Source organism: Scardinius erythrophthalmus, assembly GCF_964197995.2.
Source record: "Scardinius erythrophthalmus genome assembly, chromosome: 4".
In the NCBI taxonomy this organism is placed as follows: domain Eukaryota; kingdom Metazoa; phylum Chordata; class Actinopteri; order Cypriniformes; family Leuciscidae; genus Scardinius; species Scardinius erythrophthalmus.
Genome location: NC_138224.1, coordinates 9,519,491 through 9,591,579, shown reverse-complemented (window position 1 = coordinate 9,591,579; position 72,089 = coordinate 9,519,491). Strand labels below are relative to the sequence as shown.

At 38.6% G+C, this 72,089-nt stretch overlaps 1 protein-coding gene across 3 annotated transcripts; it reads left to right on the top strand.

The window, feature by feature from the left end:
• The first annotated feature begins 33,369 nt into the window (after positions 1 to 33,369).
• net1 (neuroepithelial cell transforming 1) lies at positions 33,370 to 59,544 on the top strand. 3 transcript variants are annotated; one of them, XM_081363952.1, is made up of 11 exons: positions 33,370 to 33,631; positions 41,176 to 41,242; positions 47,062 to 47,124; positions 55,362 to 55,637; positions 56,134 to 56,196; positions 56,390 to 56,486; positions 56,567 to 56,643; positions 56,741 to 56,998; positions 57,094 to 57,264; positions 57,570 to 57,756; positions 57,857 to 59,544. In XM_081363952.1, exons 1-11 carry the CDS (start codon positions 33,510 to 33,512, stop codon positions 58,294 to 58,296), a joined length of 1,821 nt encoding a protein of 606 aa, XP_081220078.1. In that variant the 5' UTR covers positions 33,370 to 33,509; the 3' UTR covers positions 58,297 to 59,544. The 3 variants fall into 3 exon arrangements, with proteins under 3 accessions (XP_081220078.1, XP_081220079.1, XP_081220080.1); XM_081363953.1 differs by lacking the exon at positions 33,370 to 33,631 and adding an exon at positions 40,743 to 40,916; XM_081363954.1 differs by lacking the exons at positions 33,370 to 33,631; positions 41,176 to 41,242; positions 47,062 to 47,124 and adding an exon at positions 52,288 to 52,587.
• The last annotated feature ends 12,545 nt before the right edge of the window (positions 59,545 to 72,089 follow it).

The window sequence follows — 72,089 nt, the reverse complement described above, 5'->3', positions numbered from 1 at the left end:
CCATAAAAAATTTTTTTGGGCGGGGGGTTGTTTAGTTGGTTAGTCTTGCAATATACAATTTACACTAAATATAGGCCTACAATATATTTGATCATAATATGCATAAATATATACTATTTATTAAAAACTGTTGATAAATAATAATAATAAATACGCTGAATTTTCAGCATCATTACTCCAGTCTTTAGTGTCACATGATCCTTCAGAAATCATTCTAATATGATGATTTGATGATCAACAAACATATGTGATTATTATCAATGTTGGAAACAGTTCACATTTGTGTGTAAACCGTCATACATTTTATTTTTCAGGATTCTTTGATAAATAGAAAGTTCAAAAGAACAGCATTTATTTGAAATAGAATCTTTTGTAACATTATAAATGTCTTTACTGTCATTTTTGATCAATTTAATGCAACCTTACTGAAAAAAAGTAGTAATTTCCCAACTTTTTTTTATAAATTCTTACTAACCGCAAGATAAATTTCAGATAAATTTAGTCATTTGGATCATGTGATGAAGACTGGAGTAATGATGGTGAAAATTCAGCTTTAATCACAGAAATAAATTATATTTTATTGTATTATTATTTTAAATTGTAATAATAATTCATAATATTACTGTTTTTACTGTATTTTGGACCAAATCAATGCAGGCTTGGCTTGGTGAGCAGAAGATACTTTTGAACAGTAGTGTACATCCAACAGAATGATTCTAGCTTTATTTACCAATGTAGTATTTACCCTAAAAACAACTGGATGATTGATGTGATAATAATGTTTGTTCCAAAAGACTTGATTAAATGCATGAAACTAGTTTATTAGATATTAAACATAAATTGTGACAAAACAGGCTGTCAGTCTGTGTGTTGGTGGGGATTTTTCAACGATTTCAGTACATACGATCTTTACATAGTTACGTCTAGTAGGTGGCAGCAAAGGACTGTTATGAGTGAGTAAGTCAGTTAGCAGACTATTCAACCATTTCAGTGAAAAAGGCTGCTTAATTCAGGAACAAACAATGCTATGGCTATCAATATCAATCATTGCTATTTCAAGAGTGAATCCCGCATAAATGCGGATGTAATTCCCAAAACTTTGCAGCGTGTACGTGGCCATTGGTCCTAGCAGCATGAAAAACAAGTTTTATACAAATTCTAAATGGATATTAGAAAGCATAGAAAGCGCACAACGAGCGCTCCCTTTATAATGACTAAAAAGCTGTTATTCATCTTCATCGAGATTTCTAGCACTCCCGTAGAACCAGGACTATTAATAATGAAAAAGGAGTAACTTCAGCCTAAATGTTTCCTATTTATGCAAGGAATACAAAAGCCCTGACATGGAGTGGATATAGATATAGTAGAAAGACATATAGAGAGAGAAAATTACCCCTCAAAAAAGTCAGTTAGAAGCTTTCTCTTCCCGACTGCGAGTGGAGGTTTATTATTCTCCATTTTTTTTAAAGCTAAAATTATCTTCACCGGAGCGGCGCCAATCAAGCAGTCCTGTCTACGATGTCATGCGCACAGAGCTCTTTAGGTGTGGGGCGGGGCGTTTACATTTTAAAGAGCCTATAAACAAACTTAATATAAATTATTGTAAATAATTAATTCACAACATTTACCGTATCCATTGCATGCATTTAATCAGATTTGTCAGTATTATTTTTAATAAAATAAAAATATCTGAAGGACCCCCCAAGTCTATTTTTTACTTCTTATGTGGGGTCCCTAATACCTTATGGGGGGGGGGGGGGATTCCGGGGTTCCGGATCCCCCCAGCCCCCGCCTCAATTCGAACACTGGTCCTACCCTTCTCAAAACTTGTTTTCTCTCTGCGATTGTGGTTGTTGTTGTTGTTGTGTTTAAACATGACATTGAATTGCATCAGCCCTACTCAAATTGGCCAATATGAATGAGAATCAAATTACTCCCTAAACTCTCATGCATCACGTCCGATTCTCTCACGGGCACGCACACATACAAGTCTCAACATACAGACTAGATCAAGTCGATTGCTCCTGCTGTAAGTTCGGCAGGTAAACTTTAGCATGAGCTGTTCACTACCGACTCCATCTCTACTTTTCTCTGTGTGGGAGTCACTATCAGGCTCACCGTTGTGTGTGTATGTGTGTATCCAGATGTGTACTGCTGTGCGCTTTGCCTGGTTGTGCAACCAACATGAATCATTGGGCAACATGGTCATAAAAATAGTTATTCAAAGAAGCACTACACAAGACACTGAACTTTGGAGACCACATGAGAGGTTGCACAGCTGTACCTGTGAATGTGTGTGTGAGTGAGTGTGAGTGTGAGTGTGAGTGTGTGTGTGTGTGTGTGTGTGTGTGTGTGTGTGTGTGTGTGTGTGTGTGTGTGTGTGTGTGTGTGTGTGTGTGTGTGTGTGTGTGTGTCAGTTTCATTATTGGGAGGAATATATGCCGTGCAACTGAAACAGAGAATGAAAAAACGAGAGAGAGAGTGATGTGAGGGCTCATTTGAAGAAGGGAAATGGCAGTGAACACTTGTCTGTTCTGTTTTTTTCTCTCTCTCTTTCTAGCACCTGATCGTCAACGTGGCTGGATGGATAGAGGGAGAAAGAGAGAGACAGGCAGACAGAGAGGAGAGAGAGCCGGAGGTGAGTACACATTGTCCTCACACATTGTTTTGGTCTGTTTCCCCCCACTTTTGGCTTGTACTGGAGTGTTTATATTTCTGGAACATTCGCACTCACATGGGCTGATGCTCCTGACTTCCTTTAGGGAATTTATCCTTTGACATAACTGAATTGTGGTACTTAAAATAGATTGATTGTAGTAATTTTGTTTCAAAATAAACAATAAAAAAACTCTGAGGCTTGTGACAGATGTTTAGTTTTGCTCATATTTTCGTATTATGTAAAATGGGATTTAACTGTTCTCTGACAAAATGTCCCTTGACTTCTGAGTTTGTGAAAGACAACATGGCCTTTGCATTCCTAGTTATGTCATATGTCAAAGTTGTCATGTTCAAATTTTTCTACAAAAATGACAACTCCAACAGCTTGGATGTAATATTTCATATTTATGAGAGCTCTTTAATATCTCAGCAGTTTCTCCTGCAATCTTAAAAATAAAGGTTTTAAAAGGGGGGTTTTCGCAGCAGTGTCATAAAAGAACGTTTTTGGTTTCCCACAAAGTACTTTCAGTGAACATTTTTTAAAAGAATATTTTTTTTCTTAGTGCGAAGAGCATTTTATAAACTATAAAGAACATTTTGTAGCATAATTGAAAAGTCTTTCAAACTATGAAAAAGCACTTCAAAAGTTTGTAGTGGAGTCAATAAGTTCACCACAACGTGTGTGTGTGTGTGGTTAGGATAACACGCACTCAGAACTGCAAAGGAAGGGCTGTGACAATACTACCGAAATGAATCTGTAACAATGTCGGCTTCAGTATGACTGAGCGATGTGATTGGCTGAATGACGTGTCCATCAAACATATTTTGTGTGATGGTTGGATGGTGCGTCCCTGGCCGAATGCCAGACCTCCTGCGGGGATTTTGCCGCTTTCTTAGGAAAGCAATGTGCTGTCTGGGGTTTCCGGGGGACCGAGGCCTCACTACAGTTGTGTGAAAGAAACATTTCTGAATCTCTACCTCGCTGCACTCATGACATCTGAAATTGTCCCGTGCTCAAAGCCAGATCAAAGGTTGTGACACATTTAGTCAGAGAGTGATGTTTTTAACACCCGACTGAAGGTTTTGAATTGAGTTTTGAAAGTTAAATGAACACTTTGAACCTCTTTGAGTTGCAAAGAGGAGGTGCACAAAAATGGTTCAGAATTATGTCTGCAAACAAGGTGAAGACAAACTTAAGTGGAGAGTGAATATGGTTTGTGAATATGGATATAAAGATTGCGCACATAAGTTGTGTTACAGACATGAGTGATACCACAAGTCATACATCATACAGTACGCAGAGTTTGTTATGTGCAGTTACTTTTCGAAGTATCACAACATTATATGTCTGTGTGTAATGCATATATATTTAAAAATAAATAAAAAATTATATATATATATATATATATATATATATATATATATATATATATATATATATATATATATATATATATATATATATATATATATGTATATATATATATATATATATATATGTATATATATATATATATATATATATGTATATATATATATATATATATATGTATATATATATATATATATATATATATATACACACACACATATATATATATATATATATATATATATCGTAGACGGGATTGCCTACCTAGGCAGTTGCCCTAACAACCACTCATAACACCCTAGCAACACTTTAGAAATCACCTAGAACAACTTTACACATAACAGAACAGTTTTTGACAAACTACATCACTTGTCTTAAAGGGACAGTTCACCCAAAAAATTCTGTCATTATTTATGACTTGACTTTACCTCATGTCATTTTAAACCTCTGAATTTTCAACATTTTGGGTGAACTGTTCCTGTAAGAACATGTAAAAACCTAGTTTTGATGTGTTTATAAGGGAAAGAAAATAATAGAAATAGGGAAAGCCACAAGGATAAAAGACAAGAAAGTGAGGAGCAGCAGAGAAACCTGGAGTCCTATTGAGGCAGGGGCGAAGGTGACGCCAAAAAAGAACATTCTTTGGCCGGCTGATGGTTGTTGTAAAAAGACACTCAAGAACACAATGTTCAGCTCTCTGTTTGCCAAGAGGCACCGCAATGATAAACAAGAATCACGTGTGTCCAGAAAATTTCACAGTGATCCCCTGAAAAAAGTGAACAAAACTATTTCTCTGTTTAAATAAAAGCTGAATCAATTTCCTGTTTCCCCCTATTATTTTGTGACTGATTCATTCTGTTTTTGCTTTATGACAGCAATTACCAGGCCGTGGACTGTCATGCAGTATAAGCCTGTACTGTTTCCTAGGCTGACCAGCACAATTTTTCCTTAATCTTCAGTTTCAATCATCATGGTCAATTAAACCTAGTATGGTCTCAGTCCCAGACTAAAATGCGTGTTTGAGCTGTCGTAACTGAAAGCAACTTGCACTGATTTATCTTTAAATATGTCAGTGTCATTGTTTTGTCTCAAGGTGCACATCAGTAATGTTTTTTTTTCTAAGTCACATTTATAAAAGCTAATTAAATGTCCTAATTTAACTTAGGCCTGATCCAGGCTTAATCCAAGCACCGTCTGTGAAACCAAGCCCTAATTTTTTATCTGTCAGGCAGTTTTTTTACTGACCACAAGATGGTAGTGTCAACACTCAGTCAACCTCATTTCCTAAAAAGAGTCACTTAACCCTGTGCAGTTATGAGTTACTATCATTGATTCAGGACCCACGGGCCGCTCTAAACCCGACATCTTAATTCTGTTAGCGTTTGCAATGTCCAGAACTGAAAGTTCAGACACTTGCTGAGCCTAAAAGACAATGAGAATGAGAATGCACTCTATTATGATGAAAACATGAAGGTGTGCATGTGTGAGATCCACTGCCGCAGTGTCATTAGTTAGAGCTGGGGGACTGCTCAGCAGTGGCAGGCCTTTTAATGAGCCTATTAAGAGAACAGCAAAGACCAGGCGTCATTAGTGGCACAGCGGACACAGCACACCCTGGGGAGAGGCTACTTTTGGCAGACACACTAGGCTGGCGAGAATAGGTTGGTTTGGTGCTAACTGGCATCTTGTCAGCATACGTGCACACACACACAGAAACAGGATGGGCGTTCTCGTGTGGCTGGTGTGGTTATTGCTCGGTACGCCAAGAATGTTGTTTTGCGATCATTGGCCCGGGCTGGACCGTTCAGTTAACTGCTCTTGGGTTGTCCGTCAGCAAAATCAAAGTGCATATCTTTATTCGCTTAAAGGGGGGGTGAAATGCTATTTCATGCATACTGAGTTTTTTACACTGTTAAAGAGTTGGATTCCCATCCTAAACATGGACAAAGTTTCAAAAATTAAATTGTACGTTTGAAGGAGTATTTCTGTGCCAAAAATTCTCCTTCCGGTTTGTCACAAGTTTCGGAAAGTTTTTTTCGAGTATGGGCCTGTGTGACGTCAGATGGGGCGGAATTTCCTTATACGGGTCCTAAGGGCACTTCTCCCGGAAAGGTGCGGGCGCGCGCGCATCCATAGACCAGAGAGAGAAGAGAGCCAAAGCAGTTCTTGCACAGATTCCCAAAGAACCCGGCGTTAAGGGACCAGTGGATGGAGTTTGTTTTTCCAGAGCATCAACGGAGTTGTGCAAGACTGTTTGTTCCCTGCATTTCGACGATGATTGTTTTATAAACAAAGCCTAGATCGACGTATTTGCAGATCGTCTAATGCTTAAGGATCGAGCAGTCACAATGATAAAGGTTCGCGGTCGTGCGTTGGAACCGCAGGCGGTGAGTAAAACTGCTTCAAATGTCTCTGTGTGTTGTTAACTCTGCGCTTTAGCTCCGCCCACACGGCACGCCTCCAGCCGCTCGTTTTTTTCCGGAAAGACTCGGTACAGCCTACCTTTCTTTTATAAATATAATAAAACTAAAGACTTTTTGGAGATTTGAAGGATGCAATACTACTCTATAGGTACTCAAGATTAACATGAGATTGAAAATTAGTGTTTCACCCCCCCTTTAATGTGGGTTTGGCCTTGCTAGCTTTTATTGGCTTATCAGGAATATTAGCTCTTCAGAATTTATGTTGCATGGTGCTTCTCTTGAATTCCTCTGAGCTTTCAGAGCTTCCACGGTCCAAGAGAACGTTCTGTGTTCAACTCACTGAATAGGTTTGAACAGTATCACTCTTCTCAAGAAACCAATCATTCCGTGAAAGTCATCTACCGCCTACAGTGGCATGTTGTAACATAGGCTTCAGCTGTATTAACAGCTTTCAAACTAGTGCTATTTTATATAAAGTGTTTGAGGTAAACTTTTAAAATAAGGTTACGTTTGTTAACCTGAGCATGAACAATTGTTCTACAGCATTTATAAGTCTTAGTTAATCATGTATTAGTCTTAGTTTAATCAATAATACATTTATTCATACAATAATACAATTATTTAAAAAAAAATATTTTAAAATAAAAATGGTGATGTACTGTGAACTAACATAAACAATGGACAATTGCATCTCTATTAACAAACATTCAGAAAGATTATAACATTTTGAAAAAAAACTTTTTCTGACTGTTAGTTAATACTTTTAATGTTAACTAATAGACCTGTTTATGGTGCATATTTAAACACCTTTACCTTATTTTTTATTATTCTCAGGTTAGGTAAGTGTCACGTTACGTGTAGGACAAAGCTCATGGAGACCAGGAATACGTAGAAATAACATTTAATAACCAAACTCTCAGGGGAAACACCAAACACTCACACTTACATTGACGATACCGGACAAAGACTGAAGGAGAACACAAGGTATAAATACACAGGGACTAACAAGATAATTAATGAGGTGATTGACAATGCACAGGTGATAGACATGACTAATTAGAGAAATCATGGAACACTAGGTCACAGGACTGAACCAAAAACACAATGAAGGGGGGAAACACAGATCATACATGTAACAGTATGCCCCATCCAAAAAAGGCGTGTCCTCGTGCCGTACATAGTTCAACTGAGGAAGGAGCATGGAGCTAACAAAAAACAAAAAGTCCATGAAGGAGTGGATGGTGGGAGAAGCCAGTGGGGAGCAAGGAGCAGGAGGAGCCAGATGACATGCCAGAGACCAGCCAGGAGTCAAAGGTAGGAGGAGCCATGGTGTAGATGACTTGCTGGGGGGTGACACCCTGGGGACGTGGGAGGAGCCATGGTGTAGATGACTTGCTGGAAGGCGACAGATGCCACAGATGGAGACCCTGGTGAAGCTGAATTGCCGATTAGCCCACACAAGACCACTGGTCCTGGAGACCGAGGTGGAGCTGTGGCAACGAGCGTTTGAGGTGAAGCCGGAATACCAGAGGGCAGAGGCTGAGCCGATGGGACAGAGGAGAAAGGCGGAGCCGGAGGAAAGGCGGAGTCAGACGGAGCCGAAGGTGCAGGAAGGTCGATGGTTGACCAAGCCGGAGCCGGAGGGACGAGGGAGCCTGGAGAAGCTGTATGGTCGATGGTTTCCAGTGGAGCCGAGGTCGGGAGGCGCGATGGGCCCAGAGGCTGGAGGTGGAGACAGGGGATCCTCCAGGCTAGGTGGAGCTGGTGGCCTGAAAACACTGGGCAGGTGTTCAACACATATGGGAGCTGCAGAGGGGTTTAAGGACAGCAGCGGAGGCAGGGCTGAGGAACTGGCTGATTGAGGAGGTGGGAGAGGGAGACTGGGCGGGCATTCAGGTAATACAAGGGACACTGGAGATACAGGGGGTGCTGGAGATACTGGGAACTCTGGAGATACAGGGGAAATAGGAATTACCCTGCCAAACCAGTCTATGAGGCTCTCCTCAAAAATGTCCCTCAATTCCTCATAATATATGCCAGAGGCCGCTGACATCTCATCCACAGCAGTAGTGGTGTGGACGGGGCTCTCCTCCCAGCCCTCAAGCTCCACAAGCACTCCCTTTGCGACGCAAGATGTTGCTGGCTCATGCACCTGGTCAGACTCCGTTTGTGGTCCGGGCTCTGTGGCAATGACACTCTCCGTCCTTATCCTCGGTACGGGCTCGTCTATTGCGGCAGGCTGGTCTCCACGGCCTGCGGTGGGCAAGTGCAACTTCTCCATCGCGTCACTCGCTGGTGGTGGATGGCTGGTCTCTGACGGTGATGGAGTGGGGCTAGTGGTGATGTCATCCTCAGCAGGGCCGATGGTGAATGGTGAATTGTTGTTCACCAGCACCCACTGCACGATTGCAGCGAAATCCTCCTTCGGACCGCCCGCTGGAATGCGTGCCTTGGACTGCTCGCTCAGGCTGGTGTGATAAAATACACAGAGCGAGCGGTCTGGGTAGTATGTCTGGCCCGCAAGCTGGATTAAGTCACAAGTGTGTTCTTCCAGCAGGTGGTCTCCCTGCTCCAGGCAGAGAATCTGGACAGCAGGTACAGCCTGCCACAGGGACTAACAAGATAACTAATGAGGTGATTGACAATGCACAGGTGATAGACATGACTAATTAGAACAATAATGGAACACTAGGTCACAGGACTGAACCAAAAACACAATGAAGGGGGGAAACAGAGATCATACATGTAACAATAAGTAAGTCGAATCTGATTATCTAAATGATAAGCACTTTAAAATACTTACAATCTGATAGAAGACTTCTCCGCAGTCTGTTCTGGCTCAACGACTTAAAGTCAATTTATTTATTAAAATAAGTATCTCTAGTAGTACAAGTATTCTACAAATACTCTACACAATTATTAAGTAAAGTAAGAATATCGAAAAGTTTCTCAATCAAGGCAATATCAGCGATGGTTCTGGTGCCGGAGATTCTGGTGGTCACGAATCTGATGTCACTGTCGTCATCACAGGTATTCAAAGATAAATTAGTGACCTCCCCAAATGAGGTCATGGGAAAGCCCCCTTTAAAAAGGCCTGTATTATTTTTTCTCCTTCTCATTTGGAGATCTCCTCTCCTCTTGTCGGCATCACTTTTCATCCACAGCAACATGCTTCCTGCATACTACTTATAAAGCTGCTTTAATACATGTTTTCTTCTCTACTTTGAGCATAAATAAGTCATCTGTAGAGTGATATGTAGAGGGGTCTCATCCTTAACTCTTTGACCTTGAATTAGCCGTTTCTGCACTTATAACTCTGCATTGCTCTCCAGCCTAACACTCACAGTACTATGGGTGAATACTAAGACATCAAATGAATGTTATATTCATTGTATTATAAATACAATATCTATGTAAAAGTTACATAATTGCCCATATAAGGCTTTTATGAAAGAAACTAAATAACGCTTTAGACATAATATATTAGCTAAATACATCAAACAATGAGGTAGGGTAATTGTATTATTATGCATATTATACAACAGACCTTATTGTAAAGTGTTACCATGTTAGAAAATGGATCGATCCGGTCTTGAGAGCTGATTGGTCAAATCTCATACATTTCACCTAATGCATTTAACTCAATATTGTGCCGTTATTATAAGTCTCTTGGAGTCTCACATTTACACAAATGAATACTGTTCACTTCAGTCGATCCATATTTAGATATATCCTCTAGTCTAGTACTGAGCGTCCTCACAAAGCAATGTCTTGACTGAGCGGCCCAGTGCTGACTTCCGAGCAAGCAATACTGAAAGATGATGATGTGGAGGGAGAGCTGTGGGGTGGCCATTAAGTTAACGCTTTTAAATGGTGACAGATCACCGTGGTGATGAGAGACTGACTCATCAGTTTTATGGGGCTTGTTATGGAGACTTGATCTCATAGGAGGACAGCACTTCAGATTATGTCAAGTGCACAAATATGTCTGTTTTTCATTTCACTTGTATTGATGCTAGAGGAACTGTGAGGTGTTCTGTTTGCAATGAAAGTATGACTGACATTTTAATATTCTCTCTGATTATACAGCATGGACGCTTATAAACGTCAGTGGAGGGTTAAAATTACACACCTTAGACAGTGACGGCTTTCTTGTAACCCTGAAATAGGGGGTTATATTTATGTGTTTGTATGTTCTTTCACAAACCGTAATTGCAGTGGTACTTGCTAAGACAAGCATAGCTATTGCTATTTTTCTCACTTAGGCTTAAAGGTTTGAAAACCCCAAATATTAAACTGTGTGTGCTACAGATGTGAACAGTAACTAACAATTTCAGCATAACATAAAATTAAGACAAGCGAAAAAAATCCCATAGTTTATTTATCTTTAAGTAAGGACCAGATTATTATAGGACACTTTAGACTTGGGCAAGTAATCAATCTCCTAGCAACCACTCAGAACACCCTAGCAACCACCTTCAACACTTCATGGCGGCAAGTTTTCCATAAGGACATACTATTTAAAAATGCGAATATCAGAAAGGACAGGTGTTTGACTGCTCCATTGTTAATATATTTTTTTTTCTTTTTTTTTTTTTGCTCATCTATGCTGCTGATGCCTAAATATTAGGAATTATGACTCAGAAATGTATCTCATACTTGTGTCATTTTAAATTATGTATAATTGAATGTCTTTATATCTATGGTTACAGAGATGATTAAACATCTCGGGGCCTCAATTATTCAACAAATGAAGAGCTAGAAGGTCTGTTATCTGACAAAGTTACATAATGTGCTAGATAATAGATGTTCTTGATCTTTCACACAGGAAAATATATAATTATTGACTTTTGAAAAGAGAGAGTTCTTTCACTGTGAAGAAGGAATTTGTGAAAAATTGTATATGTCTGGTCAAGGTTAGTTAGATAAGGAAAGCATATTTGGCCAGTTTCAAGGACACTGCAGTGTAGTGATACTAGTCTTAGTAAACTTGAGCAATGTGTCATGGGTAATTAGGGGTCACTATGTAGTTTGCCTGCATTGGTGATCCGAACATTTCCTCTGCCAACAGGGATGATAAATGCCACCTATTACATGTGTGTGTGTAATGGCTCCTTTGTTTACCTGGCCTGGGGAACGTCAGGAATGTGTGTGTTTGTGGATGTGTAGGCGACTGTGTGCGTGATGGTACACGTTGTGAAACGTGGTCATAATGGCATTCTGGCCCTATCCCATACCACACCTTTACTTTCGATAAGCAGCAGTTGATGGTTGAAGTGTGTAAAAAAGAGAGCTGCACTGATCTCAGAACTTCTTGTGTGCTTGTGGTTGCTGATACCAAGATAAGTATTCAAACTATAACACATTACCCTCTCCACCAATCACAAATGATTTCAGGGGAACGGAACTGGACGTTCACTCCGATAGCCATCTGTCATGGCAAAGACACCCGGAATAATTGGATTCCAATGAGATTTGGTGAAATTTTGGCAATGCAATTTAAATACAAACACTTTCCCTTGCATTGCATTACTTTGTAGCAGCAACTGATTCCTTGTCGAAATAAAATGACATTTTTTAAATGCAAAATAACCTCATTTGTAATCATATTTTCAAGAGCTATTTTCAGTGTAAACGGGGCATATGGAGGAAATGTCCTTTTATGTCCAGATAGGATTGATAATTAAACCGATGGTTTATTTCTGTGGTAGGTCTTGTTGTGATGTTGGAGGGTCTGGGATAACAGAGTGTCAAAGGATGAGGGTTTGCTAAGCAGCAGGAGGACAAGGTGGAAGTGGCCAATTTTAGCAGATTCCTACAGAGAGAGTTGCTAGAGGGTTGTGGGTAGAGATTGACAAATTAGGGTGAGTGAAAGTGAAGGATCAAGTGACTCACTCATTTGTGAAGGAGGATAGGATTCAGGACTGGATGAAGGGTCAGAGAAGCAAGAGTAGAGGAGTGGAGATCACTCGCATTCCTGTGAGTTGAGGGAAATGACCATAGCATGAGTCGAGTGACCAAGCCTGTGATCTCGTCGCAGTGCGGCGCCACTGTTGACTCCGTCTGCTCTTGTGTGAGGTCTGCCACCGGATTCCTATGCCCTGAGTGGAGGCGGCACCTGCAACAGTGACCGCTCTCCTGTTACTGGATCCGTTCTGTGGTGGCGATGAGCAAGTGCACTTGTGGAATTCCCCCTGAGTAACAAAAGAGTCAGAGAGAAAGAGATTAGCATTGACTGCATGCCCTTTACAGTTATTAAACTTTCATTTTCACTCTCAGGGGACATTTGTGTTTGATTATCTGCCTTTCATTTTTAGTTAACTAATTAAGAATATTTTAAGTTGCGTTTTTGCAGTTCCTCTGCATTCTTGTGGTCTGAATAAATGTTACACTAACTCTAAACGGGTTACGCAACAAAACTAGATGCAAATGCAAGAAGCAACAAGCAACAGGATGGTCATTTGGGTTCTAATTATGAAGCCCCACCCACTGTAAAATGTCACTGGTCCAAAATTAGTGTATATCAAACAATGTTCTGATCGGCTGTGATCGTGCAGTGTCATGTGATTTTCACTTTCAGTGTGGACAAATGATCTAGGGCAGGTTGCGTGGTTGTGCTTCAATTGTAAGTGAATTGTGTACGCAATTGATAACTATTTGTGTGGTACCGTCTGAACTCCAGCTCATTAGTTTTTACTGAAGCAGTAGTGTTTATTCTACAACTAGTTTGGGCAAAATATTCCCTCAAGCTTTCCAGATGATTACAAGCTGCGAACGTTGTGAAAGGGATATATTTTTCTTCAAAACATCTGTTGCGGTGACAAGTTGTTTTTGATTGTGCTCATCCACTTCCATCAGCCCTCCTTTTTCTCTCAGCAACCTCAAAGTGACGTGTCCTCAACCTCAAAACAACGTTCCTGCGTAACCACCGCACCAGAGCCAACTTGTTCTCGAAGGAACCTTATGAAACAGCACACCTCAGTGGCCGCAGTAGTATTGCAGCTACAAATGAATTAGTGCCTGATAGATGACACATGAAGCATTTACTGAAAGAGAGGCTGAGAGAGAAAAGGGGAGGGAGGAGGAAGAGAGAGAAAGTGAGATTGGTTTGCCTGCGGACTCACTTGGCAGCAATCGCTTGACTGGATGTGTTGTATATGACTGTGCAAAACACGCACACACACAGACGCAGTGAGTGAAACTAACAGGAGAGGCTGCTTGAGATCACTCTGTTGTGGAAAGTAGAGCAGCAAGGTTCCTTCACAGGAACTTATTGGATTCTCTCTCAGGAGTTGTGGGATGGTGAACGCAGTCAGGAGATGTCTGCGTGACAGTGAGTGTTACTTTCAAAATCTGTAAATCATTAATCTGTGATGTTAAAGCTTTTACTGAGATATGTTTAGTGCGCTTGTGTCTCCCTGGCTGGTGTCAGCCCAGTGTGTTTCTTGGACCAGAAGGCTACAGGTGTACTGGCATTCGAGTAAGTAAGTAGCTTGCTGGTGTTTAACTACTAGATAAACAGAACATTTTTAACCAGTTTCATTTGGCAGATGCTTATTATACAAAGTGATGTTTATCAGTATGAGAATTCCCTGTGAATCATGGTTTTAGCATTGCTTTCATCAGTCGCGCTACAGGAACAGAAACTGAAACACAAGAACGTAGAGATTCATCTTCAGAATGTGAACTTATTAAACATTTTCAATTTTAAATGTTATTTTATTCTGTGGGGAATTCAGCTAACTTTGAACCTCAAACAGAGTCTATTTTAAGAAATGTGAATGTACATTCAGTTTCAAACAATGTACGGTATTTAAATATGGAATGATTTCACTAAGACTTCTGAATCACTATCAGGTTTTTGTCGATTTACTTTTTTCTATTTTGTCATGGACATAAATGCCTTTTATTCATTGTGTTGGTTCATCTTGTAGCATCTGTCCACGCTTCGGCTAGTGAATGGCTGTTAGTGAATGTAGCTGTAGGTGTGGCCAGGACGCACCTTGACCTATTACGTCCACCTGCTCACCTGAAAATCTTTATCAGCTTTATTACCATCTTTATCACCACCCACGTAGATACTACCAGTCAATAGTTTGAACACACCTGCTCATTCTTTCGTGGTACTATTTTGTACATCCTTAAAACTAAAGTGGACTTATGTAGTGACCAAAATGCTAGCCAAATCAAAACCATCTTATATTCAACTACTTTAAACTTCCAGGACACCGGGGTTACACCCCGACTCTTTATGAGATGGGATTTATTTTTAATGAGACCACAGAGAGTCAGGACCTCAGTTTAACGTCTCATCCATAGGATGGTGGTTGTTATAGTAGTGTCCCTATCACTATACTGGGGCGTTAGGACCCACACAGACCACAGGGTGAGCGCCCCCTGCTGGCCTCACTAACACTTCTTCCAGCAGCAACCTAGTTTTACCAGGAGGTCTCCCATACAGGTACTAACTAGGCTCAACCCTGCTTAGCTTCAGTGGGCAACCAGTTTTGGGCTACAGGGTTATAGCTGGTGTTATAAAGTGATAATTATCCCAAAATTTTTTATTGTGTCATTATTTACTCAACCTCATGTCGTTCTAAACGTGCATGACTCTTTCTTCTGTGGAACACAAAAGAAGATATTTTGAAGAATGTCCATACAGTGGAAGTCTATAGTGTCCAAAGACGTTTTTCAGAATATTTTCTTTTGTGTTCCACACTAGAAAAGAAAAAGTCCTACAGAGGGGTCTGTACATGACATAACTTTCATTTTTGGGTGAACTGTCCCTTTAAGATTATGAGAAGGAAATTCAGTCGGAGGCGTTCAAACTTTTGACTAGTAGGGTTTTTTATGTTTGTGTACAGACTAGGTTGCTCCACAACTAAACATACGTCGCAGTACAATTCTGTTCATTTGCAGTGTATATATTGAGTGTTTGCATGTTTTCATACAGAAGCTTTGTCTGCGTTTGCATTCTTTAAGGCCTTATTCTGTCTGCTGTGCTGATTCATGATAGGAGTATTTGAAGAAATTCACACTAATTAGCACCACGTTAACTCATATTTCAGCGCTACTAGGCGCCTTAATCACAGCAGGCTCTAATGAGACTTGTGCTGACGCAGACAGGTGATGTCACAGCCCCTGAAATATTCTAGGTCAGGCCCGAGTTTAATCAATTGCAAGATCAGGACAAAAAAAAACGTTGCGGGTCAGTGGTTTTTCCATTTTACGAAATGTATGAGTGTTTCAAATGAGTTAGAAATGGACGGATGTGTCGTTCGCAGTTGAAACAAAAAGAGTTGCAAAGGTTTCAGGAGTGAAGCAGACTCCCTCTCCTCCCCAGTATCCACGGTAACAGGCTTGGGTGCCACTATTACAGTTACTCAGTGTTTGAGTGTCAGTGGAGTGTGTGACCGGGTCGACATTTAAACTCTGCCATGTTTCTTAGAATTCAAAGCTGAATGAGAATGAGTAAAAGGGCGGATGAGAAATATTTGTGAATGCTTGTTTGTGTTTGTTTGTGTGTGTGTCTGTGTGTGTGTTACATGAATCCAACGAACAATTTGATCGTTCAGAGATTGCTTTTTTATAGCTCAGGAGACTTAAGTTTGTTTTGTTTAAAGTTGTTTTACTCCTTAAATTACTTAGAGAGGTAAAAAAAAAAATGCTATATATAATATATATTATAATGCTATAAAATGAATGTGGATAGAATAGCTCAGACAAATCTGATTTAAAGGGATAGTTTATCCAAAAATAAGATGATAAATGTCAATAAAATGTCAGTAATTTGCACTGCTCTTGGTAGATTGCGTTGGTCATTATGGAACTGATCCGGCTGCATCTGTGCTCTTTTATTTGTGCGTCGTCAGTAGATCACGTGTAGAACACTCCCATCGCCGCTTTTTTGGAATTGCGCTCTCACGCTTTGCCCTGTTTAGTAAATCTTGCCCTAAGTCTCCATTTACTCTACAATCTATTTTCATTGCTGTCTAGGAGACACAAGAGTCAAGAGATTTTTCTTCTAAAATGACGAGTAAAGGATGGAGGGACACATCTTGTGACTTCATGTCCCATTTTTGGTTCGTTTACTTGTCTTTGGTCTTGGTTGCGTTTATATTTCATTCTAACTGCACCAGAGTTTGTTTGGAAGTGGACCAAGACCCATCTTTTCAGCAGTCTTGGTTTGCTTGTTTGGTGCGCACCAGGGTTCGGAAGGCAGTGTTCACACTTATTGAAATGAACAGAGCAATCGCACCAGGGTTCGTTTTAATCGAATCAAACATGTCAAGTGTGAACACACCCTTAGCTGCATGTCTCATAGTAATGTTGACATTGTGAACTCTTGGATTTTCCAGGGGGGTTTCTGTTCTGAAGAAACCACCACCAGTGCCAGCAAGAGGATGAGAGCTAGAGTTTCTCTACCTTTATAGGCTCTGGGTTTCAGATTCTCTTTCTCAGGGGTGTGTGCTTCCTTTTTCATTTGTGTTTGTGTGTGTGTGCATCTGGGTTTGATTGGGTGGGCTTACAGGGACACACCCTCTGTTTTAGAGGCCGATCTTCATGTGATTTCTCTTTCCCTCTTGAACAGTGCAACTGTATTGGTGGTCCCGGGGCAGGTGCCTTATGGATCAAGGGGCGGTCAGAGCTTTGAAAGGATGCCTATATGTCCTGAAATGCAGAAAGACCAGTGAAAGAGGCCACCGGCGTGAATGAGTGCTGCCTAGGACATATCATTCAAGTTAAGGTAAGATGTAATCCTAAAATGACAGGTACAGTATTGCTGTTAGAAACCATGACGTGTATTTGTGGATGTAGCAACATTGGAGTTTGTGTGAGTGTGGGAGAAATGTGAAGAGCTCTGTCCCAAAACATTGCGAGCTGTTTATGCAGACGAGCATCCTAATTGAATGAAAACCTTATAAATGGCTTATTTGAAATGATGTAAATGGGCATCAACTCAATTTGCTACCCAAAATAGCACTCTTCATGTGAAGCACGAAAGGTGCACTTCCAATAGAGTTAAGTTAACATGTTGCTAAGCTAATGACATAAAACAAAAACAGTTTTCCTGTATTTTTATAAGTTAGGTTGAACTGTTTTGATATTGAATGAAGCGTATTTTACTTATCCTGCCATCTTGGATTTTTTTGGGATGGAATGCAGAATTGCATTCTGGGATTGTCTTATTCTCAAAGGATACTTGTGACGCTGCCTTTAATTTTCTGCAAGTTGGGTTGTGAACACGACTGTGATGCCCTGTTTTACTAGGCAGCTTAGTAGGTTCTGGAACTATTGTGTGTTGGACATAAGAAACACAAAATGTGTGTATGCATGTGAGAGAGAAACACACGAACAGAAACTGAGAGCTGAAAGTACGTCAAAAGGAAGGTAACTCAATCTGGGCAGCTGTGAGCCATTCCGCTGCAGTGCCACGTCTTCAGTGGATTGACGTAGAGAGAATACCTGCTCTGGCTGTACGCTATTGTGTGTGTGACAGCAGAAACAGTGGAAGTTCAACAACAAGCCAGACCTAACATGAAGGTGATTAAAACTGAAAAATAGGGAGAAAGAAAAAAGTGTGTCAGTGAAAGCAGTATCTCTGACGTACTTACCAGTGTGTCACGCCTTCTCTTCCATGTGCTCCTGGGCAGACAAACCATGTCCCCACGGATGATTTGAGAAAACACGTTTTGCGATGTGGAGTTGAGTAACTTTGAAGGAACTTAATTGACCTCTCCTACTTGAGCTGTGAGAAAGTGACAAGACATGATTACATCACTGCTTTAGTGGCCAATGGCGGGGCTGAGCTGAGCAAACACATGAGAGTGTGCGTGTGGTTTTATGAAGCGTTTCTGGTATGGTATGCCTCAAGGCTTTGGCTTTGTATGCCAGTCAATCCTCCTGAAAAGGCTGTATTAGGAACAGTGTGTCTACAATGCATCTGCACTTTCCTGTTTGTTTGTTTGTTTGTTTGTTTGTATGAGAGAATGTCTTGGTGGAACTGATTTTACGCATGATCTAATTTAATACATTTTTTACGTATTATATTCATTTTTATTTATTGTTATTTATTTATTGTCCACACCTGAAGTGAAAATACTGTCCAATGCAAAACGTTCACAGCCAATGTTAAATTTGATGTTTAATACATAGTTGTGTGGAGAAATATTTTGGACCTATGGGATTTCAATATGGGTGGGGCTACTGAGTGCAACAAAACTAATCACTTTAGTTTTGACCACTTTTTTGGGTTGTTGTGCCTGGTTACAGCACACTTCTAATGTGGTGTTTATTGTGGAGGTCAAACTGTTTTGGTAATGGCCATATCAAACCATGATATCATCTCAGACTCTTTCTAGAGCTAGGAATAGAATCGCTACTGAATCTTGGAGACAGCCAAAGCAGTTTTCTTTTTATTTTGTGTGTAACAAAATTCAGTCTGTAAATAATACCAAATTTTGCCGGTGTTTGTTATGGTTTTACTCATATTTCATGTCTCATTGGATAAGGTCCACAATGAAGGACTTTGACCTCTCATAACATTAAGGAAACGTTGATTTAGCATGCGTATTACGTGCCAGTGGACAATGAATTATACTGCAGTCTGTGGCTGGCGTGATGCCCGGACTTTCTTATGAAAGCTAGATTAATGTTTCCTCCTTGAAATACAGATATGTACTCTCTCACTTTTTCTAGCCTCAGACTGTCAGGATTGTATTGAATGAATGAAATGGGTTTTTTTTTCCCATTGTATAACTAGAGCACAACCAATCAGTACCCTGTATTCAGACACATACTGTTCACAATCATTAAACAACCACTTATTATTCATTAATCACTGGGAGAGATTGAAAAACTGACTGTTTTGTGGTGTTATTGATGGATTGATTGATGTCAGATCTGTGAAGTCATTGAAGCAAGACGTCATTGTGGGACTTGGAACTGAAAGATATCACTTAGACCGGAGAACGAAGGGGAGGACTGTTTGAAAACGCAGAGGAGTCATCAGTCTAATCGTTAAAAGACAGGTTACAATTATCCAGAGGGAAATAACAGTGTAGGCGGTCGTTCTGATTTATATTGCATGTCTCTGATAGAGTTTATCCTTGGCTGATTTAGTTTCATCCTTGCATGGGATGTTATCATGCGGTTGTAATGTAACATGAGGTAGGTGGTAACCTAATTGGCAAAAATACCCAGCAGCATAATCCCGTCGGAGCCGTTTAAGGGTTTTAAGCACTCAGCAATGAGTTAACAACTGAAAAGGTGTATTATGGGGAGTCAGTTCTCAGTATTAATTGGCCACACCTCATAGGAATTTGATTTGACACTTGAATTTACTAAATTGCAATTTAAATTAATTTAACAGGAAATGTATTCTGGAAAAGGACATGTCCTTCTTCCCTGGTTCACAAATGTTAATTTCTTACGAATGTTGATATATATATATATATAATTTAATACAAGTTTCTATGAGTGGGATTTTAAACATAGATTGTTGTCTGTCTGTCTGTCTCTCTGTCTAGTATCCATTTATCCATCTGTCTATTCATCTGTCTGTCCGTATATCCATCTGTCCGTCCATCTATGTACAGTTTCCATTCATTATCTATCCATCTACAGTATCTATTTATCTATCCATCTGTCTCTGTCTATGCTTACCTTTTATCTATCCATCTCTCCATCTATCCGTTTTTCCATCGACAGTATCCATTTATCTATCCATCTGCCCACAGTATCCATCCATCTATCTGTCCATCCATCTATCTGTCTATCCATCTATCGGTTTATCCATCTATCTGTTTATCCATCCATCCGTTTATCCATCCATCCATCCATCCATCCATCCATCCATCCATCCATCCATCCATCCATCCATCCGTTTATCCATCCATCCATCCATCCATCCGTTTATCCATCCATCCATCCATCCATCCATCCGTTTATCCATCCATCCATCCATCCATCCATCCATCCGTTTATCCATCCATCCATCCATCCATCCATCCGTTTATCCATCCATCCGTTTATCCATCCATCCGTTTATCCATCCATCCATCCATCCATCCATCCAGAGGCCTTTTACATTTATTCCAAATCTTTCAAATAAGGCTTTCTCAAGCCATCATTATATGTTTGTTTGGACAAACTTTACATTTCAAGTAAAAAATTTGTTGTAAAAATTAAGTCGGTTCTCCTGTTTGTTACTATAATTGAAATTCAGGAATAATAAAATGGACCATAATGGGACCTGACCCCAAGGCCAGTGTGAATGCCAAGAAAAATAGATTCTTCACTTGATTCACTTTTGGTTCACAGATTTTTTTTTTCAGTTTTTTTTGTTGTTGTTCCTTTTAAAGGGGGGTTCAAGTGTGAAAACTTGAATTATTTGCCATTAAATACAAAAGCAGACACTGATTTGTTTGGGTACTTACATTAGAATTAGCTTGATTGAGTTTATCACATTTCACACAATGGCAATGCTATTCCCAGTGGACCTTTTCTTTTGTGTGCGCTGGACTGTAACGTCACACGGGCCCCACACTAGGTTTCTGGGAACAAGAGTCACGTTTACTGTAAAGTGTTTTTTTTTTCCTCAAGCACATCAGTTTTGGGAAGCAGCCTTGGCCTCGGGCCCTCTGTTAAGAGATCTCTGCTTTATGACTCACTCCTGTGGTTTGCTGGAAGGCTGACCCCGTGCCGCTGACAAGTCATCAAAGCAAAGACTGTGTGAATAACATGCAGGCAACTGCGGCGGAGTTATTTTTTTCCCTTGCTGTTAATCGCCGCTGAGATGGACCCTCTGACAGATGATCTGATTTAAGGCCTGTTTGTGGCGTGAGTCAGAGGAAGTGCGCTTCAGCGCAAGTGCAGTGAAATGAAGAACAAATGTGCACTATACACTCAGGGAGGGGGGTAAGAAATCCCTAAGGATTGCTGGGGAAGTGGGGAGTGGTGAGATACGTGATCCGTAGTCGACGGCTAGACGTGAGTCAGTTAAGACTCATGATATTTATTCAATTATGCATACAGTACAGTTATATTAGGGCCTATGAGACTTCCAAGAAGCTATTCCCTCACAGACAGGAATGTGTCATTTCTCAGAAATCGATGTTAGTTTAAATATAAACGTGATGATCATTAAATGTGTAAATTGTGAAAGTTATGCTAGCAAAGGCAAAAGCACTGAAAAATATTTTCACATTTTTCCTAAGAAAATTTTTATTTGCTTGCAAAAGAATGCAAAAGTTTTGCCAGCAAAGTTGTGTGGGGGACAAAACTTTTGCGAGAAAATGCAAAAAGATTGGAATATATATATTTTTTTTCATCATTATGTCCCTTTAGGGGCTCCGTATACCATGAAAATCTTTCCCCTGCCGTAGCTCTCGAGACTCATTAGCATTTACCACTATATATTCCATTCCTTGTGAAGCCACAATGCAGCTTGTCATTGATTTTAAACATCAAATTTACTGGGCAAATGTGTTAATTTCTTTGGTTAATGTAAACTGTTTAACGTGATGCATTTACAATTAATACAGCACCTTTTTTCACTTAAAGAGACTATGCTATGCTAATATTTTCCGCCTATTTTTTGTGAGTTGGGTTCTATTCTCGCACTGATTACGTTCAGGGAAAGTGTTAATGTACATGATTACAAGATACAAGATAATTCATCACACCTAACATGATTAATTGTGATCCATCACCAAAAACTTTGCGATTATGTGTTTTTTTTTATTTAAATGCAACTAATTAAAATAAATGCAAATACAAATATCTCCACTCGTTTCCACAGTACAGAAGTAGTATGAAAGAGCAGTGCAAACATTGTGTTGAAGAAAGACAGTCTTACAGGTTTGAAACAACATGGGGTTTAGTAAATAACAATTTTCATTTTTGTCTCAGCTAGTCCTTTAATCCCAGGTTTATTCGCAGAGAAATCGCTTTGGATAAACGTGTCTGGTAAACGACTGCTGACTTGCTAGTCAAGCTCTGCATCAGAGTCTGTGTGCTTTATGCGACTGCAGGTAATGGCGGTTTAGAGGTTATCAGAGAGCAGACATGCGTAATAAGCTGCACACTGCAGTGAGGAAATGTAAAATTACTGATTTGCGCAGTGGTGTTTCTGTTGGCAAGGCCATTCCAGATGAGCGCAGGCCGGGTTTCCCAGGAGAGCTTCTCAGAACAGCTCATTTAGTTCAAGACATTCTGGGAATTTGTAGTTGCGGGTCACTGTAATTTTTTTCCTCCTTTGTCAAAAGCCACTTGGTAAAATCACTTATTTGTCAGGTGTTATTATACATGGGCTCAAATGAAGTTGTATTCCAAAGTATTGCGAGCTATAAGAAAAAGGCTCCCTTTGTTTAGCATGACTCAGGTTAGCATTACTTCCTTTCACGTCATTCCGCACATTGCAAGCATTTAGATCTAGCCTACATGTGAGTGTGTTAGTGCCAAAAAGGAACATAGACGGTATGAGCGGATAGTCCTCCTTGTCTTTTCAAGTATGGTTTCTGGAAACTCTTGCTTATCCTCATTCTCCCCATTTTTCTATCTTTCCACTCTTTTTTTACTGTGTATTTACTCAGGCTCTAAATTTGGCCCACTCTTCTGATAGGGTTAAGGTTGTTTATCTGTTTTTACCCAGAAAGGAACATTCTCCTGTGGCTGTGTCACACTGCGCGTGTACAAGTGGGCCAAAGTTCAGTCTCTTCCTGTAAATAGATCAAAAGGAACAGCCAGATGTCTGAAATTCCCCACGAAATGTCCAAGAATTCCAGAGAACTCGCGCACCAAGAGCATGCTTTGGGACGATGCACTGCCAAAATGGCTGTGGATAATGCCAGGAGATGAAGAGGGAAAAATATGTTTTGGTTATTATGAAAGAAATGTGTCGTGTTGAGTATAGCTGTGTGTGGGCGCCTGTTTGCTTGTGTATTTATGTACAAATACTGCATCTATAAAAATATATACAGGAGGCATCCAAAAGTTGGAAAGCACATTGAAAATCTGCCATTAAAAACTAATTTAACATAGAAATAAATCGAGTTTTAGGATTTGAAAAATGTGTTAAAAAAGAAAAAAAAGAAGAAAAAAAAAGGCATAAAAAGAAATTAAAATAATTTTTCAAAGAAATTTAACCCTGCACTATTTATAGGTCACTAAACAAAAATAAGTAAATTTGTGATATTTAAATTAAAATTGTCATCTAAGATATATATTCGTTTTTTTATGACTCAACTATATAAATTTAGCATTTTGTGTGCTGCAGCGGTTGCTGCATTGTGTGGATTTAATAAAACTCACACAGAAGCACGACTTTTCAGCCTTGATTTATAAATAGGTGACAGTCTCCTTCAGAGTGCCTTCTAATTAAAGAAAGGAAGAAAGAGAGAATGAGTGTGCGACCTGCTGCCATTATAGCCATCACTCTCCATGCCCTATGCATGAACTCAAGAGAGCATGCTAAGCCATATTAACACCATGCTGAACTCTATTGACTTATCTGCATTAACTTTGGGGTCTTTCTCGCTCTTTGACACACAGCGGTGTTAAAACCATCTACTGTATCCTCACAGCACTGTATCATGTCGTTCTTTTCATCTCAGAGTCTTTACAGAGTGAATCCTGCTGCACTCATGTGTGTCTCTCTGCAGGGCTTCAGACGGTCAACAGCGCTGTGCAGTCAGGCCACACAGAGTTTAAAGTGCCCCTGTTATCCTATTTTAAACATTCAAAATTTTGTTTTGGAGGTCTCCTTCAATAAGTTTACAGGTCTATGGTAAAAAAAAAACTAATTTTATCATAATATACATTGCACATTACCTCTTTTCTCAGTGTCTGAAACGGCTCAAAGGATTCACTCATTGTAAATTCTTTCTGAGAGCCAACTCTACTCTGATTCATTAGATGGCCCAGCCTGTTGTGATTTTGGAAACCAAACAGCCATTACCATATCCGAAGGATCCCTCAAAACTTGTATACACAGTGAGTCCTCATCCTTTTGAGTGCATGTAAAATGGATTCTCGGAGCTGAAAACTGAATCTTCTTGATATGTCACCAACACAAATTCCAGGCCTCATCTACAAGGCCTGGACTCTTCCAACTCTTCCAGGCCCAGTGTTGCCAGATTGGAAATGTCCAGGTATCGTACCAGAAGCTCAAAATTATCGTATTTGGAAGAAAATTATCGTACACGAGTCAACCGGGGGTGGGGTGGGGGGATTCGGTTCTGATTCGGTTCGGTTCGGGAGTATAGATAAAAGCCCGCCCGCACTTACAATTGATTGGTTGGGTCCTTACATGCGCTTCGTGAGGCACACTAACACACACGCAAGGTCTCTCGCTCCCTCTCTCTACACGTTCTTCCCCTGGTAGACGTAGAATCCACAGCTAGATCAATGAGAAGCCCTATTACAACGACCATCATTTGAAGTGTCACACAGTTCTGAAATTATCGTACATTATAGGATTTTTTCCATTATTGATCGTACATCGTACAGAGGTCACAATTATCGTACAAATACGATAATTATCGTACATCTGGCAACACTGTCCAGGCCTCATCTGCAACAGTGTATGAGGGGGGGTCAAAGTATTAAGTAGGCGTTGTTCGTGGGCAGCCAATGAAGACCATTGGCTGGAATTCTGAAAATTAGTTAACCTACGTAGATATATGGAAGTGAGACTGGAATTGCTGACGACTAGTTTCGTCAATTTTTTCTTTCTTTTAAGAGACAAAAACTTGTCGTGCTCCCTTGATCTTTAAAACTTTGCAGACCTTTTACATTTCATTGAAGAATCAAAAATGCAAAAAATGTGTGCACATCCCACGTAATTGGGCTCAGGTGCAGGACAACAAAAAGAACAATGAAAAAAAAAAAGAAAGAAGTGTGATGTCCGCACACTGAATTCACAGCTCCAAACAACTTTATTGAGAGCGCTACGTTTCAACAGTCAGGTCTTCATTAGGCACATTTTTTCCACATGGGTATTGTGCCTGATGAAGACCTGACCGTCGAAACGTTGCGCTTTCAATAAAGTTGTTTGGAGCTGTGAATTCAGTGTGCGGACATCACACTTCAGTCTAATTACTGACCCTTGAGGAACCATTTACAGGAATTTGTTACTGCTCTGGGATCAGTTAAGGGTTGTGCACTTTTGGGAACGCGAGTCATAACTGTGCTTGCGTGCGCGTCATAGTTTGCCACTGACAGGATTAAAATAAAACACACCTGCCTCCTATGATTCACGTCTGACTCATCGGGCAAAACATCCGTACATCCCTGCACCATCTTTCTCACTCATAACCCCACATCAGGACCAGCACAGATTCTTTTTAAACGGAAATGGGGAAGGACTATATCGACTGGTGTTTGCTGAAGCACTTGTTTATGCTGGGGGATAGTATGGGGGGATTAATCGAGGTGATGAACGAGTTTCAATGAGCTGTAAATGTGATGAGTCACTAGCCCGTAGGGCAGCGTACACTGTTGGGTTTTTAAACGTTTGATGGAGAAATAACTACACTGCTGTATGTATGCACATATGCTGTATACGTTTAGTGATGAAAAATGGGTCCTGTACAGTGGTGGGCAGATTATTGTGATGCTTTACAACCTGCTTTGACTGTTTTCCTCCATCAGCCTTTAGTATATAGTACACTGTTAAAAATGTCAGATCAAGATTAAGATCAACTGGTTTTATCCAAGTCATTATGTAGCCTATTAGTTTGGAGCAACAAAAGTAATTTCAACTACCCCTTGTCTGATGTCAGTGAAATGGGATGTACAACAAGAAAAAACTAATGTAGGGCAGGACTTGTTTTTACGCATCAGGAATGTAAGAGTGTTAGAGATTCAAGGATTGAGTAGGTGTTTGAAAGTTAAGACGGATTGGTGCTGGTGCTGAAAGTTTTAAAGGAGGACCTATTATGCCCTTTTTCAAAGTCTTGGTTTTGTAGCACATGAATTTCTAAGCCCTCAACATGATAAAAACTTGAAAAACCTGTTGCACACAATCAAATGCATGCCTTCTGCCCTCTGACTGATTTTTTTTCACTACATAAAATTCCTTAGTATAATAGTGAAAAAAATCAGCCTTCAGGTTGTGATACATGTGTTTATTGCAGCGAAACCTTTAATAATTGAAATGTAAACTTAATTTATTTTGTTAGAAATATCTCTAGATGAACATGTACTGGTCTGAAGCAACTTAGGTTTTCTTACTTGATCTTTCTAAAACAATGATGAATTAATATGTTGGGATGTATCAAATATGATTCAACAGGCTTTCGAGGAATGTTTATTTGTATCTCTCAATCATCACTGAGTTGCATTGCATTTGCATTGCATCTGTTTTTTCTCCATATTTTTATTACATCATACTATATGGGCATTAAAAGCCTGATGTAATATGATACATAAAACATACACCTACTTTTGTTTTGTATTGTTTTATATTATTTTGAAGCAGTTCCATTAACGAAAATTGGAATGTCAGGCTTTAAGGGTCAGATCAGATCAAAAGTGGTTTGAGCACCACTCCGCAGTGAGAAACAGATCCAGCAGTGAGAAACACTCACGTGGCTGGACAGACTAATCACTTCTGGGCCACGTCATACAGAGCTCACTCGAGCCAAGCCACCAAAGAGGAGAGGTGTTTCTGTTCACTCACATGTATTCACAGAGACAAAAACATTTAGCTGTCCTTTTTGGCGGCAAGGCTCGGTCAGTACAAAATAAATTGATAGAGAGAGACATGTTAAGCGAACAAGTGTTTAAAGTAGGTTGTTACATAAAATAGGAAATCTTGTCATTCTCTTTTTAAAGAATTAGGCCAAGGAGGCAACGGGTGGGAGGGGGTGATGTCATCACTGGTAGAGACGGGCAATCATGCAGTCCATTCATTTCTGTTAGTTTGTGTGTGTATATGTGTGTGCGCACATGAGTGAGTTTCTGTCTTCTGCGTGTCACTTCCTGGGATTGAATAGAGCAGGAAGTGGAGTGACAGGGCGCAAAGAACAACACCTCCATGGTGGGCTTTTCACACACACACCAGAGAGCAGGACTCACATGTGTGTTTGTGTATTCACTGAATTGGCAGGAATCCCTTCAGCTCTGCTGCCCTGCTTTTGCTGGTTATTTGGGTCTTAAATGAGATGTATTGAAACACTGCCCTCTTCTGTTTGCTTTCAGAACTGCAGAAAGAAAATGTTCAACACCTGCTGTTCTAAATGGATCCGGTAAGTTGCACTATCAGTGATTACAATCAACATAACTAATAGGACAAGTGTTTTAGGGATGGGTTTATGACCAGGCTTACATGAAATCTCTGCACACGGAACTTGATTTCCATAGAATTGGGACGTCTTGTATAGACCAGAAATATTTAAACATTATGACCCCCAAGTAAGGAAGGACCCCTCTACATTTGTTTATACAAAGACCCTTTTATACTTTTTCAAGTTCTTATTTTCAAAAGAATGTTTTATATTATGTAATTGTACATAAACTGAAAGAGTACAAACATATTTTACAGCTATACGTTTTTAAGTTGACAGTGTATCTACCAATTTATTTATAAAGCGCTTTTCACAAATATCAAAGCAGCATGTTAAACCTAACTTTAACTTTTTAGAAATCTCTTTAATTTTATCAAATTTTTCAGATTAGAAAAATTAGAACCCCATTTTCTACTTATCCCCTCTCCCTAGTGCGTTTAACTATTTTGGCTAATTCAAAAATGACTTATTGGTTGAGTCTACCAAATTTTACCATGTACCAAATCAATTCCCTTGAATTCTACAGTTTTCCCTCAGAATCAGCACAGAAAATGTGGCAAGTCAAATGATTTCATCTGGGCTTACATATGACTAATCATTTTTGTTCAGAAAAATATCTTTAAAAGCTGTGTAAGCATTTCCTGCACTTCTAGTAGCACTACATGGAATTGCAGAGATCATCATTATTTTCAAACAAGCTTCCAAAATGTAGTCCTGTTCCAAACTCATGCCACTAGTTGTGGTTTGGCCATCTCAGTAGACCACAGTCACATTGTTATTTGCCATTTACAGAGCTTAGAGCTGCTATAGAGATGGGTGTGATTTCTCAGGAGAGCCATTTCAGGAATATATAGCTGTAAAAATTATTTTTTTTTTTTTATTCAGAATAGCTTACTAGACTTTTAATAAGCTTCTCAGGCTGCTAGAGTTGTTCTATTTTGAATAGTGTATGTTATACCAGATGATATTTTCTGTCCAATTAAACTGACAAAACTGAACACCAAAGCTAGCGCCGGTTAACAGAAGACGGTTAACTGTCACTTCTTGTGAAAATCAAGGCTGCATTTCTCTCCTTTTATACAAGAGCCAGTGCCGGGTGACTTAGGCTATTAAATCAGGCACCTCCTGTAGGTTCCAGTGTGCGAGGAACAGATAATAAGGTGTGTAATAATACACGGTAAGCCGAATGTGTGGGCTTCTTATGCAAGGAGACTTAATGCAAGCCGGTAAAAGAAAGTACGAATGACAGTAGTGTATAGCCTTATGTAGTGATTATTCTGAGAACTATTATGTAATAATTATTCTGATTATTATGAGAACATGTTTTCTGTGTTTGATCAGGGTTGAAGCTGAACTTTGCAGGAAGGTAGATCTCTAGGAACCGGATTGAGCACACCTGATTAAAACTATTAAATATTGTTTTTGTTCATTGATATACATTTTAAATCAAATAGATTTATATGATATATATATATATATATATATATATATATATAAAATATTAGATGACAAACTTAAATGGAAATTAGAAAACTAAGTAAAGAGAGTAACTGAAGTAACAGAAATAAAGTTACTAAAACTGAAATAAAAATAAATGAAAGCGAAATAGAAATAAAAAACCTAAAATCGACTAAAGCACATAAAATCAGCCTACTAAAACAAATAAAAATGGATCCTGAAAATATAAAAAAGAAAAAATATTCATGTTAATAAATACTATAATAGTTTATAAATAACACTTCCTCGTAGAGATAAGACAATGATTTAAGAATGACTGACTAGCAATGACATCACCATGATCAGCCATAGGCTGATATAAAAAATGAGGAGGAGCCATGAAGAGGTGTGTTGCATTTGACACGTTTCAAAGCAATTAAGACGGCGTGCCACGTCTAAACACGCTTATTTGCGAGTGGGCCTGAGACTACGTCAGTGTTGTGTTGGTGGTAGGTACGCAATTTAACTTCAAGGACCTTCAGTGGCCCGGCCGCAGGTGAGCGACCAATCCCGTTCGTCTTTGACGTCTACTTTGAATGATGACATTGTTTAGAGATCTTTCAGTGACTCATATTTTCCATCTCCCACAGTTCTCCTTTGAAAAAGGGCTGACGACGTCATCCTCCCACGGACAAAACCTATGCAGGGATTCTTTCTGGGCAATCAAGGGTCTATTTATACACAAACACTCCATACATCAAAGCGCATTGTGTGTTATGTAATAAGATGCCTTCACCTCACCAACTTTACCCAACTGATCAACAACCAGAGGTTCACAAAGTCTGGTATCAATGGAGGAAATCAACATCACTATTCAAAACCGCGAAGCCATGGTGACCATGACCGTGACATTTGTTTTGACAGAGTCACTTCCTGTTAAAGCATGCCCACTGCTGTTTCAACCTTTTGCCTTTCCTGTTTTGTTAATCATCAGCTCAGCCAATGACACAGGGATTTCTGATGGGATCGTTTGGGCTCCTGGACGCTTCCTCCGGATGCTGGTTTCACATGGTGGTTTAGATGTGTTCTACCAGTGTCTAGCACCATTTGAAATCAGTGTTCTTGGGGAGGGAATTGCCGCTGGATCATGATGGCAAAGAGAAGTCAAAGAATGGCAAAAAAGGAAACTTTAGTGGGTGGAGTGGCTTTTCGAGAGAAGCGAGGGAACTGCATCTATTGAATCACAGGAGAACCAGATAGCGCTCATGACTTGCCCCAAGCGCTTGATGAACTCACTCATATACTGGAAGTCAAATGATGTGGTATAAACAAGCCAGCCCGTCCCAAAAGGGAAATACTACTGTAAAATAAAATGTATCATGACATCATGTTTTTCCATTACTTTAACCAATTTCAACTTTTTTTTATGGGATTCAAATCTATTTAAGTCAGCTTAATATAACTGAAAATAAAAATGAGTCTAAATGACTTGTTCAGGCAATTTGATTATACTTAAGACAGACAGCAACTGAACTTTTTTAAGTTGAAGTAGGTGGGATTTTATTTACATTTTTATAGACTATACCAGTTTTGAACCTTGTTTTGGAGGTGACTGGTGCAGAATACTGAACAAAAAGGCTTCGCATTAAAACAGTGTATGAATTACATAAATGTGCGATACAGCGTGATGCAGTGTTATTTTAGCATTATCTATGTACTTTTATAGTATGTATTAATATCTTGAGTTGCATTTTATTTTTATATTTTCACTTTTATTTTATGTTTTAGTAAAAGCTCTTTTTTGTCTCAACTCAACGTTTATTTAGCACTTTTAAAAAAAACTTTTTTTACAGCTAAATACTGTCTATTTAGCTTGAATTTCAGTAATTTTAGTAATTAATGATAACTTATTTTATTTCAGTTAGTTGCCAAGTTAACATTGCTAATTTTTTCTTTTAAGTTTAATTTATTATTAATACTTATTATTAAAATATATAAATATTAAAAATAAATTCATATTTAATATTTCAATTATTGAAAGGTTTTTTTAAACATGGCATGATGAAATGTCACAGGACTTCGTTTAATTTTGAGTTTCTCATTAAAAATACAATCAAATCACTTGACTAAAGTAACCGAATTCTCCAAATCGAGGTTCAAGGATAACCAGGGGTTTTATGGCGCATGGATAAATGTCAATAGAATAGCGTTTCATTGTGTTACTTCACTTGTGTTACTGTGAGCAGCCTTAATCGATCACAGACTGTATTTACTGTATGAATACATCATGAAAGTTTGTGTGGTTGAGTCTTCTCGTCTATCTTACTTTCTTAATAGGAGTGCATTTGTTTTTCCTACCCTCATTTGAACTATTAACATTGTCTGAGAGTGCCAGTAAAGAGAGACTGCGTTATCTAAAGCTCTTTCTCCCTCTCTGGCTGTTCCTGCCCCCATCTCTCCCCACCAAAGGATGACTGATTTCCTCTGGTGCTGAGAGTCCCATCTATCATCTAGCACCATTTGAAATCGGTTATAATGACTGGGGATCAATTCTTCGACTTCCCATTGCGCTCAGAGCGATCAGTGCCCTTTTCCTACTGCATGTGTGCTCAAGCCTTTGAAGAGTTATTGCAAATATAATAGGAATGAAAAAAATGTTTTCCTTTCAGCTGAAAATGTGTGGAATTTTAATTAGCCTGGTTGCTATTTTGATGCACCTTATGTATTTATCAGCAAATAAATCAACACTCCGAGGCAACAGCTCCTCCAAAACTGACTTAATCTGAAGTTAAATTCTGCCCTCTGTTGGTTTGAAGGCACTACAAGCTAAAGTTTCAGACTGTAGGCGTAATATGTGCTCAATTATGTAATAGTTGGAAGTCAAATCAAGTCAGTTGTATTTGTATAACACTTCACAATGAAAGGCAACTTTACAGAAAACCATATTTGAATCTTCAGATTAAAGCTGGGTAATATAGTTCACATGGTTAAAAGATCAAAGCAACTACGTAATTTAATCCATAAGATATTTTGCCTCTATTTATATTTTCCTATATTGACTGATGTTGATGTTAACTTTGGAAACATCAATTTGACAAAAAAATTAAATAAAATAAAAAACACTTGCATTTTAACAATTTATACTTGGGGAAAATGTAATTCTGTAAGAAATAAAAGACTGCAAACCTTTGGCTAATAACCTGTAACCATAAGCTACTGTGACTGAAACATGAATCCCTCCATAATAAAGATGTTTACACTTAGGGAATTATGAACAACTGTTTCATCATCTAAAGTGCATGTGTTTTAATCATCCTGATATTTTGTGCATATATGCAGGTCCTGATAGTTGGTTCACCAACATAGAACATGTGGGAATTGAAATACTAATACAATTATTAAACGGTTATAATAATAATAAATGTGTAACTAACAACCTTCAATGTGTTTATTGTGCAGGCATTTTTACCAAAAAACAAAAACAAAATGGGTTTACTGACTCATAGATACAAAAGGTTTATTCATAGGGAACTGTCAAGCTTTTCTTTGTGCATTTACAATGCTTGAACTGTTTTTGTTTTTTAATTACTCACACGAATAGGCATCGTTAGTTTGAAATAAACAAGCTTAACGTTTTCAGCTATAATGAGGTCTGGATATTGTGAAGGGTAAAACTGTAAAGACTTGCCCTCAACACTTAAGAAACAATTTAGACCTTACAAACTGACGTCCTTTACACCTGATATGTCTCCAAACTCAGGACAGCTCATATTGACATTTTTATTCAGATTTCTTGAAATATTCTAGAAATAAGGGTTTGTGTTGAGTAACAACGGCTTTAGTGCATGAACAGCAGTGTTCCCCGTTTCTGTTACAATAATGTATGTTTATCTTTATTAGGAATATTGAATGGACATGATTACAATAATATAAAAGTCATCCAATAACATAAAATTTTACACCGTTTTGCAAATATCGTTTTAGGTACTGATTAGTTTAATTAAAATGCAAGAAATTGTGGTTTGTTATTGGTGTAGATGGAACTTAAGAAATAGTAGAATAAAAAATTATAAACTAATAAAAATAAGAACACGAGGCAGGCAGCAGGCGCGCAAATGTTTCGTCACTAGTCGCCTTAAACCCCTCCCCTATGCTCACTTGTGATTGGCCGCGATTTCAGATTTCCGCCATATTCAAAATCCGTCCTATCCGTTGATTATCACCTCCTTCCCCCTTTCTATTCAGCCCTCGAATTATTAACTCATTTTGATTGTATTACGTTTTGTATATACAATTTACAGTAGCGTATTCCAGGTCAACTTATTTCAAATGGAGGAAACCGACGGATCTCCAGTGGCGATGACAGAGCCGGTGAACCAAAGACCGAAGAGGAACAAGAGAAAGGCGTCGATGGTGGATATGGACGCGTCCCCAGAGCGCAATTTCAAACGGTCAGGATCATATTAACGTTACATACTTTGTTATTCTTGTTATTCATTATTACTTTATAGTTCGCACTATTGTGTTCTACATATTCCTTTGCAAATTATCCCACTGTGCAATTGTGCGAACTGTAATGAATGTGGTTATAGAGACTGATTGTAATGCATTTAAACTGTTTTATCTATGCATTATAAACAATATCTAAGGAGTTAACCTTTAATATACGACTGAACGGGTGAATATAGATCAATGAGTTTGTTGTGTTTTCAAAGTGAGAAAAACTTCCGCAATATATGTCGACACACAAAAACAAAGCATGACAGCAGGAGAGCTAGATTACTGCAATGTTTTATCCTAACACACGGTGGCGCTCATGTCGCACAAAATAAGAGCGATGTTCAAGCCACTAACTTACATTAGAAATACAGCTCAACCCTCCTAGTTTTTTTAAAGCGCACTCTATTTTAAGATTTTATTAATAGTATTTTCAGTCCTCCTCACGGGCGCGGTCAATTGACATCACTTGATCAGCTGTGTAATGCTAACTTAGCCTATCTACAATTTTACTTTGTTTACAATGTTTACAAAGCATATACAAGTATATCCAAGCAAACCCAACAATAAAATAATTCGATAACACAATATAAAGTAAACAAAAAAGTACTCTGTGCAACTTTAATAGTATCCAAAGAAACTTTTTTCTGGATGACTGTTAAATCCTGGTGCATGGCAAATTTACCGACATTAGGCTATATTGAGGACAACTGTTAATGTGTCCAAGGCAAGCCAAGGTTCTCTATATAAATAGATCATGCCAAATATATACAATATATTTCACAAACCCTGAGAAAGCAGACGGGGATGGAAAGCATCAAAATGTGCTTTTATCACAGACTAAAATAACAACAGTTTATTTTGGCAAAGGGTCCGATTTCTTTCTCTCATGCCTTTTGACTGATTGGAACAAGTCTGTGACCCAAATTGCCTCCTACAATACAAAAAACAACCTAAATGGCATGGAAATGATCATTTTAAATTTTTTGGAAAATGTGAGTGAGCACTACTTGCCAGTGCCACGATGATGCAAAGGCATTAGTATTTGGAGGATATGATGTTCTAAATGGTTTTTAGAATGTTGCTATGTAGTTGTCAGGGTGGTTATGAAAACATAATCAAGATAAAATTATTATTGTCGCATTGTCAATCCAGCATACCCCTTTTTTGTTCATATTAAAATGTCTTTAATATGAAATATGAGCCTCTTGTGAAGTATTATTTTTCATATTTTTTGCCAAAATAAGATGGTGTGAGGATTACTGAAGGGCGCCCTCGCGCAGAAAGTCCAAATATGCTTTACAGATGCAGATTACATGACGTGCAGCCTTGAAATACCTTTGCAGCGATATTCTGCTAATAAACATCCAGACGCTGCTGAGTAAATATGTGCTGCGCTCTTTCCTCAATAATAAAATAAAAATGACAGCGGTAATATAATATAAAACATAAATATAAAACAGCTGTAAAGAAAGCATCTAATCATAGTGGTGTGGATATGTTTGCACCCGCTCTGCAATTCACCTGCATCATGTCAACATATAGTTTGAATATAAAGAATGCTTGAGATTATAGACTATATAGATCTGGCTATGAGTTTGAATTAATCTCTTTTCTTTGCATGACACATTGACATTAACCCTTTCAGTTTCAGCATCATCCTAAATGGCTCTTTCGGCATTATCCTGAACATTGTATAAGCATTAATTTCATGTGTTATTGAATGGTGAGAGGCTCTCGGGAATGCGTGTAAACATCACATTACAAACATCACACCTAGCAACCTAGGAAGTCAGGGAAGGTCTCGTTTTTGGTTACACATTGGCAATACAAAAAGCGGTTAATGCACGTGAATTCTTACATATAGCCCCTGCTTTACAGTGAAACGTTGATACAATGAAAATGATTCAATGATGCAAACAGTTCATTTCGGCTGTACAGCAGCTCTAAAAGAAAATATTGTCATTGTTCAGCTGAAGTCAGTTCCGTTGTAAAGACCATCAATTATAAATGAGCAGAAAACAGTAATGTCACTGTCCAGCTCAGTTCAGTTCTCATTCAGTAGTGTCAGTGCAATCAAATAAACAATATCGTTGAATTAAGTGTTAAACTGTTAAAAGTTATGATCTCAATTTTTATCAAAATAACTGATTATGATTTTTGCCATAATTTATTGATTTAGTAATACTTGCCTTATTATATATGAATTATGAGTAAAAAAGAAAAGAAAAGAAAAGAAAAGCTCATGACCTGAAAAGCCCGCCATAGGTTTTGATGTGTTATGTCACAAAAGTGGAACAGACCTTTATTAAATGTCTTGTTTTTGGCCTTGTTTTTTCTCTCTCTCCCAGTAATCCCCAAGAAACAATATCTTGCTTCATTTCATACGCATTGAAAAAAACGATATAGCTGAGATAAGAGCACGACGTCACTGTTTCACACATAGTGGGATGTCGTAGGTGTTTAAGGCAACCGTTATCCAATTTCAGATTATCTTTTCTCCGAGCCGTTTTGACACTCAAGCCCTTTGCGTGGCCTTTTACAGGTTTGTTATATATGATGTCTCATATTTGACAGTGAAAACCACAACAAAGAGAGCTTTTGAAGCCGTATTAGAATGATCTCGATGAGTAAGTGACATATCATTCCTCCAAGGCCTCTCCTTTGTTTGCTACGCAAAGCATGGTGAAACCAAACCTACTTTTCTTAACCGGAGTCCTTTCAAGTGTTTTCCCACCTTAACGTCTGTGGGATTTCTTTCTCACTGACAGAAGGAAAAAAACACCTGAAACCAATGTTGACCATTCCCTTAAAACTATTGGAGTGTATAGTACACTTTACTTAGGACCGCCAAAATTCTGAATAAAAGCATACAGGAAGTGTAGTTATGTTTATATAAATTCCTACTCGCATCAAATAATCAACATTGCCAGCGTATCAATGACGTCACCTTGTGAATAGACCAAGTTCCATCTTACATGTTCCCACACTCGTGTCGGATCAGCTGACACTCGAAAGCGGAAATAGTAATGAAATGTTCTTTCGAAGTTCTTAAAACAGGGCAAGCCTCATTTTTGGTGTATTTGTGATTCTGTTGCATTGCCTATGTGTGTTAGAGTGGTGTGTGTGTTGATGTAACCATGGGGTGTGTGCACTATATGTTCCGTGTTTGTCATGCCAATGTCCAGCGTTTCACACAACACCTCGGCATTCCAGACATGTTTTAGAAGCAATGCGCACTCACAGGATCCCTACTCAGTTCCTGAAGCTCCCAAACAGCACAGATTTTTGGATGTCTCCCTTATCAGATACACCTGTTTCAGGCCTTTGAGTCTCTGCTATTGAGCTGAAGAGTTCAATAGAATAAGGTATTTGATTATTGAGAGTGTGTGTTGAGAGGGCTTCCAGGAACAGGCTTGGGAACCACTGCCTTAGGCATTTGATTTTACACAATATAGCTACAGGTCATGGGTGTGTTTTGTTCTGCCTTACAGCCATTACCACAACTATTCAGATCACATTTTTTCTTTAAAGAATCACTATTTGTTCATTTGAGGAATTCAGTCTTCTCAGCATTTGTATGTAAACCAAATACTGTGATCAATCAATATTTAGGACAATAATATAAGCACTGCCTGATGGCCCGGGACAGCGTAAGAAGCGCTCAGGACAGTTGACTGAACTGTCACTTGCTCGATCAGGCTAGTGCTGCGTCGTCACAAAAGTTTAGCATTTGCACGTGTTTCTAAGCCTTGCCAATATAAATATTCAAGTGCAAGAAGGCACAGAAGAGAACTCAATTGGGTATTCTCTGTGTGAGAAGTTCTGTGCGCGCAACACGCATCCAGAAAGCCGCCTCTCAAACAGCGTGCACATATTGAATTGAGTTATCTTTCACGTCGTCTTGCACTTGAACGGACAGTCACACAATTATGTCAAAATATCCGTATTGGCGAGTATCCTCATAATCAGTCTGTTATAGAGCTGGTAAGTCCCGCCCCTTCCGCTAACCCCACTGGACCTCTAGGTTGAAAAATCGTCAATGCAAGTGAATAGGAGAAAATAATTATTTTCTGGTCCCGTTTGAATTTTGCCATGAATGTGAACATATGTTGTCTGTGAATTTTTTTGGAACATTTTGTGTCAAGAATGCTACAATTTAGCGGGTAGAAGTTTGATATGGTTAGACTTTGTGTGAGAGCACTTTGTGGACTACAACTCTTCACTGCTTTCGACGCGTTTGAAACGTCAACACCACTCGCATACGGACACTAGCTCACGGATCCCGCTAAACATGGCTGTCTTTGGTGCACTTCACCGCCTTCTTTCAGGGAGAGGACAAAATTGTTGAGGTTGGCGAAAACCACGGGTAAGTCAACTTTATGGGGTGACGTCACATAGGCGACATGTAGTCTTTCTTGTTATGTCTTTTCCACAACTGCTAGCCGAAGAATCATACAATATACTGTCAAACTCATAACATGAAAAGTTATATAAAAAATTCACAGACAACATATGCTCACATTCATGGCACAATTCAAACGGGACCAGAAAATAATTATTTTCTCCCATTCACTTGCATTGACGATTTTTCAACCTAGAGGTCCACTTGGGGTTTTACGGATGGGTGGGACTTACCAGCTCTATAAGACAGTGAAGGTAAGTGAAGGAACAGCTGAGAAATAAAATGCACGTCTAACAGTAAATATGGAATCCGTTGAGGTCTTAAAGTGACAGCAGCTAATAAACCTGCTGCTGTCCGTGTTTAATGTTAACACTGCTCTTGACTGAATAACTTTTGTAACTTTAATATGTATTAATCTGTATTTAATTTTTACAATGAAGACTATGCAGTGTTATTTTACATTTGTTTATTCAATTTCTGTACCTGAAAATCTGAAAAGTACTGTTTATCTACTGACCAGTAGAAAAAATTCTTAGCATTGAGCCCGTAATACTATTTTTAAATATATGGATCTGGAAATTGTGAATTTTAAGGTAATGACTTTAGCTGTTTTATATGCAAGCACAAACAGTGCGTGACAAGAGGTTGTGTGTATGAATTTTATGACTTCACAGCATGTCCCAATATTGGCATGTTACTTTACTGTACACCCAAGTATGTACTTTACTATAAGTACAGTGTTTTTTGTTTTGTTTTTGTTTTTTGTATCCGTTTAACTTATATGCCGTCTCTACTCGTTATGGTCTATTCCTCATCAGGTCTGCTTGGAATGGAGGACACTCCATCATGGGATTGGCAGCGTCATTTGACCTACAGATTTAGGCTCCTGTTGTCTTTAGCAGCCAAGACCACCCACAGTAGAGTCTTTTTCTAGTGGACACTGATATAGATTCTGTACTCTGTTAACATGTATTGCACTCTGACTGGTCAGATAATCTCACAGGAGGATCGCCCAGCTTCTGAATATTCTGCTCACTGCTTTTCTTACATTGCACGGTTGTTTTGAAACATCCTTCTGTACAATACACCATCACACAATATTCAATTAAGTTAAATAAGTCACATTTAATAATAATAATAATATTTTTTATTTATATAGCGACTTTCCAGTACCCAATGTCGCTTTACAAAGGAACAGAAACTATTTGAACGAGTATTTCCGTGAGAACCAGTTTCTCTCACTTCACACTTACATTCTTTAGATTTATTTTACTCTAATTACCTTTGCTCTCATATGCCACCTGCACTCATTCCCAAGTGACGGAAATATTAGACAACTGACGTAGTAGTATAGAAAGATGAGGGATGCCTGAAGAAACCACATCAGACCGAATAAGAGGAGTTTGCCAAAACATACACATGCTTACACCTCTACCAGGATCGCAACCAGATAACAGTTGTCTTCATATCACAATGAATCATCACTAAAAACAGTGAGGAACAAAATGAAGTTTGCCCACACATAATAAACACTTTAATAATAATACACCCCCATATATGTTATCTAAAAATTAATGCATGAGGATGAGTTACGGTCTGTCAGCCTCCAAGGCAACTTCACTGCACATTAACTTAAATATTATTAACTTTTTTTTTATATATATATATTATTAAATCTTAGATCAAAACAAAATGTATTCAGTTTAATACAATTCTGATTGGTCAATTGCAATGCTCTGATGACAGTTAAAGTGCATAATTGAAAGTTGTCCTAGAGAACCGATTTCCTATGTAGTTGTGCTGGTTTCGTATATCACTCTGGTCTAGCTCTTCTTACATATTTAAGAAAATGTTCAATATTCCAATGTATTTACTTGCACTACTGTACTGTTCAAAAGGTCAGTACATTTTTTTTTAATCATTTATTTTACTCAACAAGGACACATTAAATTGATCAAAAGTGAGAGTAAAGATGTAATAGCCTATATCAGTTTTCACAAAAAAAGCAGCACAGCTGTTTTCCATATTGGTAATATAAGAAATGTTTCTTGAGCACCAAATCCCCATATTAGAATGATTTCTGAATGGTCGTGACACTGAAGTCTGGAGTAATGATTAACTGTAATGATTCTATTTTAAATTGAAATAATATTATTTTTGATCAAATAAATGAAATCTTGGTGAGCATAAGATAATGTTCAAAAACATTAAAAAAAAAACTCTTTTTGAACAGTAGTGTATTTATTTGGCGAGTAGCCATTTGAGAGTCACAGGAAGTTACTACATCTTGAATCATTGAATTATGAAAGAGCTTTTCTTTAGAATAACATACCGACACGTGATTTAGGATAATTCCTTAGTCTGTTTCAACGTTGCTAAAATTAACAACCCAATGGTAATACCACATTTGCCTTCATTTCTGAGGGATTGATTTAATCATAACCCTGTAGATTAGCTGATGATAAATGTGAGAATTTATCACAGGCTTTTTAGAAAAGATTCGGCCGGGCTGTCCCATTATCATAGCTGAAAAAAGCAGCGGCTCTTCTGAAAAAGGAACCCTGGGTATCTTTGCAAACATGACCTCGCTGAGACAGTTGTTACCGATCCCCAAATAAGGGCCCAGTTAACAATGAGGGGCAGTGCATTTGTTAGTAAAAGAGGACATGAAGGATAGAGACTGAAGGAGAGGGCACGTGGTTGAAAGACAACAGAAACTGAGTGTTTTAGTGTGAGTTCGAGAGATCGGGGCTTAGTGACGCTCTCTCTATATCAATTCTGCAGACGATGATGCAGTGTCACGGGAGACAGAGCTACACCAGGCTTGGTGTGTGGTACGTACAGGATGTGTCTTTACATTTATGGGCTGTTCTTATGGGCACATTGTTGGGTTACAGGCATACTAATAGATCTACAAGGTTTGGCTGCACGTTCTATGTCATTACTGCACAACCAGAGGTCTGGGTCTGGTTGGATGCTTTGTATTTGTCTGGTTTTCTGTATGAAGAGGGGATTACATTTTTTATTTCAAATGACTTTTGAAGTGTAATCGTTTTGAGAATCTTATTTTTCTTTTCTTTTTTCTCGCTGTAGGCCATCTTTGAGACGAGGAAGTTCTTTCACCTTCCTGACACCTGGACCCCAGTGGGACTTCACGCTGGTGAGTAGTTTATGACATCCATATTTGTGAATTTAACTGAATGAGTGATTTAAAACTGCCTCTCCCACGAATCATAAGACAGACTTGACTCTTAGTTGATTCCAATAAAATTAACATGTTAATGTTATAACACTAATTCTTATACAACATTGGGCAGGATGTAATGATTAAAAAAACAGTGAAAAAATCTGCTTTTATCTGATTAATCAAGTAGTTAAATCTGTAGATTAATTGATTATCAAAAGAATCATTAGTTGCAGCCTATTTAGCTGAAATAGTATTTTTTTTTAATTAGATACCATTACCAATACTTTATTGATACTTTTCAATATTGAATGAATTACTAACTAGCATTTCTCTTGATTCGTCCACCATCTTTGGATGAATTGTTTGACTATTCGGCTCATTGTAGTGCATTATAGAATTGCCCTCTCCACAAAGAATAGAATAGAATCTTCTTGGCTGGTTGTTTTTAACAATGTTATACTTTTAATAGCACAAGCAAATTAGACATGACAGGATTGTTCTGGTAAATTCACATTACCAATCCATGTCAGTACATGTTCCATTTTTGTCTTATTTATAGTATTTCCCAAGTAGCAAAGGTGGTATATTAAATTAAACAATTTTGGCATTTATTTTTAGTAAAAAGTTTGGACTCGCTTTATATTAAGAATGTAACTACTTTGTATTAGTAGTAGCCTACCTAAACCCAACCTTAAACCTAACTATACCACAAAATCTGTATTTTACCCGTATCACTCCTTAAGCAGCAAAAGTGTTTTGCAATAAAACACAAGTAGTACACTGTACCTAACAATTGATTTTTGATATAATTACATAAGTTAAAAAGACACCTAAATATAAAGTTTAATATAAGACTTTGTTTTGTATATTGTATCACTCTGGTCTTGCTCTTCTCACATATTTGAGATGAAAATGTCAATATTCCAATGTGTTTACTTGGAATATACACAACAGATGACTTTTGTATTTTAAGTGACGTGAATGCTGTAGCCCCATTAATGGTGCTTTGCTACGGTTCATCAGTTTTCATGCCTCAGGAACTCTTGTAAAACTGCACCCAAAAGGTCATTTTTGTTCAACTTTCCATCCTTTTCTTTTGCGCAAGTGTACTTTCCCCTTGCCCTTTATGAAAATTTTGGCAGATATTGTTTTCCACTCAACCGTCACGTTGTCGCCAACTGATGACATCTTAATCCTCACATGGCAGCAAGTGCCTCTGGTTCAGCAGATGCACAAATTGCCACTGATAAATTCCCAAGCGTCCCAAATTTCCACCAAACTGAACCCAACATAGGCCTCATTCCCACTGAATCAGTTAAGCAGTAAATACAAAGTAGTTTGTGATTGAACACAGAGTAGAGCCCGTTTAGAGCATTCCAAAGTTTATGAAGGCCAAGCGATATGCAATCCATCTCTCATCTGTAGGAAAATGGGGGGGTGGACTGCTTTATCACATGCCAAAACGTTCCTTTGATATGTATTTTTTTTATGAATACACACACATTAGCTCATCTAGGGGGCACATGGGCCTCATTAGGCTTCCAGCTCAAGCACCATTATCTCACCTTCAAAACCCTGCAGAGGTAAAAGTATTCCTCCCTCCATTTATTCCTGCTCAAACCCCTGGAACATGAAAGCAGAGAGTCTTTGTCATTAATGTGGAAGTAGTTCTTCTAGTTCAGGCCGTCTACATGGCCGCAGGGTGTCCGTGATGGTGCAACAACAGATGGATTATGCGGGAAGCGGCATGCAGAGCTGTGATACTGCCGAATTTCATTGACAGCACGTTGTGCCAACATGTGCTGATGATTTCAAGAAATCCATCTCAGACATTGTCATTTTTTTGTTACACAATTTTTCATGAAGTCTATTGCATCACGTTATTCCAACATTAAGTATTAAGACATATCGTATTGTTTACTCATAAGGAATTCAAGGCTGTTTCTTTGAAAATTGTTTGTTGGTTTGGTGTTTTTCTTATGTAGTGTCTGAATTCGCGTTACAATGTGAGTCACACACTGACTATTAAAGACAAAGCAGAAAGCAGATTGAGACAGCTGGACTACATTCATATAGAAAAAGAAAGTAGTTTGATCTTTTATTCTTTCTGAAGGTGACATGCTTAACGGGGTTGCAGTGTTTGCTCAATTGATTGCGCAAGTTTATTACAAGAATTCCTTGACTGCAGGCAGCTTTTGTGCACGAAATTACCTCACGAAACTGATTTCGGACAGACTTCTGAGGCAGCATAATAAAGGATTAATGATCTACAACAAAATAGAAAGAGCTTTGTTGATAACTTAGCGGATAATTAATTACTACAATACTAATGTCTCGCTACAAATGACATCAAAAGTGGAAAACTTTGGTCAAAAATTTACACACAAACTGACCACCAACTGCAACTTTCAGATGTCATCTTTATTTTTTTTAGCTTAACTGTCACAGACTAAATGCACAGGATTGTGGGATATCAAAGGCAGCAAAGGATATGTCTATGCTGCCTTTAAAAATCCACCAGATGAAGGTATCTCAGGAGACAGGAAGTGAAGCTAACATGAGATTTCAGATGCGCCTTAATGCCTTCCGACTGTGGAATGCACCATCCAAAAGGCATCATTTTTAGCTTTCAGACGCAGCGGCATTTTCACTAAGCCATCTTATTTTTAAACTTCTTTCGGCCAACCACTACAAGTCCACTGTTCACATCCAGTCAGCCGCATTACCATCTTATTTTTTTCCCGAATTGAATATCTAGTTTTACTTAGAAAATATCACATTACAGAAGTTAAATGGTTTGTGAATACAGTTTCATGTTGACTATTTCATTCTTTGATGAAGACTTTTGTCCAGATCTGTCAAATCACAATATGCAATCACATGTCCTGACCATCATGTGCAAAACCTCTTCATCCCAGATCTTACTGACCCCTGCAATATGCAGCGTCCCTAAAACGTGACTTTGATTGAGCTTGTTTGTAATAATCTATTTTTTTTTTCTGTGCCAGCAGCTGTTTGCTCTCATAAATTCTTTGCTGTAATATCCATTTATGGTTTGTCCACCAAGAACAGGCAGTTTGGAGCCAAAACATACACAGCCTGTCTATCACGTTGAACTTTTCATCTTGTTCCTCTCAAGTTTTATTTCTTCTTGTAAAGCTTTAGTTTTATTCTTTTGAGTAATTTTTTGACTTTCCAGTGTTGACTAAATTATTTAATTTTACGTGCATTTTTATCTGAAAGCACTAGCAATATCGGTGCAACTTCTAAACTAGGAGTGTGTGATATAGATCGTCTACGATAATATCATATTGTTGTTTTAACTGTGCGAACTGACATTATCGGGTATGTCCCTCACTTTGCAAAAACCAAACAAAAACACATCTAGAAAGTCCATGCATGCACTGCGCCATGATGTAGCCTTTTAGGTTTAGGTTAGACTACTGTGTGTGCACATTTAGAGTGCATGCTTTCACTCTGTGTTTTACTTGATCAAAACACAGTAAAAATGCCCCTGTATGAGTGTATTTTAGGCTAAATTTTATCCCATATAGTTAGGCAATCACACAAAGAGTGTCATTTTCTTTTCCCAAATACATGCATGATTGCAAATGAGATATTAATTTTAATAAACCGTTTAATAAACAAGAAGTTAACTCTTTCCCTACCATCGACGTAAATTTCCGGCTTTTCACTGTTATACGGTAGGGGGGGTGCTATTACGCAACTTCTGAAAGAGTACTGAATCTCCTGATTAACAGACGACAAAGAAAAAGAAAATAACGATATCATATGTAAAATGGATATGCAAAATAACTATTATCAATATTAATGCCTAATATTTTTTTGCCCAAAATGTTGCTTTAAAAAAAAAAAAAAAAAAAAAAACTTACCCGTATTCAAGTGCTGATAAAGGAATGCCACTTTTTTTGTTTGTTTAAAAGCAGAGGGTCTGTTCTTCCTTTTGACATATTGCATGTTCAGATATTTAAAATATTAAATATTTTAGGGGCCAAGAAACTTTTGTGAAAAACGCTGGCGGGGAAAGAGTTAATATCAAGTGACTTACATTTTAGACACAGTATTGACTGTTTTTGCTCTATTTCGCCAACGAAAATTGTTCCTAACAAAGTCACAGCAGAATAAAGGTAAAAATGCCAAAGGTAGAAATCAATTTCTGTCAAAATTAATTTCTGTCTCTGCTGCAAGCTAACCATTGCACAGAATATGAAGAATATCAAAAACTTTAGGAGTCATCTCCTAAACCTGCATGGCAGTGCTAAACCTGCCATGGTACCTGCACAATAACATACTCGTCAAAGTATCGTCTAATTATTGTTATTGACAAAATCCCAGAAAATATATCACAAATATCATACATCAATATCACACACCCCTATCGTAAACTTAGACCATTAGCTTTTCTCCACTCTCAGATAACACAAAAGTAGCCGCTCGTTATCCGTGTTATCCATTAAAACGTACAAAACCAAACACCTGTGATTCACTCAGAAGCTCAGCATCTGATTGGCCAGCAATCATTACTGAATTCTAAAACCCTCCAATCAGGGTCTTGATTAATTATCCCCTATCGTCTATGAATGGGGATTTGCTAAATGATAGCTCGTCATTTATTGTTTCTGTGTTTGCTAACTTGTTTGCTGTGAATGGGTCTGATGTTAAATTAGCCTAATCTACTCATTGCTTCAGTGAAACTCGAGGTGAGCTGGCTGCAGTGTTTGGTTTTGATCACGCGACTTTAAATATGCTTTCACCCTATAAGAAAACAATAGGCTCATCAAGACATTACTTCTGTTAGTGGCAGCGACATCAAGAATAGTGGCTTTTCAATTGATACTGGTCTCAAACAAAACCCTAATTGACTTACAAACTGGCCCTGTTTGTGAAATGTTGCTTATAATGGTATAAAGCAGATAATGGGCACATTTGAGTTAAAACTACCACCCGTTTTTAAATGCGTAGCATACTTGTGATGGATTCAGAACTCACTCTCAATGGGTTGATCAGTCAAGATTTACATGCATTCAAATTCAATCTCCCGCCCTCAACTTGTGAGTTTAATATTAATATATTTGCCTATTACATAAATAATGATGATAAAGTATCATGATAAAAATAAATCAATCATTATTATTAATTGAATCATTATTACGGTATTATTTGATAAAAACAATGATGTGTCGCTATGACAGAAAATACAATTTTGCATATTCCATGTGGGCCTAGTTAAATGGAAGGACTGATGTCTTCTTGGGAGGTTCATTATGCTATAATTCAGCCACTTAAACGGCCTGCCTTGAACGGTTTCGTGAAGTGGTTTCTTTTGGGAAAAGTCCAGTAAAGAGAACACAGGCCAATAACAGAGACCCTGAGGGCTCTCGGTGGCCATTTGCAGTGCTGCAGAAATGTTTACAGCCCCTTCACACCCTGCACACACACTCCACAGGTAGAATTTCCACTAGCCAGATGCCCCACCAGCCCCCGACTCCCACACACAGGTGCTAAAAGGCCTTAGGGATAATGATGTCCTTCCTGAATCTGACTGGACCTCCTTACGAGCCATTGTAACCCATAATAATACCAACTTTCAGGGCTGCACTTTGCATACTCTCAAGGAAACCAAAAGAAAAGTTTGGAAAAGTTGACAAAAGAATGTCTTCCTTGGTTCCTCTCCCAAAGCCAGAAAGTTTAGGCTACATTTTTGTAAGTGTCCCTTTTAGTTTAGATGTGTATTGTGCTACAGATTCTTATAGACTGTTTTCTTTTTGCAGAAACGCAAGCGCAGAGAGAAGGACGATGCGGACGCAGTCAGTCTCTGCAGCTTTGACTTCAAGGTAAGAAAAGCAGCAAAACAAAATTGGTTCTGCAGGGCCAGATATAGCACAACAGATTTATCAAAATACACAAATCAAGAGGTCTCGCTTTTTAAATAATTTCCTGAATTCAGTCTGCATGGCTCATAACAACATCTGAAAAAAAAAACCCTGCCCCCCTCTGATGTATTTGTCAGCAAAATCAAAGCCATTTTACACAAGAATCCTAGATTAAATCATTTGTTGTGGCAGTATTTAAAGCCTTTTAACCTTAAACTTGTGGAATTTAATCTTAGAAAATCTTTCCTCTGATAATCCAAAAGGTCATTCCTCCATAACCGTAAACTTTCCATGATTACTGTCAGTAATTATCCTCATTTCAGCAAGGGCTTAATTGAGACGCGCTGCTGTATAAACAGATTTTTTTTGTAATTTGACTCCCCGCTGATCTTGACTCCTCTCTGGTTTATTTTCATATTTTTTTCCATCTGAAATGGAAGTTGACTTAATATGCATCCATAGCAACTGAAAATGTTTTTTGCAGCTTAGTAAAAGGTCATACTGAGCACACCCAAATGTTTTTGACAGACAGGTGAACAATATAGCCTAACTGAAATGACTTATCAGTCTTGCACCAACAAGATTAGAGATCTCTGATTCACCAAGAGCCTTTATGCCTTGAGCAATGGAAAAAAGACTGGGCAAGATTATTACGCAAAAACAAAATGTATCATCGTATTGTTTTGAATAGATTTTAAATGATGGATATATATATATATAGACAAAGGAACACAAGACAACATTGATGAAATTTATCAGTACATCAGTGTATCAGTGTACAATAGCACTTTGTTACTTTCATTGTACGGACAAAAACAGTTCATCAAAATATCTTCTTATGCGTTTCACTAACGAAAACGTGGTAACACATTAGTTTAGGGTCCAATTCTCACTATTAGCCTGCTATTAGCTCACTTACTCTGCATGACCTTATTCTACATCCATTAATCCTACCAATGTCTAAACTATACCTTTCTAGCTATTAATAAGCAGTAATTAGGCCAAATCTTAGTTAATAGTGAGAATTGGACCCTAAAGTGTGACCGAAAACATTAAAAACATTGAGGAATTAAGCCTCGATTTCTTCAGTTCACATTTTTGAAACGTTTCAGTCACTTGTCCATTCTGCCCCAAACTATTCTATTGAGTGAAACTTGTTTCGCTAGACAGTGCAGTAAGCAAAAGTTCCCAACTCCCTTCCCCACAGCACATCTTTGAGAATGCATATTGGGGGAGGTGTGGGCTTTGTACCTGTCCTAATGATGGTACGTACCCCTTTTATTGCCCCATGCTTTCCCTTTAGGGCCTTGTTCTGATGAAATTACATTGTCATTCTGAGATTTGCCTTACTTTTCATATTCTGCATAATGTAACTATAGAATTTGCACAATTAAGCTGAGAAGTGTCATAATGTTTCCTTTACATTGTTACAGTTTCAATCTTTCGTATGGATTGACTCATTTAGCTAGAAGAATGACCAAACACTTTAGATCGCGATATATTGTTGAAGCCTGTGAGAAAGTCTGTACGCGTGTGTGGTATGCGTCCTGACTGTGTTGTGTGTCTGGTCAGAGGGGTGTGTTATTAGTTACCTGCTCTGTTTGGTGGCAACCATCTTTGTTGAGGGTGCATTGACTCAATCAGGTTAAATATATTTGAGAAACATCAGGATGTTTGTGCTTTTTATCTGTTTTTCTGCAGATGGAGTGTTGGTGGCAGTTTCTCTTTATCTTTTGTTGTTTGATTAACTTTAAAAACACTTTGCTGTCACTGCTTTCACTTTAAGAACATATGCACTGATCTAATATACTGATACACATGCACTTTTTCTCGTTTACGTTCACTTAAGACAAATTACTGTTATGAGGATACTCGCTAAGACAAGCATTAAGACACATTTGACCGTTCAAGATCAATTAGGTGGCAAAAAGAACTCGGTCAAAACAAAGCGCTCAGAAATAATCTCAGACCTTCTGCGCATACAGAAATTAGCTCTTTTGCTGCTAATGCTAATGCTAACCCATAGGGTTTTTTTTAATGGATACTGAAGAAAAACAAACATAACACAAAAAATAGTGCTGAACTTTATTACAAAAATTGAAAAACAGTACTGAACCATGAAAATGTACTGTACTTTTTAAATATAATAAAAGAATTATACCTTGATCACTCTGTTAGTGAATGAGTATTAGCTAATGTTAAGTGAAACAACTTTAAAATGCAAAAATGTTTTAGTAAATGATACAATGACCAATACTTTTATTAACCTAAGTTAATGTTAGAAATGGACTCCTATTGTAAAGTGCTTTTATTTTAGAACACTTTATTATCTAATCAAAATAACAAAATATGTATTACAGTGACGAAAAAAAAAAAAAAAAAAACGGAAATAGGATGCATTTCTGATTTGTTTCTGTCAGCTGCATGACAATATAGTTCGCTTTTTCACGTCACTAGCTTTAAACTTGACTGCGTTACAAATGCATAAAAGTGACCAGTTGGATATAAAAGTAATGAAAATAGATGGTAATCGTGACATTAAACATTTGGTTCTGGTTTTGCGTGTATTTTTGTCACATTGTTTTAACCGCTTGAGGTACTAATGTTAGCATCCTCTCAGCCTCAATGGCAAACACACTGCTGTTCTCCACTAATGCAACAGTCAACAAATGTATTACTTTATAATATGAATACATTTACTGTAGCGTACTGTATAACATACCGTTTTCCTCCAAAATAAAAGCTCAAGGGTTTATCTCTTTCAATTGAAGAAATTAGGACAAAAGTATTGTAATTTCCTTACTGTAAAGTAAAATAATATACTTATTTTATTCCATTTCCATGCATTTGTTTTAAATAAAATACTTCTTTATTACTTTATTAATATTCTTTAATACTTCTATTATTATAATATTCTTATTGTTTGGCTTCATAAAACACCAAATATAGATTTAAATTACATCACAACTAAAAAAAGAGGTTTGACAAGAGTCCACAATAAAGTCCAGGTACAAATCAAAGATTTTATACTCTGTTCACTCTCAAAGTGCACCAGATGCATTTAACTTAATGTACAAAAATTTCTTTCCGGAGGGGATGGGGCATAGAGGGACCAAGTCTCACAGAATCCTGTAGGAAACACTGCATGTATACATACATTTTGTAATCATCATGGATGATTATATTTCGTAAAGAAAAAAATAAATAAGAACACAGGATGAATGAAGAATGGGGCATGAAGGTATAACAGTAAATGATAGTGATTCCAGCGTAAAACATTTGGTGTTCATGTGTATACACCTACACACTCAGATGTCACAGGCATCTACAGACTTGTCTTGTACCCACACCTTTGTTATAGTGGATGAATTCTGATACCTTTACAGATACAATTTCCTGCTCCACTGATGAGAAATGGGAAGCTTTCAAAGAACAAGTCACCTAGGCTGCAGTGCCTTTGAATTATCCACTAGGGGGCAGCACTATGATCCACTGCACACCTTTCCGCTTGCTGCCTATTCATCTGAGGTTTATCAGATTTCCCCGTCAGGCAAGCTCACACACGGCCCACATAAAGTGAGTCACTCTTGTGTAATGGTGTTTAGCACTAAAGTAGGAGTGCTGTGTTTGTGCTTCACACCCAGATGTCGAGGTGTTAGCCTGCAGGGGGTGCAGGCCGAGCCGCGCTTTCATGCAATATGGCTGCCACACCTCTCATCAAAACACACGAGAACAGTATGAAAGTGTCTCCCCATGGGATGAGTAACGAAGGAACCCTGTTATTGACTTCACTCATACTGATATTCAACTTTCAACTATACATATGTTTATTTTTTGTGCACAACTGTTATGGTGCAGTACTGATTAGTCATAATTAAACAATTTATTTAATTCATTTATTAAATATTACATTGTTAAAATCATATCTTTGTTTAATCCCTTCACTTTTTGGAGATACACACAGATTTGTTATGAACATAGTTATCGAGTAATGTTTTGAACTAAATGTAAGCCTCATTAGCAAATAACTGCTTCCGTTTGACTCGTCCACTGAGTGGAAAGTGTCTGATCCAAACACACTAATGCATGTCCTGTTTCACACTCTTGTATTGACACAGGAGGGTAAGCTTAGAGTCTGCACATCGTTCATCTCCATTTGCTTAACACACGCACCCCAATGCTTTCACAACACAAATTTCTATTAAAACCCACTGACACATCATGCTAGTCCATTTGCGTAGCTAAAGTTATTACCACTGCTGACCGTGTGGGAAGGTAGCAGTAAAAGTTTTGGGTCTGTAGTGAACCATATTCCTTGGTCACACAAATGTGGAGATCAACGGGTGTGCGGTTTTGTATACGCTGAGAAAAATAGACTGAGAAAAGCAGCTTTTGTTAAGCAGGATGTGTTTATGGCGTGGTCTGGGCCAGTTTCTGGTTCGGACCGCTGAAACTTTGTGAGACTCATCAGACCTTCCCACATACCTCCAATACACAGACAGCCACCAGTGTGACCCCCTCAGCCACCAGTTATATTGATATTGTAATTGATCATCCCCCTCCCCTGCTGATGAGTGGGTGATAACGACCCAGGTCTTCATTAGGCAGATCTCAAAGCAAATATGCCTGTACTTTACACCCTTCATGCAACTCAAAGACATACATAAACCAATCCACAATGCATAGTGAAAGCAAGTCTGTTTCTATTAGCAAAAAAACTTATTTCCATTTCATCTTGAAACTTGTACTGCAAACTGGGGAATCTGTGAGGTTTTAGTTGGTTTATTTGTTTATTTTGAGGTCCAAAATGACTTCAATACTTTTAAAAATTATAGTTTAAGTCATAATATTTTAAAGGCAGACTTTTTATTTTTATTTTACAAAAGGTTTTGTAAGCTTTCTTGCTTTATGGACATTGACACTACTGAAATGTAGAAACATAGTATCTAGAAGGCAAATTTTAGCTTTGTTGATGTGAGGTAGCAGAGAGTCAGGTTTCTAAGACTTTGTCTGTTCAGAGTCATTTACATACCCCCAACTCCTTCCACTTGCCATTGGTGAGTTTACAGTGACTCCGCCCTTTTAAAACTCTGTATATAAGCACTCCCTACCTCTCACATCCCTAGAACAAAGTTGGAGATTGTTAGAGCACACACACCAAGAGTGTGTTTAGAAGTTAGAAAGCTCCGCTTAGGCGGACAGTCACGAGTTGGGGGGGACGTTGAGGTTTTTATACCTCTTATGTTACATCACGTTTTTATTTAAGAATCACTTGTGGATTATTGCCCACCCTTGGAAATAACAGAAACCAACCAGTGGATTTTATTGAAAGAAATGGTGGCTTACGATGAACCTTGTGTGGTACCTATCAAACGGACTTTACAGAAGATAGACTATCAGAACCAGATTTACAAAGAACTAGAGGTGAGACCAAAAGACGATTAACCACAAATGCTGTCCTGCTGTTTCTTTTGCGCTTTGTTTTGCTTGATAAAAGCATGTTTGAGTTTCTACACTTTCTTTATCAGCCAAGTCAGAACCTTGCCCTGTTGTTATCTTGTACGCACACTGGCCTTTAAAGGAGTAAAAACCACAGGTGTGTTTCTCAAGAGTGTGTGTTTGGTGGGGCTGGAGCTGAGTGAGTGAGTGCTCTGCAAATCAACGAGGCTAAAGGTCAACTAAAGTAGTCATTGAATTACTGGATTACATTTGAACAGTTGTAAAAAAATTTTTAAATTGTCTTGCCCATTGTGGTGGCTAAATATGCATATACAGGAAGTTTAAAGCCTGTGTGTTTGGTTGTACACCTAAGCAGAATGAATTTTCACATATTTACTAATGGTTTGAGGGACACTTCAGGGCTTTTTTTTTTTTTTTTTTTTGAAGGTGTGAGCATGCAAAGATTTGAGAGCATTCTAGATGTCTGAAAGCAGTCACATCCTGTAGCCCAGGTATGCTTGAGCCATGCTTCTGAGCATTTAGAAATGTATTCAAGACCCAGAAAGAGGCTTTAATCTTACTTCTCTTTAGCAGGCTGCTATTCCTATTTGCGGTTTCAACTCTGATTCGGAAGTGGCCACAGAAAGGGTTGAGTTGTCGGGAAGGCTAAAGCAGAAGTAGCAAATTATGAATGAATCAGGAGATTTTTAGGAAGTTGTGGCTCAAAGCTGGGGGACTTTGCTTTAGTCACAACAATAGTTTATTTGGTTCCCTCCAAATGCATTACCTATGCCAGGTAATCAAACAATACATTTTATTTGTATGGCTTGCTAGTAAGGATTTAAATAATCTAATCCATCCATCAGAGGAATTTTGAAGAAAGAACAGAAACAATACCATAGACTTCCATTGTTTTTATGAACAGCTAATTATAATGATTTAAGACTCCTTAAAACCATACTCTTAAAAAGGAAATCTTGAATTGTTTTAATTTTTTAATTTTGTTTTTACCTTTAAGGTAAATCATCCCCTTAGGAAGATTTTATCACATTTAGCTTCTAGTGACAATTATGTCTCCAAAGTTTAGCTAAGCAAACAAAATGTTACACAGCAGTGGTCTAAACTTTAGTTCCTGTGGGGGAGGCTTCCTCCTGCTATGTTCTCCCATTCCAACTCTCCAGGGGGGTCCCTAAAAAGTCAACACAACCTGAAATAGCCACACTATCAGTCTATCTGTCTGTCTACATGTTGCTCTTTCCACACGATGATCTATAATTTCAAGAAAAGAGAGAACAAAAGTGTTTGTTATTGCAGGGATTCCCTAAACAGCAGGAAGAGCACAATGGGCAGCAGCAACGCTCTGATAATTTGCGTTGAGCCACTAATCGCTCACACAGGTACTGCTGTGGTCTTTTGAATTTAGTGTTTAGTTAAAACGCAGAGGAAGCAGTCTGTCTCCCCAAGATCTTGTGTTTTTGGCCACCGTTGGAGAAGGTTCAGATGTGGTCTTCATGTTTATTTGCATGATATGTTACAGCGGAAGAAGGACAGGCGGGCAGAACTGTGCGGCCAAGTTCAGCTGGGCATGACCACAGTTGCAGTTCCCACTAAAGTGAAGTCGTAGATCTGCTCAGCAGCTGTCTCCGCCGTTCCGTGGAATGGTGTGGTTTCACTTTGCCAAGATGAGAACAACACATCCCTTTTAATATACTTTCAGCAGCTGGAAAACCATCCAGCACTGGAAAATCTATTGAAATGTGCATTTTAAAAAGTGCCAAGCACATAGTGCTTTTTGTCCCTGCCGCTGGAAAGACACAAACACTTTTTGACGACAAAGCTCACATTGTTCCAGGAACGGTAGAAGTTTTTTTCAGTCAGATCTCTCGAGTGAGTGTAGGATCAACGTCTCAGATCTGTTTTGCTTTGATCCCCCCTCCTCTCAGGTCTGTTGAGGTTGGCTGGAGGCCCAGTCATTATGGATGTAGGGTTTGAGAGTGCTCACCTCCCCCTCATCCAGGGGGTTCAGGTGCGCCTGTATCTCTCACGCAAGGGCTACAGGGCCTGCCTCAACACGAAACCATAAACAGCTCTTAATGGAAGAAAGGAAAGAGAAGAGGGGGTAGAGTGCTGCCTGTTCATAAGGCCTGGGTCAAATCTGTAACTTACCATGGTGGTCCCTCTGACCCAAATAAATACACACAACCAATGTTGTCAAACTCCCCCTTGAAAGAGCAAATGTATCTATTAAGTGCTCTGATTTGGAGACCTGTTTGCTATAGTTAGGCCATGATGTCGAATGTGTGTGTGGGTCATCAGCGTGGGACAGCTGACTGGAGTCTCCTACATTCCAGTCATGCCTCTTGAACCCTGGGTGTCCAGGGCTGCAGTCAGAGAGGGTTTTGTTCGTGTTTGTATGCGTGTATATATTGAGAGAGAATTTTTTTTGCTGAGAGGGTTAATCTCACTTGATGGGCATAACAGCTGCTAACTCAAGAGGTTGGAGCTTCCGCCTAGCTGTCTGTCGCCCAGGAAACACCAATCAACCTGACCTGCAGATGACCCCTTCATAACCGCACCAGTGAGGAGTTTATCCTGTGAATTATACGATAGCCTCTATTTAAGTGAGGCGGCAACTTGTGGTCTCAACTTTAGCGTTCTTGTATTGGCAGTTGTGCATTTAATGAAGCACTAAGGAATCTGTTGTGGTCCATAGGGGGTGATTAAGTTTTAACGTTTATTTTCATCCATGTGTCTCATAGGAACCCTGTACCAAGCGTGTGAGGCCTCTTGGCCGAGTGACCTCGCTGGCGAACCTCATCTCTCCCGCGAAGAATGGGGCCGTCCGACGCTTCGGCCAGACCCTCCAGGCCTCGTTCCGGGGTGATGGGCGGTCTCCGGGCGTGCCCCAGCAGAAGCCTTGCAGCAAAGCCGCAGCTCCCACACCACCCAAACGCCGCAACAGCACGCTCTGGTCCGAGACTCTGGACGTCCACCAGAAAGGAACCTTTTCCACCAAAGAGATTAAGAGACAAGAGGTGAGTGCAGACAGAACTACGGAATCCAGACAGCACTGTAAAACCTAGACTATTAAATCCACTCTTAGTCTCCCTGCCAGACGCTACTGAATCAGGCCAGTGAGACTTATGAAACCCAAAGGGGCCTGGGGCTTGGAAAGTGCCCTGTTCCTTTTCTCCCTCTGTTTTTATTCTCCATCGCTCTACCACTCTCATTCTGGCTGTGTTTTTTTTGGCGTGTGTTCTTAACACGCAATGGAATGGAGCGGAGAGAGTCTGGCTGTATTCTGCAGTCTCAGAGTCAGACGTACAGTGCTAACATAGACTGGCTGGTCTGACGCACAAAGCCTCCACCTCTCATTCACAACTAGACTTAGTAATCAGACATTACAGCAAACTGTGAACCCCTCAAATATTTCCCACCAAAGAGAGAATCTGATTGATGTGTAGGAGCTTGACTAAAAATACCTGAACTATCTAGTTTTGAATGTGACCATTTTGTTTACTGTCTCTCCAGGCAATTTTTGAGCTGTCTCGGGGAGAACAGGACCTGATTGAAGACCTCAAGTTAGCCCGAAAGGTTTGTACATTTCGATTTTTGGTTGGAACATTTAAAGCAAATAGACCAAATAAGTTCTTGGCTGTGCTTTCAGAGTTAGACATATTGGCTGGCTTCCTTCCTCCATTTATAGCCAAAAATGTCTCTCTTTTTAAAATTAGAGGCTGTAGCTTTTACTTACTCTCTTTATTTTTTTTTCATTTTGTGTGTCCAGGCGTACCATGATCCCATGCTGAAACTTTCTATCATGTCTGAGGAGGAGCTGACAGCCATCTTTGGAGACTTGGATGCTTATATTCCTCTTCATGAAGGTAGATATCTTACCCGGACATCTTATTTTACCATAAATGATAGCGACAAGTAATGCTAACTTATTCTTTACCCAAATCAGATCTTCTCGCTCAGTTGGCGAAGGCTACAGGCCGAGATGGCACAGTGGGACAGATCGGCAAGATTGTTGTGAACTGGGTAAGTATCTTTTTGCTGTCTTTATATTATTATGAAATGCACATGAATTGTTGAGCATTGTAAGAGTGTTAAGGCTAACTCTCTCTTTCCTCCACAGCTGCCTGGGTTAAATGCGTACAGGGATTATTGCAGTAACCAGTTAGCCGCAAAAGCCTTGCTTGACCAGAAGAAACAAGACCCAAGAGTTCAGGACTTCTTACAGCGCTGCCTTGAGTCACCTTTCAGCAGGAAACTAGACTTGTGGAGCTTCTTGGACATCCCTCGTTCACGATTGGTCAAATACCCCCTTCTTCTGAAAGAGATTTTAAGACACACACCACCAGATCATCCAGACACAGCAAGCCTTGAGCAGGCGGTAAGTACAAACACACATCTAGCAACTGTAGGCCTTCAAATTGAGTCGTTTAAGTGACATTTGGTGTTAATGCTGCCTTTATTTCTCTTTTCCAGATAAGCATTATTCAGGCTGTGTTGGCTGACATCAACATGAAGAAAGGAGAGTCAGAATGTCAATACTATATCGATAAGCTGGAATATTTGGATGATAGACAGAAAGACCCACGCATAGAGCAGTGCAAAAGCCTGCTTTGCCATGGTGAACTTCGCAACAAAAGTGGCACGGTGAGTTTTTCTTCCACACAAACACACCCATAACAGCCTGAACCGCGGGGGGGCAAATCATTTCTGTCTTTCATTTTCTGGAAATATAAACACCAAAGACACCATATTCCAAATAAGGCCATCATAGGGAAGGAATTGGCTCCCTTTATCTCTCAAACACATGACACAATGACAGGGGAATCTTTGAGAGTGCCAGGGGAGAAAACTGTTAATACTTGCAAATCAGTCCAACGTTCAAACAACATGTCAATAACCAGACCTCTCTTTTTCCTTTGCCTTCTTTTTTCCTCCTTTCTTCTCCTTAGAAGTTGCACGTTTTTCTGTTCACGGAGGTTCTGGTCTTGACCCGGCCTGTGACACGGAATGACCGGCATTGTTTCCAAGTGTACCGCCAGCCAATCCCGGTGCAGGATCTCGTATTGGAAGACCTGCAGGACGGAGACGTTCGCATGGGCGGCTCATTCCGAGGGGCCTTTAGTAATGCAGATAAAGGTAAGGTTAATGCCTCTCAGTGTCAGGCTGATCACATCTTTTCCTTTATTATTCCATTACTTTTGCTCATTTGAGTCTTTTCTCCTCCCCCCTCCCGTAGCCAAGAACATCTTCCGGGTGCGCTTCCAGGACTCATCTCAGGGTCAGTCCCACACACTGCAGGTCAATGACATCTTCCACAAGCAACAGTGGCTCAACTGCCTCCGCAGCGCCATGTCAACCCAGAAAGATTCACCGCTCCCTGAGAGTGAATCCATGTCCACCCCAGCCAGTACCGACATTTGTGCCAAACGGCGCTCGTCTACAGTCTCCGCCATCATCCATATGGAAGAGATGGATGAGAACTGTCCGCGGGCCGCAGTTTCCGCCCCTTCCTCCCCCAGCTCCGAGGAGCCCCCCAGCCCCACTCCCTCTGCAACCTCCACCCTCTCCTCGTCCTCTTCATCATCTTCGATTTCCGGCCCCTTCCTGCCTCGCAAATCTAAAAAGGACAAGCGTACACTCTGCTCGCTGGGAAAGAGGAAGGAGACCATGGTGTAAAGACTTAGATGGAGTGGCACCATGCGGAGGACTTGTATTTATGTGTGTGTAAAGACTGTTTCTACAGCAGTGTTTTTGTGTTACTGTCCACAATGGCAGCTATTATTACCAAATCCCTCCCCCAAAAACCCTCCTAGGTCCATGTGGGCCACACCAGTACCAGAAAGACAGTATTTGTGAGGCGATTGTGTGAATCTCAAGGGATTGAAGATTGAAGACATCCCTCTCACTTTAAATAACCATGTTGATTTGTGTGAAAGCGCAAGATCATGCATCTAGTCTTGTTTACTGTTAGTGTGGTCATTTTTTGTTGTTTATTTTATTAATATTGATTTTTTTTGTAATTAAAGTTATACTTTTTTAAACTTCAATAAGATATTTACTGTAGCTCTTTTTTGTTTTTATTAAAAGCACTGTGTTTAGCTTTTAGAATACCCACTGGGAAAAGAGATGAAAGTAATGAATACTTTGTAAAAGTCTGATTCATAGCTCTACTGGAAAGCAAGTCTTACAACTACATTCCCATTTAACGGACATTTTATCAGTTCCATTTTATATTTAAATCAGATGGTATAATTTATCAAGAAAAAATGCTATGTTCGCTATCAATATGATTTTAGTTTCCAATTGGAAAATTTGATATTTTGTAAATGCAAAAATCAAACCTGAGCCATATTTTTTTTCCACCCCCCAAAATGATGGATGAATATTACAATGTAGTATCTTGCATGGAGCTTTACTTGTTGAGTCCTGCCTGTATTATCATGAGGGCCCAGTGCATGTACATGCTTGTCGAAGCAGAAAGTTGACGTAGAACCGAGTCGCGTAGAATAGAACTTGAATGTTGAATGAGGGCTTGAGAAATGTTGATATGATATTTAGAAGGAAACTTTGGAATAGAGTTGGATACGACTAGATGGACTTGATGATTGGCACTACTCTATATTAGCAACCATCCATGGACTTTGGTTTGCTGTCATTTATATTTTGTAGTGTCTTCATGAAGTACATGGTTTGATACACTGGTAAAAAGCCAAGATGTTGTTTTGAGAAGGAAAGATGAAAAGTATGTTTAAGAGTTAAAGAAGGTTAAAGAATGTTATGAAAATGTAATGTCTATAAAAGTTTGTAACCGAGAAGAATGGATGTACAGTATTGAGAGGGACTGTGGTGGCCTGTATGTACAGTATGTGGTGTAAAAATCAACTATTAAGAACAATAAAGGTCTGTGTAAGATTTGCAACTGACAAGTTTTTCTTCTCTTTCTTTTGATGCAAACCGTTCAACACTACAAAGCATAAATCCATCAAAGTTTTCCAAAGGCATTTCGGCAACACATGCCGAAATTGTTTCCATAAATTCCAGGTAGACAGGCACTCAATAAGCATACAGACTCAAATTCACCCACACGCAGGTTAATTAGTTGAACTACGGTGTTTTTCTCCGTTGATAATGAATCACTCAAAAGGATTTTAAACAAACCCCCCCAATGTGGGCGACATGCCTGAATCATCTTCCATTTTTAGCATTTGGATGATTTTCATACACTGAATCTGTCTCTTATCCAGCTCCACTGTTTTAAACCCCCTCTCCATTTCATTTAGAACTTGGCAGCTGCATAAAGTAAGCTGTATTAAACAAATACCTTCATTTATCTCCACAAACCCCCTTCACTGATGGTATTTGCCTCTGATAATCTCTTTAGTGGGAGGCCCAAAACAAATGGGCTGTCAGGAGTCACTTAGCACGTCCGCTTTGGAGTCTGAATTCGAAATAACACGTTCGCTTTGTTTGTCTGACGGTCAGTCAGAGAGCTTGTGTGTGAACACTGACGATGGGTCCCAAGAATGCGATAGGTTCTTGTTTAAAGCTAATCTCAGCCAGTGAGTTCACAGCATGGATTGATTTTACGTGCATTAAGTCATTTGGCTCTTAAATGCTCAAAATGGCCTTGTGCTTGGCAAGGCCACTTTTAAGAGGTTCAGGTTTTATGGAGAAATTGCCTCATGTCTGCCTTTTAGGGATAACGGAATTCTCTTAAATGTTCAGTTGTTTTGCCCGGGGAGGCTGCCTGCTGTTGCGGATTTACTTTAATAAACGCTAATAATGTAGACACACAACCTTTCCGGGGTCAGCGAATGGTCGCACGCATTTACGAGCAGTTTGGGTTATCATAAAGTGGGTTTGTATTGAGAAGCAACACTCCCGTACATTGTTCCTCACTGTACGAGAGGAAACAGCATTTATTGAGTCTACAGGGAGGAACTCAAACAAACAGATGATGATGGCTAGTTTACAACTGCGAACAGATGCATTCACAGGGGGTTTGGGAGACCTTTGGGAATGACCTTTTCATAAAAACATCCCCAATTTAACATCAATCTAATTTTGTGAAAACTGCCCAACATCATGGAAACGAAGGTTTTGAAACACACTGTCAAAACAGCCACTTAAACAGTTGCTGAATTAGCACCTACCCGCTTAAGTGTCTAAACAAGTATGAGGAGACTCTTGGCTCCAGAGTAAATCATAATGGTTACATAAGCGAATGTGTCTTCACTGTGTCTCAGATGACTGGGGTTATGTAACGTTTGACAAAGACTAATGGAGACAAAATCTTGCAATAAGAAGCTAATAGGTCAACGCCCTCATGTTGGTATAGAGCGGCACAAACCTTGGCCGTAATAGATCTTAAGTTTGGATTACGTCTTCATGCATTCAAGAAATCAGATATTGGTTGTGATTTCATGGAGGTGACTGATATTTGATCATGAGTTAGTATATACAGAGTATCGCTATTTTTAACCTAAAGGCACAGCAGAACAAAAAAGGCTGATGAATCCATTAAAGCTCAGATGTGGTCTTTTTTGTTGTCTTCCATACATAGTTTTTGTCTGAAAAAGGCATCCAAATTCAATATTGTGGCAAATAAGATGCCTTCTAGTCAGTTTCTAAACAACCACCAACTTATGCACTGGATTGTTGGATTCAAAAGGAATAAAATGGTGTCTGATGGAGCGAATAAAGGAATGAATTTCTTAAAAATCCAAAGTATTATTCAATTTCTATCAAAAATAATCTGTGTAGATATTAAATATTTGCTTTGTTGCATCTAAAGCTCACCTGAAATTGTTCTAGATCAGTAGCTACAATGTTATGGTGATTTGGAAGCCTGTCTAAACCAGTTTCTTCTGGCAGTACGGTCATAAACAAACTGCATATTAGATCATTGACTGACTAGCCAGCTGCCTTCAGTTTCAGACACAAGCATAAACAGAAAGGTCCCAATATGTAGGACAAGCAGCACAATAGTGTTTTTTTTTTTAAACTGAATTGCTAGTAAGACAAGAGAGTCAAAGACTGACAAACATAAGCTAGCGTGCACGCACTTAGCACTCAGATACCCACTCTGGGACACTTTATTTAAACAGAACATGAGTTCATTCACCCAGAGGTACTACAGAAAAGAACAGCATGATATGCAAAACCGTAACTTCCGAGCTGAAGGGGAACTGGTGTCAAATTCATATTAATGCTATGAATCACTCAGTTCTAGTCAAAGATTGACATCATATTTATCCCTCCTGATAGCTCACATTCGGGGACACAACCCTAAACGCAACCAACAAAACATTGAGCAATGGCTGAATAGCGCACAGAATTAGCTACACATGTTGGAGCTGTGGTGTTCATGAAGGTGACTCAAGTCATTTAATTTCAATATGGTATCAATCATAAAAATGTTACAAATTTTTGTTCTGTCATGACAACTCAGTGTTTGGCATGGTAATGGATATGACAATGTGGATATATTTGGTCTTGGCGGAATAGATCTGCTATGCTGCTGCTGCCACACACACACACACACACACAACACGCTGCTGTGAGTAAGACATGCTGCTGCTGTACATTAGCATACATGAATTACCTGTAGCAGATCTATACAGGTGGAGATGGGGAAGGTGAGGGTTTCTGAAAGTGCGCTGCACTGCTAAGGCAAATGCTACCAAGTATTTGAAGGTTGAGCAGCGAGCTCATTGGCTACTGATACAGTAGGAACCAATCAGCTGTGCCCTATAGAGAATGATGTCATTGCAAGAAGCTTGAGTTATAGATCAAGATAGCAAGATTTCTACCATTTGAATTATGTTTTCCCCAATTTCACTTATTGCATAAATTGTGATTTGTTTACAGGCCATGGTGCCATAAAAAGTTATACAGTTTGTGAAATTTTCAGCTTATGCAAGAGGATCTATTCCTGACAGGAGTTACGGCCAACTATGAGTCAGTTCTGTCAGTGAGGTGGAATCCCACAGTTTTCATTTTTCTCTCTTCATGAGTGATTGCAACATATTACAATGCTATCAGGATATATTGGTTTCCTTTCTGTGCTAAAGCTTTGTATAAAATTACATTTAGCATACAGTTTATACAGTTTTATACTTTTATATACACACACAAGATATATTCATTATATTTATCTTTAACTTCTCTTCCCAAATTTCAGAGTTTAACTCTTAGCATTCCTCTATTTTGCTCTTGTGTTGTAGAAACTACATTTCAATAGCTGCAATTACCGTTGCTTACTGTTTTGTTGTAAGAAATCTCAGGACCACACCTACTCTCAACTTGAGACAATTACATAACAATAAACAGCATAGTTCAGAGTTACAGTAAATGTGCGAATGTTTTACCAACACACTAACTTAGACAGCATAATGACTGAAGCAGTCGAAGAAAAATGTAAAAATGTATGAAACAGTGCAGTACTTTTTGTAGTGATATTTTGAAACCATTTTGTTAAATTTAAAAACATTTTCCATTTAAAGTTTAATGGACAGTGCTAGCATCATCATAATTTTTCTCATTTATTGACATACTGAATGATGAGTATATTCTTTCTGGAAGAATTACACTGGAAAGATTACAATGGCAAAGTTTAGGCAAAGCCTAAAAAAACTTCTGCTGCTTTGCAAGTATCTGCATTTCCTTGTGGAAACGCAATCTAGTTTCATTAGAGGACTGCTTGCCCAGTTGAAGCCCACTGACAGATATGGAAACGAGAATTTTAAAATGGAAAGGTTAATATTATTATAATGATTGGCTTTCTAGAGTACAAGAAAAAAGCTTGAGGTTTCATAGAGTTTATATGCTGCCTCCTTACTTTTAACCACTCTTTTAGGATCATTGACACTCACAACATAAGACTCAATGACCATTAGAGGATAAAGCCAGTATTATCTATTATTCTCTCTGCTCAAATACATGCTGTGTTAGATAACACTAATTGAAACATGTAACAATTTTAGCCTTTTGTTTTCCTTTATAGGTAAAATCAGCTCAAATGTGTGTGTAAATTTAGTAGCTGACATCCATTATGAGGAAGGATTTTGATTTCGTAATAGATCTTTCCTCACACCATTTTGCACAAAACACAATGTTCTGTGGCTTCAGTCAAGTTGAATTATGTTTTTATTACAAAAAGCAACCAGAGTCTGCAGTACTTTAATTTCCTTCCTGAATACCTGATGGCTTAGAAAATGTTAAAGATGCAGCTTTAGTTTTGGGCTATAATAAACCTTTGGCCTACGTTGTGTTTTCATCCACCATCAGTCATAGTCACGAGAATAAGTCCTATGTCCATACACAAACATTCAGCGTTCCATCTGGAATAACAAAACATGCACGTAGCCCACGTCTTACACACCATCTCCCCCTGAATGTTACCTTTGCCTTATGAAACAATGTATGGATTTTGACTGCATCTTCTAGCGAATCCTTGTGTAGAGCCTTATCTTTTGACAAGCTCGCGTAGAATAACAAACACAAACACACTTATTGGACCGATTGGTCTTCACCACTACCTGTTCCCCAGAGACTTGTGGGTATAGGTTAACATTAAGTTTTGCAATTCTCCACAACTTTAAATTCAATGGACCTCAAATGAATTCTTGATTCTAGAGAGAACAATGCTTTAAGCTTCTTGTTATCGGTTTGAATCATGATTCACTCACTCAATGAATTGGTCTGTGATCTGAACTACAAGTCATTACTTTCAATCATGTTCAAGTCAAAATTAACCAAGATCTTTGTATTATTACATGTAAGGTCGGTGAGACTAAAATAGTTCTTGTTCAGAAAATCGTGTACATCTCTCAAATAATACAAAATCACATTACATGCATATCATTTTGAATATTTTAAAAACTTTTATGCATGCGTCTATGCATTTATAATTCAAAACATGAAATGCTGCGATTAATAAAAGTGCACTGAAATGTGCAAAAGCAAATATGGCACAAAATGCTTTTATATAAGCTAAACAAAATATGTTTTGAACCTTTTCAAAATATTTCAGATATATTTTTGCACAAATATGTTCATTTTAAATCATAACATTTCATGATGCATTCATTTCATCGTATGATGAAATATGTCTTGGAGTGTACAAAAATCCATGCCTTTTTCTTTTCATATTTCAGTTCATTTTATATAAATAGATTTTGTCTTATGATTCAATTACAGTAATTCTACGTTATATTCCCAGATATACAAAAAAAGGGGGGTTGGACAACAGAAAACCTTCTCATAGGTGAATTTTTTTTTATCTTGTGTAGAAAGAGTTTGATGTGAATAGTTTGTGTCAGTTTCACGATTGTGTAAGTGCACAGACAGGGCTGACCGACAGCATCACCTCATAAACAACAGACAATCTGCTCCTCTTAAATGCTCTTCTGGCACACAACATCCACCACAAAGCAGACCAAAGCTTTTAGGCAGCAAAATTCTACTGAAACTATGATCATTGCCAGGCCACCCATTCTACGACCATATCCCTCAATTTCTTGAGAAGAAAGAAAACAAGAGCCAAATTTAGAGCCGAGATGTTGCGATTGAGGTTGTAATTGTGTGTGGAGATCAGGGGTGGAGTCGGACAGTGAGATGTCTGTTGATTGAACCAGATCCAAATCAAACACACAGCACTGGGGGGTCTCTTTCCCCTGTAAGAGAATCATTCTCTCTTCCTGTTGAAACAGATTTAGAGCTTTAGACAGCGATGAAGACCTTGCACTATTGTTCTCCTGTGACCTCAGCATCCATGACTCCAATCTGTCTGTTCTGAGGGCCCCGAGAGCCTTCAAAATACAGAAAAATGAAGAGAATCTCGCAGTTTTACAGTCATGGATTTTTTTCCAACGTGGACCGACAGCAACCTCAAAAGGAATCTCTCTCTCTCTCCCTCTCATGGTTCTCAAGGATCTGAAGGTGTGTTACACAAGTGGTCCTAAGCTTCTTCCAGGCCAACACACTCAATCTGTCTAATGGAAAACATCAAAGGAGGAAGAAGCAGTCCAGAAGCTCAAATTATGTGTTCCTGACGTGACTGTAATACAAACACAGACAAGACAGAACAGATCGCAGCCATGTCAACAAGTGCTCATCTCTCTCTGAATAGGTTTGGCTTTAGTGGCTGTATATTAGCATCTATACAGCATCTTCCCATTCCCGAAACAATCTCTATAGTCTTTCATCTGATATTAAACATATCATATTTATTTAAATCCTAAACCAAACACCCAACCAACTCGACAGAGCAGCTCTCAACCAATGTTGGTGGGACTATCTGTTTGTCTCACCAATGGGAGTGAAATCAGTTTCTTTTATTATACTTTTGTTCACTTTAAGTGAAAATCTAAGAGAAAATCTCTTCTTGGAAAGTTTCTGGAAACATAAATCATATACATACGCAACAGCAGACCTAAAGCTAAACACATTCTCAAAATTAATCCAGGATGGAAATCCTTTTTTTTATTTTTATGAAAGCATGGCCATAAAGCAGGGATCTCAAACTCCTGGAGGCCACTATAGCCAAGTGGTGTCTTCATCAGGGGTCAGTTGACCAGTCACAACGAACACAACTGTTTTTACAACCACCATTTTTAACAGAGATTCGCACAAGTTATATGTATTCATACATGATCGGAGCTTTTCCCAATTTTCAGACTCGTCATTTCATTCCTCATTCCTTGCAAACTGCTCTACTCCTTGTGGAACAATAAACACAAAGCTGTTTCCAAAACCGGTCCTTGTTCCCTATATAATTCACTATATAGCATCCATTCACTGTAGGGAATAGTGAATAAGTAGTCATTCGTGCAGTTTTACTGCCAGTGCCAGTTATATTATTTCCAAGAATTAAGGTCTAATGTGAGATAAGATTCTGCCAACTAAATTGTTATCAGGGATTGTCTAGAGTATTGTGAATCCAGCATACTTCCTTTGAGAGCAAGAGGTTACGCTGAGCTGTCACTGTGGTGTGGACTCATTCTCTGGTCGATGCTTGTGTTTGTGTGAAAGTGAGTGTTGTCTCTGTGAGGCTGCGGTCAGCGGTCAGCGAGCTGAATTGCAGTCATCTGCTAGGCTCTGAAATGTTGTTTCGGCCTACAGCAGTGATTCCCAGAAAACCTCCCATCATGCATTGCTGGGAAGGCAGATAAGACTCATAATTCTCCTGTCCATGAATTAGTGACCAGCAGCAGAACTGCAAGACCGATCAAAGAACAAAGGCGCTCAAAGCAAACCAATAGAGACAAAACAAGAGTTATCAAGCAGGACAAACATTGGGGGTCTGAGAGAGGCAAAAAGTGGACAAATCATTGAATTAAACAGTCGATAAAAATAAATATATTGATGAAGAAAGAGGTGAGCTCAAAAAACCCATCAAGAACAAGCCCACGTCATAATTCACAACAAAATAAAAATAAGATACATTTTATTATTAATAATAATAATTTACACATATCAGTAGTAGCCTTTTTCTACTTATTAAAAACATTTCAGTGAAAAATTCAGTATTCCATTTAAATACACATCACGGTAGTATTTACTGTACTGCATGTAATTTATGATTACATATATTAAAAACATTACAGATTTTTTTGTGTGTAAAAAATAGCATTACAAATTTTAGCTATATTTTAAACTACAAAAAAAAAAATGGTTATAAGAATGACTTTGACAATAGGCCTATAGTAATTCTGAGTGAAATTTGAGTGGTAAAATGTACCAACTACACTGTCTGTCTAAATCTTTTTTATTTTGGGATATAATGACCGTGACAAGTTTTTGATATTCACCTTAATATTAAAAGATCAGTCATGTAAAGTATGTATAAAGATGTTGACTTCCCAGAACTGAAATGATGGTCTACAATAAGCAGTATGAGGCATACGATCAGTGAGAGTGGCGTGCATGACACCGTTTTGCACACTAGTGCTAAAATGCAGGGTTTGCGTGTGAGAGGTTCCCCTCACTGGAGCACTGCCATGGCTCGAAGCACAATTCAGCCTTACTCACCTGTTGAGTCAGCCAGTCTCACACAATCTCCAATTTCACCTCACACAGACACCAGACAAAAAGACAAACAAAGAAAGTTAAATAGAAAAAGACAAAGAGAGAGTGTGCGAATGACAGCTGAGAGCAGAGAAAGAGTGGACCGAGAGGACCAAAATATGGATATAGTTAGCGGATTAAATTCCCAGCAGAACTCCTCAACATAGTTGCGTAACACCTTCAACGGTTCTCCAGCCCGTGCATGTGCCCGGACGCACAAACAGTTTGCTTAAACACTTCAGCATCTGTCTGCACAGTAGCACATTGGCAAAGCGTAAACTACAACTGTTATCTGACTGCTCCTCAGAGCTCCTACAAAAACAATGTCCTCCCAGTTCTCCAGCTTTACAATAACACGACAGAGACCTTCTCAACAGCCTTCAGATGTAAACGCAGCAGCCAAAACAGTCTGCAAGGCCACCATGTTCCATCTGTACCGTTCTGGAGGAAAAACATGTTTGTGAAGACCTTGTCAATGAGTTTCAGGCTTTTAAATTGTCACCTGAAGATAATTTTATGTTCATTTTAAGACATATTCTTAAGGGATAGTTCACCACAGAAGGACACCCTCACTAATTTAAGGTGAACGGTCTCTTCAACTGAAAATGGAGTGCAAGTCTGTATATAACAATGACTTAAGAGGAATGTCTATTTCTATTTTGGGCCAAGCAATAAAATTAAAGATTTTGTTTTTAGTTACACTGAAATATAGCCATTACATTTGATTACACTATAAAATTATAACAGTCACATATTTGCTCCTGGTTTCCCTCCAACAGGGTAAACACACACAGCTTTGACAACTTATGCATGTTAGAAACAGCTACTGCCTGTTAACTGCTATTCTGTATCTAGTATAGTTATCTAGTACACTGTAAAATGTGATCAGTTGACTTAACTTAAAAGTGAGGAAACTCACTGCGCAATTGAAAAAATTAAGTTATGTGAACTTTTTCAATTAAGCATCAAGTTTATTTACTTTAAAAAAAGTGATCAGTTGACTTAACTTAAAAAAAAGTTAGGGTAACCTGTTGCTTTGAAATTATAGTGTATATAACTGAGGTGGTCTCCATCCAATTTATGACCAATAACCACATGCAAGACACAAACGGTTATCGTTAAATGTGTAAAATATCCAGAAGGCGACAAAGTGGTTCTGTCACAAACTTAATTTGCATGGAAGGCTTATTCGCCAAATATTTCCTTTTGGAAGGTTTCAGTTCATGAGTTAAAAAGGTTGTTGGGTTAACATTACTTGAAGAAACGGCTGTGATTTAAAAAAAAAAGTTGGAGATGCTATGTTAGGGCTACAATGGTTGACTGATTCGTCAAGCAAAAACTCTGATTTTCTCTTTTAGAAGCATATCATGCAATGGTTTCATAATTCATGTTTTAGATATTTATGTTGTGAAGAGTTGACAAAACCGAAGCTTCTTTATTTCACTCAAATTGAATAATTGAATCAAATGTAATATTCCATCATAAGACTCCTCCGGGAAAAGACATGCAGACAAACTTTCAATATAACAGTGCATCCTAAGAGAAATATTCCCACCTGTAAGGTTAGCCAGGTGTAATTTCATCCGAAGGGACTTTTGGCCTGCGCGCAAAGAGGGCTTTGCTCCCCATCGCAGAGAATAGACCTGTGACCTGATTTCTCTGCTCTCAATTTCAAGTGTGATTGCTCAATTTCTGGTCTGTTTGTGCACCAAAGTGTCGTCACAATGCAACGTCTGCAAGATCTCACAAACACCTCGTAAACAACCTTATTCCGTCAACAAGCCTCCGTGGGGATCTGATAATTTAACTCAAGAAATTCAGATGAAAGAATCCCGCATCTGAAGTCAAAAGACGTTTTCTGAGAAATATACCATGAGACCATGAAGCAAAATACATAGTAAAGCGTGAGCTACAAAGTCGCTGTGTTTAAAAAAAGATTATCTCGTCTTGTCGAAGGGAATGAAAACAAATATACAACTATAATAGACCAAACGAAGTTCCAACGAAATTAAACATTCCACTTTTAGTGCAAAACAAATCCAAAATAGAATTGTTGCCTTTACTGTACTGATTACATCTGAACAGATTTACTCTTTTCCTGTGAGTCCAACTCAATGTTTAGAATACAGCCAGATGAGCAGATACTTTACTCTCCTAAAATTAGACGAAAACAGGCTGGAGGCAGGGGAGATAATTTAGTCTATGGAAACAAATTAGTTTATTAAAAGAAGTTAAGCAGTAAAGGTGGGCAATGACCCAAAAGGGGACTCTATGGTATGAAAGGTTGCAGGTTCAATCATTATCCTTGATTTCTGTGGCTGAATGTGTTGTGCATGGCGCTAGCCATACCAAAGTCATGGGTTTGATCCCTGGGGATCACATGCACACTGATCAAATGTGTGTGACCCAGTCCCTGTAAAAGATGAACTGGAGCCTTGCACAAGGCTCTTAACCCATTTTGAGTTGGAGAACTAGCTGTAAACAGCTTATGGAAGATCACTTTTTGATGAAAAGCGTCTGTTAAATTGCAAATAACTTAAGATAAACCAACAAGGTCCACTTCAGATAACACACTCTTCCGTTCTCCGCTGTTGCTTTTCCTCTCACACATAAGTAAACACAGAACAATGCATTAGTCTTTGTGCATTCTGACTTATCAGAGTTTCAGTATCTCAAGCTTAAACAGACACACATACAATGAGCCTCCCACTATCCTTGATGGGTGCAACACTTTGCCCTGCACTGGTAAAACAATAACAGTGTCGCCATGGACACCAAACCAACAATACTGTCCTTCATGACTCACTCGAATTTTTTAAAATGTCCCTACATTACTAACGTACCAACAAGACTTCCCTGCAGGTACTGATAAGATGACTCATCCCTTTATACCAGAATTATGTTTTCTATTTTAATAGATTAAGTTGAGGTCTGTAAAACAATGATTTTTAATCCTGATAATGATCCTCATATGCTCTGTGGCACAATTTCTATTAGAGTCCTATTCAAAAGTGAATTGGGCCTCTTTAAAATTCACACTATCATTGGCCTTAATTTGATTTCAGACTCCAGTCTACGTTAGGTTACACTAGAATCAATTTACAGTGTAATTATACATTTCAGTAAGTAATATTAACATGTACTTATAGGGTTAGGGTTATTGTTTAGTTTAGGGTTAGTATGTAGTTATCCACAATTTATATTTTTTACTACAGTAACGTGTAATAAGGACACTGTAAAATAAAGTGTTGCTCCATATCATTTGAACATTGTAATATGAATTCACATTCTTATTCATTATATTAAAAGATCAGTGTTGTTAACTAAAACAAACTATTAAAATACTTTATGAATCGAAAAGGCTGAAAAAAAGCCTTTTCAGCCTTTTCAATTAATAACACTTTACAATAAGGTTTCATTTGTTAACATTAATGTAATAACTAACATGAACTAACCATGAGCATTACATTTGTTACAGTATTTATTAATCTTTGTTAATAGAAACACTGCTGTTTATTGTTTGTTCATGTTAGTTCACAGTGCATTATCTAATGTTAACAAACACAACCTTTGATTTTAATAACGTATTAGTAAATGTTGAAATTAATATTAACTATAAGATTATTAAATGCTGGAGAAGTATTGATCATTATTAGTTCATGTTAACTAATGAACCTTATTGTAAAGTGTTACCGGCATATTATTATACAACACTTTAACATGTATTGCAATGCAGACCAGCTAAATGGATTTGTTTTCACATAAAATTGAAGCGCTTCAAGTTAAAATACACTAATCATAGCCTATACTCAAACTGCTTTAAAATACACTAATTGATATACTCAGACTGCTTTAAGTTATTTTTAATGTTCACTTATGAGTCATAATTCTTCAAGGATAGTGAAAATGAAAAAAAAAATTAAAAACAATGAATATGAAACTCCTCAAGCTAAGTACTGGTAACCAGAAGGTTGCTGGTTTGAGCCCAATAAGGAGTAATCATCATTTTGCCAGTCAGCGACACATTAACCCCTAGATTGTTCCCTGTAAGAAGCGCACTGGAGGTTTTTGTAAGTAGTCATTTAACGAACACTTAACTTAAGCCAGTGAACCTGATTTTAAAACTGCATTAGTGTCTCATTCATTAGCATTAAAGTCAAAGAATATGTAAAAAGAAACCTTGCCACTTTCTGTTTAACTTCCTAAAAACTGGTTCAGCAAGATAACAGTTTCTCTGCAAGCATCCTGGGTGTGTAAGAACACAAAACCTTGACAAAACAAACCATTTTTCATCTTTTATCTTACAAGCATACAATCTACTCTATATCTTTAGCTATAAACAACAAGACCGCAAGGCTTAGCTAACACAAACAATCAGGCAGTCAGCTACAGATAATTAT

Coding starts and splice junctions, on each gene's coding strand:
- net1 (XM_081363952.1), top strand. CDS start 33,510: ATGGAGGAAACCGACGGATCTCCAGTGGCGATGACAGAGCCGGTGAAC. Junction 41,243..47,061: donor CCCAGTGGGACTTCACGCTG/GTGAGTAGTTTA, acceptor TTCTTTTTGCAG/AAACGCAAGCGCAGAGAGAA. Junction 47,125..55,361: donor TCTGCAGCTTTGACTTCAAG/GTAAGAAAAGCA, acceptor TGTGTCTCATAG/GAACCCTGTACCAAGCGTGT.